Below are 68,919 nucleotides of genomic sequence, written 5' to 3' on the forward strand. Positions count from 1 at the left end.
AGCCCCAGGTCATGGCCCCATGCAATGCTCTGTCCCCCCAGGGACAGGCCTTTTCCCAGGGCAGGGGCTCTGGCGGTGCCCCGCTAGAAGGCCGTGTCACATCCTATCACCCTGCAGCACAGAAAACCCCAGAAAGCACCAGGAGGCTGGTCAGAGTGGCCACGCTGCTGCACAAACAGCCGGCTTCAAGGTGCTCGTCCCAGAGGTTCCAAAAGCAAAGAAAACCTTGTGCGCCGGCTGTCATGGGACACCACAGATGCCTGGGGGGGCACACAAGTGCCATAATCGGTGTTTGTGGGATGGTTGCGCTAAGTGCACCCTCAAAGCCAAAAGGAACCTGAGCTTCCACATGCCACATCGTGTACATCAATAAACTCAATAAACTTGGTGCATGCACCATGTGCAAAGCTGAGGGAGGAAATTGGAGGGGGGGGTGTCTCCATGTCTGTGGAGCGGTACCAGCAACACCTTGATATATTTGAACTGAAAGCTCTCAGAGGCAGGAGCTGAGCCTGTCCAAGGCGTCTGCAAGCCGGCTGCACACCAAGGCAGGCTGGTGGCTGCCTGTGCAACAGGAAAAGCAGCAACACCTAGAATTAATCTGGAACTCCTAATAGCTCACCAGCAGCTACTCTGCACCTAAATACCGTCTCATGTAGCTTGGCCTTTGTTTACTCATTCCTTTGGTTCCTGCTCCCCAAGTGAAGAGTCCATCAGCTGATTAATTCATCAGGCCACTCGGTTTGTTGTGTTTGTGCTGCTCCATCGGCCAGTACCGGTGCTGGTGTTGTGCCCCTCGGGGTCACGGTCTCTTGTTCCCATTGGGGATGAGCAGCTGCAGCACCCACCAGCCTGCAGACGCGGGTGTCTGCTAGGAAGAGAGCTTCGTTACCCTTTTCCTTCTCCATGAAAGGCTAAAAAATGTCGGTGGTGAGATGTTGTCCTTCTCCTCACCCTCTCCCTGGCAGCCTTCACTCCGCTTGTGCTTGCACACCATATGGTGGTGCAGGAAAATAAAGGCAGAAAAACTCCCAGAGCAAGGGAATGCAGGGGAAGGCAAAAATGATGCAAACAGCCAAGTACAGCTGGGATTTTGCAGGCAGGAGGGAGACAAGTGGCACAAGCCTGAGGGCAGGAGGGAGCCTGAGGCAGATGGAGATGAGCTGAATCCTGCACCCCCTTGGAGCTGCGAGGTCGAGCAGGTGCCCTCCAGCGCCCAGTGATGCTTGGGGGAAAGCCAGTCGCTTTGCTGGGAATCCTGAGGAGAGAAGGGAAAGGAGAAATGGGTTTTGCGCAGACAAAGCGGGGCTCCCCGTTGGCTTTCTTGGTGCTTCCCCCCACCCCGATCACTGTACTGGAGGCATCGGGGATGCCCTGTCCTGCTGTGGGTGGGTTTCCAACCCGGGCATGGCACAGCCCTGCAGCGAGGGGCCAGTGCCGACGTGTCAGGTGGGCTGGGATGCACCTGCACCTCCCGATCTCCTCCTCCATCAGACTTTCCTTCCAGACCCTGCAAACCCATGGGTTTATCTACAGCACCCTGGAAATGTGGACCGGCCTTCCAGGGGTGCCAAAAATCCAGCACCCTTGCCAAAATTTCTGGGAGCACTTGGGCTCCATCGGGACGCTTCACTCTGCCTTTGCCTGTGATGATTCTCTCTGCCTCGGGCCAGCAATTACAGCTGCCTCTGATCTTCCAGATACACTTCTCCAGCAAGGCGTCTGCTGGGTGCGATGGCAGCAGCTCAGGCCGATGAGGAGGTGCGGGAGGAAGGAGCCATGCTGGCAGGCGCTGAGAGGTTGGAGAAGAAAAAGAGAGGTGCTCCCAAGAGGTCTCCATGCCCTGCCACCAACAAGGAGGTGACCGTATGGTGCCTCTGGTGCCTTCCTTGCAGCCCGTGGGCGTCTGTGGGCTCCCTCCCCAGCCCCACAGCTTCCCACCCTCTTATGTACCTACCTTTCCATTTGTGCTTCCGCAGCATTCAAACGCCAGGAGGCTTCAGAGCAGGCAACAAGCCCCCACCAGTGCAGTGCCTGGCAGTTCAAGGCAGGTGAATAAAAACCCAGCGGCTGTTTCATCCACCCTGTAATTGCAGCTGGAGCCAGCAGTGATCTGCAGCCCTGCCTGGGGATGCAGGAGGAGGAACGGCGTCGCATGCAACATGCTCGGGGACAGCAGGGTTGTGCCCTGCGCTTGCAGTGACACCCCAGGTGCCACCAGCTCTGGGGTCGGGTGTCAAAGCCGGTCCCACCAGTCCTCGCAGCTCCACAACCAGCTGCACGTTTGCAAAGGTGCTAATGATGCTCTGCCCTGCAGCAGCACCCCCCGAATCTCGCACCCCAACGCTGGCCCAGCCCAAACCCGTTCGACTCAGCCGGGCTGCAGTTCAAACCCTTTTGTTGATTCAGAGATTCATAGAAGTCATAGAATCGTTTAGGTTGGAAAAGACCTTTAGAAATCGTCAAGTCCAACAGTAAAGCTAGCATTGCCAAAATGGAAAGTTTCCCAGAACAATTAAATTTGCTGTCAGTTTGAGCTGTTATTCTCCTTTAATGTCTGCTAAGATACTAAAGTAGTCCTGGAAAGACCTTTTAGGTTTGTTTGTTTTAAGATTATGATTCTAAGTGTGTATGGAAACTAAACACCTTAAAAATTCTTCTTTGAAAATGTACTAGGCTATAAAATATGTGAACTAAAAATGACTGATTTTGTCATTTTTATAAAAACTTGTATTCCTTCCCCAGAAGTTAAACAGGTAGCTCACAGCAATTTTGCCTCCATCTGCCTCCCATACTAAAAAAAAAAAAAAATTAAAAAAAGGTAAAAAACAATGAGGGAACAAATACTGCATATAACCACAGTTTTAAGATAATATGTTGTCAGAATTCGTACGGCTAAAGGCCAGAAAGGTCCAGTCTGCTCCCACCTCCTGCTCACCCAGCCCAGGCTGTGACATCTGCAGCTCTTGCATCAGAGCTGATGACCCCGCGGTTCAGCTGGAGCGCATTTTTTTTAGAAAGAATCCTCGCCTGTGTTGAAAGACTTGAAAGGTGGTGAGTCTGCTACATCTCTCAGGAAGGTAATTGCTCCCCCTATTAAAAACCTGTAATTTATTTCCCACTTGAACTTTTCTAGCTTCAATTTGCAGCTGCTGGATACTATGCCACGGCTGCTGCATGCCAGGTCTGTTTGAGACCCCAGCCTGCAGTGATTCCCTTGAGCTGGTTGGTTTTGGGGCAGGTTTTCCAGCCCTCAAACTGATCCCAAACACTGCAAAACACAAAGCTGGGAACAGGCTGGGACAGAGCAGCTGTGATTTCACCTGGGCTGTTGGCAGCTGCCAGCCCTCCAACCCCTTCCTTGTATTTGTATGGGTCATGCTAGGAATTTCGGCCAGAAAATGGCATTTGTGATCTCCCTTTAGCTCGTACAACTGCATCGCTCATGTCTGGTTTGATCGCTACATTCTGCAGCCCAGCTCGGGGTTTTGGGGAAGCATCCTTGCCCCGGGATGTGCCATGGCACATTGCTGGGCTGGGAGGGATCGATTCCTCAGTGACTCGGAGAGGGATAAATCCCCATTGTTTTTTCAGCCAGACTCACTGGTGGGACCCGTGGAAGATCATGGAATAGTTTGGGTTGAAGGGACCTTCAAAGCTCCCGCAGTGCCCCCCCTGCCATGAGCAGGGACTTCTGCACCAGCTCAGGTTGCCCAGAGCCCCGTCCAGCCTGGCCTGGGATGTCTCCAGGGATGGTTCATCCACCACCTCTCTGGCCAACCTGGGCCAGTGGTGTAAAAAATTTCTTCCTCCTGTCCAGGTGGTTTTTTGCACCATGATGTGATGAGCTTGGCCGGTCTCAGCACCAGCCTCCCAGCCCAGCACCACCCTCGCCCCCACGCTCCGTGTCTCTGTACTAGGGGAGGCGTGAGGCAGGACAGAGACCCCCTGGGCCGTGCTGCCACCCGGGCACCGCCCCCAAGCGGGTGTCACGCCGGTGGCGGGGACAGCGGGGACACCCGCGGGGCAGCGCCGCTCTACCCGCCCGCCCGACTCACTTCACCCTCCCAGCTGCGCCCGAGAACCGCGAAGCTCTTCCCGCGGAGGCAGTAACCACGCCTCCCTCCCGCCGCTGACCAATCCCGCCGCGCGGGGGGCGGAGCTTGCCGTCCGTCGCCTGTTCCCCGGCGGCCGCCGCGCTGGGCCGGACTCCGCCGGGCGCCGCGCTCAGCCCGGGCGCCGCGGGGCCGCCGCCATGTCCCTGCCCAGAGGTAGGACCGGGGGGCGCTCGGTGGGGCTGCGGGACGGCTGTTCCGTGGGGAGCGGCGCTGCGGCCGGGCTGAGCCGCCTCCTCGGGTCTGGCGTAACCCGCGGGGACGGCGGGGCTGTTGCCCAACCCGCCGGGCGTGGGCTCCGCGCTGCCGGCCGGGGCCTCCGCTGCCCGGTGCCGGCCGAGGGCCGCGCTGCTCCGCGCCCGCAGCCGGGCCAGGGAGCTGCAGAGCCCGGGGCGTGTGCGCGGCGGCGCGGGGGGGAGAGGGAGCGACGGGGCGCTGAGCCTGCGGGGGAGGGAGGGGGCGAGGGGCCTGTTTGGGTAAAATAATGCCTAAAAAAATGCAAGTTTAACGCGCCACTCGAAGAAACCGGCCGTGGGGGCTCAGCAAACGTCGTGGAGCGGCTCGTACCGAGGATGAGCAGAGCCCGTGACGAGGGGACAGAGTCCTCGCCCTCACGTGTGGCGGCTGGTTTTGGTGACCCAGCGCTGCAGAACCGCAGAGTCGGCTTGGTTGGAAGGGACCCTCAAGATCATCGAGCCCGTGATGGGGTTTCCCGCTGTCTCCGCCGTACGTGGCCGGCAAACGTGGCCGTGCGTCACAGGTGTTATTTATAGAGCATCGCTGTGGCTAAGGTGGCCTGGTCGCGGTCCCCAGGTGAGCACCGGCCGGCGGGCATCGGCCCCGGGTGGCACCGCCAGCGTGCCGGGAAGACGGGGGAACGGCTTCGCTGGCCTCTGGGTGCTCCGGGAGCCGGTTGCATCAGCACCGTGAGCGCGGACCGGACGGAGGAGGGAGCACACGGAGTGCGGCTGCGGCCTCTCTTATCACCGGAATAAAATTTGAGGGGTTTTCCACATTCGGGAGTGATGCACTGGAAACTCGAAGTCAGGAACCATGTGAGCAGATGAACGCACCTCGGCGTGACTTTTTTTTTTTTTTTTTTTTTTTCCTCCCCTTTTTAAATGATCCGTGTCTTAACTGGAGGGAATGTGGACCTGAGTTTCCTGTTTGCTGTGTAAGCAGGGGGTGAATCAGCGGCGATTTACGGTGCTGCTGAGCGGAGCTGCTGACTCACAGGTAGCAGCACATGCCTCCAGCTGCCGTCCCGTGTCGAAAGGGATCAGCCGGGCTTCTTAAAAAGGCTCTTGCTGGGACACCGGAGCCCAGACCTCTCGCTCGGCTTTGCAGGTGCCGTATGTGGATGTGTGGATGGAGGGAAGAGGTGAGCCTGACCCAGGGACCTCTCGGGGGACAAGGGCCAAGCGGGACCCAGGAGGATTTTGGGGGAAGCGGTCTGGCTGACGGCAATCGGTGATGCCTGCGGGAGCACCTGGGAGCGTGGTGCCGGCTCGCGCGGCCGTGGAGGAGGTTTGGAACCCATCTGTGTCTGCAGGTTTCTGGTTGCACAGGCTGGTGGTTGTGCCGAACCCATTCATTCATACAGTTACTCCTGATGTCCTCTGCTGCGGTGCTGCACGTGTGCCGAGCGCGCCTGGTCTCTGCTGGCACCACCAGCTCCGGGTCCTCATCTGACCCGAGCTCCTTTGCCTCCATCAGGGCAGCATCCAGCACAGGGATCGATCCTGAGCATTTATAATGCATCTGCCTCTTCAAAACTCTCTCCTCTCACTCCGCTACATGTCCGTGGTGGGTTTTGCATTTTCCTCGGCGGTGCTGGCCCTCCGAGCGGGTTTGCCGGCTGCCGCGTAGGGATGCTTGTAGGTCTGAGCGTGTGCATCTGCTGCTGGGCCTGCAGACGGTTCTGGCAGCACTCGCGGCAGCTCCTCCTGCCTCTCCTTTCGGGCAGCCTGAGTTTAAGCTGAATTTCCCTCATTTTCCTTAGGGATATTCAGCAAGCGGCCTCAGGTTTGCTGGTTGCTTTCCCTTCTTGGACTTGAGTTGATCGCAGTAGTCAATGGAGGGCGATGGGTTGAAACTGTCGCGTTGGCTATTTCCATGATAGATGCGTACCAAAACTTGCGTGCTGTCGTTTTGGCTTAGTCACGGGGTTGTCTGCTGCCTCGGGAGTTTTTGGGGATGCGCGTGGCTGGCCGTGACACGCGTGATAGGAATGGTGCTGGGCGAGAGCTTTGCCTCCGCTCCGTGCTAAACATAGCTTGGGAGATAAACACCTTCTGGGGATTATGCGAAGCTTAGGAAGGATTTTGGCTTTCTTCCTCTTCCCATTGCTCCTATCTGCTGGATCCAAATTACCTTGTAGGATCAGGTGTGTGGGAAAACACTTGTGTTTGGGCGTTATCTTGCACTGTCAAATATGCAAAAGCTCCGTTGTCTTGGGTCACCAAAACTCCCTCGAGCTGTATTTCGTTGGATGGGTGGCACTGAGGGAAGGAATGGCGTGCGAAGCTCCGGAGCTCTCATGTCCCCTCTTTGCAGAGCTTTGCAAGGGATGCAGCTTCTAGCCACAAATTGTGACATGTGGCTGGTCCTGGGCATGATTTTCCAGCAAAGTTGCATCTTTTTAGGTGAAATGGCTGTTGTGAAGGGAGGAGTGTTGTACCTGAGAGGTTAAAGCAGAAGGGGAGGAAGCCTCAGGGAGTTTGCAGCCCTTGGTGGGTGCGGAAGCCCGGTGGAGGGTGCTGAGTCTATGTTAAACTCTGTGCGTGCAAATCCAGGCTGTTCGAGGCAAATTTTCTACCTGTGTGTGCAGCCTGTGTGAAGACCCGTGTACCCGTCGCTGTGGCCGTTGGCTGTGACTCGGGTGGCCCCCGGGAAGCCCCTCCTGGAGGGACAGGTGGGAGCGTGCCAGCAGGGCAGCACGTGGCTCCCAAAAATGGGGAGTTTGCTGGAGAAAGCAGCTGCGGGGAGGGAGGATGCACGGATGGGGGCTGGAGGAGGAAGACCTGCTTGGCATCCCCTGTGCTCACCCAGTGCCAGCGCCCAAATAATTCAAAAGCAAATTTTTCTGTTTAGGGGAGAAATCTTCCTCTGCAAAGGCAGGTGCTGTTGGGGAGAGGGGGCAGGATGCAGGGGAACCAGGCTGTGTTTCTGGGGAGGCAGCTTTTCTTTGCCACTGAGGCTTGGAAAAATCAGCGGTGAGAAAAGCCAGAGCCCGGGGCTGAATGGGTGCTTGTTCTGGTGGCATGTCTATTCTGGGTGGGTAAATAGGCGGTGGGGACGGGTCCCTCTGGCCGTGCCCTCCACGGGAGCACGCCGCCGTTGTGCACTTCAGTTGGCTGTGAATCCTGTACTGTCTCCTGTACCATTCGTGCTTTTCCTGCTGCCACCCTCCCCCGAAAAAAAGACGGTTTTGCTGAAAATACCCGTGTGGCTGTGACCGGCAGAAGCAGAGCTTTGGCTTCGGGCTCCTGTCACCTCTGGGCAGAGCAGCCGCCAACCTGGTGTCCTCTGAGTGTGTGCGGGCAGGGGGTGGCAGGGCTGGGAGCTCTGATCCCACTAAAACAGATTTTTTTAAAATTTTAATTCTAGGTGAAGTATCATGGAGCTTGCATCTAATTGATTATAACCATATAGAGAGCACAGCACTTTGCTTCTGCCCTCTTCCTCGTGCTGCTTTCTGCTAGAATAACAGTGGGCGCCTGCAAAATATCACCTTGGATGCAATAAATATTTAGCCGTGCTTCAGCAATCTGTTTCCCTCCCTGGAGGGATGCTCCCCTGCTTTTATTCACTGGATAATACTTCTCCCTGAAGGCTGCTGCTTTTATATCCCAGCTCTGGGCTGCAGTCCAGGGCTGAGCCAGAGTTTGCTTTGCCTCTGTTGTTTGCAAAGGGTGGTCGTTGCTGGAGGAAACTCAGCGGTGCTTGGTAGAGCTGCTCTGTGGATTTGGGTTTCTGGTCCCGGTGATTTTGTGACCCAAGAGGCCACCACTGTGGACATGAGGCTCTGTGGGTTTTTGGACGGAAGATGTTTTTTACTGGTATTGATAAGGCTCTTCGCTGGGGAGAGACCTGAGCGAGGAACTTGTGTTGGCTGGGGAGGTGATTTTACTCTACCAATAAAAAAATTTTGGGCTTTACTGGCATGGCTCGGGATCACTTGTAGGGACATATGGAGCTCAATGCACCCGCCGCCTCTTTTGCTGACAATTCGGTAGCACAGGTCAAGTGTTAGCCAGGGATTTTGAGTAGGGAAGAGGACAGAGAGGACTTTTTCATGGTGGAAACTGGACGTTTTCTGTTCTGTTTTCAGCCTGGGACATACCCCGTGTCCCCACAGCTTCTTATCTGCATGCGGACAATGCTGCCCTGATAGGTGGCAGCACTGTGAGTTTAAATGTTGCCCCGAGGAATGCCATAATTACCGGGCAGGATTGCAGCTACCTCAGATGTCATGGTAGCGTCTTGTGGCCCAGCTGGGCTCCGTTTGCACTGGGTCCGAGTCTCTGCCCCCTTTTCTGGCCCTGGGATGGGGCTCCCTGCCTGCACCTTTCCTTGCAGCGAAAGACTGGAGCAACCAGCAAAAGGTTGGTGCCCGTGGGGGATGCAGGGGGTTGTGGTGTGGGGAAGGCGAAGGGCAGGATTTGGGGGTTGTGGTGTGGGGAAGGCGAAGGGCAGGATTTGGGGGTCCCATGGTCCCAGCAGGTTGGGGAAGGAGGGAATCGCTGCCTAATACTGGGAGAGGTTCTGGACCCCCAGCAGGGTAAAGGTGAGAGCAAGGCAGACCCTCCCCAGCGTCTTTCCGCCCCGGTAATCCTGTGCTGTGTTGTCCACGTGGCTTAATTAATCAACGGGCTTAATGCCACAGGGCTCTTTGCACTGTCCGCTCCATCGACCTCTTGCAAGGGAAGGTGGGCAGCGCTTTGGAAGAGCCTTTCGAGCCCTGCAGGCCAGTGGGCTTTTCTGTGTGCCACGATTGCCCTGGTGTGCTGCTGGACCTAACACGGGGGAAATAGAGAAGTGCTTGAGTCGTGGGCTTTAAGGTCAGGAGGGACGATGGCAAGCATCGCGCTCTGCCCGAGCTCAGGGCATTGCTTCCAGGAATTACTGCAGCCGGTCCAACAGATTTTGGGCAAATTAAGCCAGTTTGTGTAAAAACAAAAACAAACACAAACAAAAAATAATCGCCCAGTCTCGTTTTTAAAGACATCCAGTGCTGTCGGGTTTCTCCGAAATGTGAGTGTTGTGACCTCGGGGAGCTGTTTGGTGCGCTGGGGTGTGGTGCAGCGGGATGTCTCTGCCCTGTCCCTGGGAGCGGTGGCTTCATAGCCCGGGGAGCTGGGGAGGGAGAAGGGTGAGGGTGAAGATGAAGGTCTGGCTGTTACCCCCTCCCCAGGCTGCCGCAGCCTCCGTGCTCTGGAAGGTCGTGGCTGAACTAGGTCCATCCCATGCTCTAAGCCTTAATTTCATCATTTCAAGTGAAACGCTGCTTTTTTTTTTTTTCCCTTAAAAAAACATTAATTTCTCTTAAAAACATAATTTGAGTGGAAGAGGAGGCAGGATGAGGAGGAGACAAAACTTACCAGAAGTTGTTTGTAGAGCATCCACCCTTCCTCCCCCCACACCACCACCAAAGAAAAATCTAGTTTTGGAAAGGAAGAAACCTCCAGAGTGCTCGATACAAGTTATTTCCCATCAGAGGCTGCAAACCTGAGCTGTGGTTTGGCTCTGGCATCAGCCTCGCTGCTTGTATGATGAACCTCTGAGGATTATGGTGCTTGTTCCCTCTGCTCCCCGGGACCTGCCCGACGGCACCAACTGTCCCTTGTCACGGGGCTTTTGTACCTTGCTCTTTTCATCTTCTGCAGTGACAGTTCCTGTTGTATCATTTAGGAAGCTTAAAAGCAGCTGTAAGTGATTTGAAATTAATTTAATGATTGATTTAAAGTCTCAGATTTCCAGTAACGAATGCACAGGCGGGATGGGGCATCTTCGATGCAGAGAGCCGTGTCGTCCCTCTCCGGTGACAGATGGGACCGGCGGTGCGGTGACCCGCGGTGCAGGGCAGAGGGACAGGATGGGAAGAAGCCCGTGCGCAGGGCTTGGCAGGTGACAGTCATGTGTCTGACAGATCATAAACACGCAGGGCTGGTTACGTGGACGGGCTGGGGGTGGTTTTGGGGAGGATGACGGGGTTATCTGGGGAGCGTCAGCTTGTCTGGGCTTGCAGGCCAGTTAGATACTCGTTTGTGGTGTGTGGATATAAGTTCCCTCCTAGCCCGAGTCGCGCAGGGACGGCTGATGGAGCAGCCTGCCGTTGCCATGGGAGTTGGCTGTGGTGGGTCGGTGCTGTGCAGCCCTGGACATCTTTACCGGTTACAACAGGACAAGGGGCGATGGTTTTAAACTAAAGGAGGGGAGATTCAGGCCAGACATGAGGAAGAAATTTTTGACGCTGAGGGTGGGGAGAGCCTGGCCCAGGTTGGCCAGAGAGGTGGTGGATGAACCATCCCTGGAGACATCCCAGGCCAGGCTGGACGGGGCTCTGAGCAACCTGAGCTGGTGCAGATGTCCCTGCTCATGGCAGGGGGGGCACTGGATGAGGTTTTTAAGGTCCCTTCAACCCAAACCATTTGGTGATTCTATGGTGTTACTGGTAGCCCATTGAGATGGCAGCACCCTGACCTGGCTTGCTGGAGGACATTTGCCACCCATCTCCAGGCAGCTGGAGCAGGTGTCCTCTCCTACTGCCGGCATCTCTCCCTGCAGGAGACATTTCTTATTAAAGGTAGTGAAGGGCAAGCACGCTGCGTGGTGCAGGTATCTTTTTGCTGTAGGATGGAGATCTTTTTCCTGGTGTTGGAGTGACAAAGTCGAGGCTCCAGAGGGACAGGATGGAGCAGCAGAATGTGCAGCCCTGAGGACCGGTGAGGATGGTCCCTCTGAGTCAGATCTGGCCGTCTGCCCCATGGTGCAGGAGGAGGGTGTTTTTGCAGCTCGTCACTAAAAAATGACGTGGCTCTTTTTCTGAGCGCCAGATGTGCTCACCATCAAGGCTTTTTAAGAAAGCTGCTCTGCATAGTTAAAAATCCCCTGCTGCTGCGCACTGCCTGGTCTCTCCCCTGACGTGCTGCCAAGTTGTACCTCAGCCAAAGATGAAGCGATCTTGTGCTGATACGTGTCTTTGGCTGTTCTTTGTCATCTTCCAAGCACTTTTTAAAGGTGCTCGGAGGGGGTAGGTGGCAGCCCCAGCCCCATGTGCCTGTTTGTAAAACCCTGTGCTTGCTCCCCTGCGGGCACCGGAGCGCGAGGCATTTTTCTTTGTGTGTGTGTGCGCGCACGTGTGCTCAGCTGCCTCTTGAGGTTTCCCTGGTCTCCCCACAACTAAAATCGTCCACCCTGTGCCAAATCCGTACTGGACTTGCCCGTGACGCTCCCTGCCGAGCACTGTTCCCACCGGTGAGAGCTCGGTGGTCAGAGGAGCCAAAGGTGCAGAAAGGAGGATGCAGGTGCTGGGGAGCGGGAGGTGGGTGGCGATGCTGCCAGGGGATCAGCGTGGACCTGGACCAGCCTCCGTTCTGCGCTCTGGCTTTTTTCTCTTTGGCAGCGCCCGTTTTTGTTAAGGCTGGAAGCAGCTGCCTTAAGGCTGCCAAGAAAAGGAAGTGGTGGTGGGTGTTTAAAATCTGCTTCTACAGCCCCTGTCTGAACTCTTCATCAGCCTCTGCAGCCCGTTTCCTCCAGGCTTTTGGTTGATCCTAGTGATTGCCTGGCTGTGAGCATCATTGGCTGTGAGCATCATCTGCCTCGAGCATCCACGGTGAGCACAGGGTGCCGGAGGACGCTGGCACAGGGCAGGGCTGGGGTTCTTCTCCAAGCCGAGGAGACCCACGGGGCTGTGCCGTAGCTGCGCTGCCTCTTGTGCTCTGCAGACGCTGCTCTGCTGCCCAAGAGAAGCTTTTTGCAGGTATTAATTACACCTGCCCCTGGTTTGTTGAAGGATGCTGGGGTGATGAGAGTAAAGCGGAGCCTGGAGGAGGTGCCTCTAGAAATCACCAGGCAGAAATTGTGGGTGAATTTTAGTTGAAACTCTTATCAGCCTTGCGTGTAGTTTGCTAAGGTGCTAGAAAACGACTCAGCTTTTCCTCCAGCGGTTCTCCCATACGTGTGGTTTCCTTTTCTGTGTGCATTCCAGGTTGCTGCAAGAGTTTACCCTTAATTTTGGATCCACAAAGAATTTAATGTTCGGTAACTGTGGATTTCCCCGTGGGGTTTTACAGTTGCAGCTCAGTGAGGGAAACCGTGTGTAACCGTCACAGGGAAAGGAGCCAACGTGTTTTTCGCTTTATCTCGAACAGGTTTGACGTTTCACACGTCTCCTTCCAGCTCCTCTCCCTGCTGTCTCGCACGCCGCCCTGCAGAGCACCGCTCCTTTCCCCAAAACGCAGATGTGAGGCTCCGTCTCGGGGAGCTAAAGGGGATTTAAAAAAACTTATGTCTTATTTAAATGGAAATGGTTTTTGGAAGCCTTAAGTGTGCCCCGTGAGAATCTGCAGGCTGAGCTGCCCTGAGTCACAGCTCGCGAGCCGGATGCGTTGGAACCGGCTTTACTAGGAAAAGCCTGCAACGCTCACTTCCCCTGAACGGCAGAAGAACTGCAGTGCAATGGGTGGATTCAAGAAAGATAGGCGAGGAGTGGAGAAAAAAAAAGGGTAGCAAAAAAAAATAAAACCCACCCAAAGGGAAGCAGCGGAATGAGGCTGTGCCCTTCCCATCGGCGAAACGCTGCTGAGCTGCAGGCACACCGCCTGCGATTCCCAGGCATGAATCAAAGCTGCCCTGTGGGTACCGGGCAAATCTGCCACAAAATAGGTGTTTTCCCCACGCAGAGCTTTTGCAGACTCATAGAAGAGCCTGTGGGAGGGGAACACGGAGGGTGATGCGGGGCAGTGGGGCTTGCAGCGGCTTTCAGCGTACTGGTGGTCCAGCCTTTAATTGGAAGAGGGATTTTTAAACTTTACAACAGGGCGTTTGGAGGGAAAAAGGAGAACAGTTTGCGGGTGACTTCTGCAAAACGTGGAGCTTAGCAAGTATGTGGTGCTTCTATGTCTCTAGAAGACAGATATATATATATATATATATATAGATATAGATATAGATATATATTTAACTTCCTAAAGCAGTGAGCAGCAGGAGATAGTCTCATGGACTGGCTGGATGTGGGACATGTTCTGGGAATGTGGACAAACATCACTCCTCTGGGGCAGAGAAGCAGCAAAAGGGGAGCAAGAGGTATGTGGTGCAGGTCAGAGGGATGATGCGGTTGACACCAGAAGGAGCTGCAGGTCTGTTTAGTGGCAGGAGAAGCAGCTGCAGGTCTGTCTCACTGCGGCTGAGCTCTCCTGCGGTTTCCAGGAGCCAGATCTCCCTTTGCTATATCAGCCCTTTTTCCTGACCCCTCTTGCAAGCAGGTCATGGGCACCAAACGGGTCGCCTGCTGCCTCTCTTAATTTGGGAGCATTGTTAGTGGGTAAGACTGAAGCTTTTCGGCTGGGCCCTGAGGTTTGTGTGTGATAATAGGCTTTACACCGAGATAAGGGTGAGTGATGGCCTGAGGGGAATTGGACAGTGTCCATATTCCCTGGCTGCTCTCAGCCTGTGGTTTTCCTTTGTCTCATCCAGGGAGGCCTCCTGGTTCACCCTTTTCCTTGTGATGGGGGTGGATTTTTCTCTCAGAAAACCTCGATGGAGGATCTGGAGGCTCCAACTGGCTGTGTCTGCTTTGCACCAGCTCTCTGGTGTGATGAGCCCTTTCCATTCGTGTCTTCTGCTCGGTTCCATGGAGCTGGGAGAGGACTGGGTGAGAGAGGCGAGGAAAAGGGATGGCACCAAAGATGCTCCAAAAAGAGCAAAGAATTGGTGTGGGGACAGCAGGAGACATAGGGGAGCATGCCACAGTGCTTGCCTGCTGCTTTCTGTAAGCTGCCAGATTGGAAAGAAATAACCAAAGGTTTTCCCTGCTCCTCCACCCTGGAGATGCGGTGCTGGCTCATTGCCGGAGATCCGACGTTTTCCTCTGAAGATGCTTTGTCTGAGCCATGGCAGCATCCCTGGGGCATCCTGGGATGGTGGAGAAGCTCCTCTCTCCCGTGTTCCTGTGTCTCCACTATAGAGAGCATCTTGGCATGGGTGTAACTGGGGAAAAATACGGTCAAAATAGCAGGTGAGCTTGTTTGGTCTGTTGGACATAGACGTGCATGTTGGTTTATGCAGGCAGAGCACGGTCAGTGGCTGGCGGTGGTGGACAGACCTGTTCTGACTCCTGGATCCCCCCCGATGAATTTGCCACATCTGTGGTGAGATAACAGACCTGAAGCGTGTAAATTGTTCTTGCTTGGTCCCCGGTCACTGGGATGCAAGAAACTCCAGGCTGCGGGATGACATTGAGGCCTTCCTTGTGCTGTGGTGTTTGTTGTTGTTTTTCTTTTTTTTTCTTTTTTTTTCTTTTTTTTTTTTTCCTTTTTTCTTTTTTTTTTGTCTTTTTCCCCTACATAAATTCAATTTTCAGGGCAGGTGCCTCTTCTGTCTTACATCACTTGCAGAGATGAAATCACTCAATGCCTACCAAAAAATAAATTGGAGGGAGAGTAGTAGAAAGCTTTTTTTCTTTTTAATAATTGCATTAGAAGCAGAGAGGAAATACTTTTCTCTCTTGCCAAGTTTACAGAGTTTTGGGACACCTGGAAGTACTTATGTTGCATCAGTTTGGGTAGAAAAAGACTGTCTGTTGACTCTGGAGTTGAGTTACAGCTGACAATTAAAAAGTCAAATGACTCTTTTTCCTTCCCCAGATGGGGAAAAAAAAGCTAACCGTGTGCCTCCTGTCGAGATGGTCTATTCCAAAAACGATTTGAGTTTTCTCTCCCTTCAGGAAATTATCACCAGCCAGTGACGTCAATTCCAAACAGGTTTTATTTTTTCATGGTTTTGCCTGTGGGCTGCGAAGTCCAAGGGAGGAGCACTGCTCTGGGAGGGTGGGTACCCGCTGGCAGGGAGATGAGCACAGGTGATGGTGGTTCTGCCTCCTCCTTTTTCTCTGATTTTGCGGGGTTTCTGGCATGCTCTTTGCTTCTCTCTAAGCACCGTCTCCTTCGCCTCATCCCAACAGTTAAGGCGTTGGGGCTGGGATTGCTTCCAGACCTTTGTCTCGTGGCGCTTTGCCAACATCTGCAGCCGAGTCGGTGCAGCTCGTGCTGGTCCCACGAGGTGGCTCGTGGCCACGGGTTCCGCGCTGGCCGTGCACCCTGCGGACTGGCCGGACCTGCGGTTCCCAACGAGCTGTGGGTTGGGTTAATCACCCGTCCCAAGCATTTTCCCACCACTGCCCATCCTCTCCTTGGTGGGTCCACGTTGGCGTTATGCTGCAGCTGAGTTTTGGAATCATGGAATCAGAATAGTTTGGGTTGCAGGGGACCTTCAAAGCTCATCTAGTCCAACCCTTTGCAATGAGAAGGTACGTCTTCACCCGGATCAGGTTGCTCAGTGCGGTCTCTGCTGCTGCTTTTTTGGGGAGAAAATCCAGCCGGAGCGATGCATGCAAAGGATGCAGTCTCCAGTGCTGCAGAGGATGCTCTGCTGGCACCTTGGCTCGGTGCCTGCTCCCTGTGACCGTAACCACTGTCACACTGTGGTTTTGTACCAGCTCTGGTGCAAAGCAGCGTAATAGCGTGTCCTATAATGGCACAGTGCAAATGCCAGCTAGCTGGTGACTTAAAGCTTTCTGAAGCCAGTCTGCTCTCTGCTTGTGTGGGATTCTCGGAGGGCAGCCTGTGTGCTCTGTCATCACGGGGCTGCAGGATACCTTGGAACAAAACACAAAATTGAACCTTTTTTCCAGCCCTCGGGGTTATGCAGGTAACCTAAAAATACAACTGGGACGTCACCGGGCGGTGACATCCTCCCGGAGCTGCCGGCAGAGCCGGTGTGGCTCGCGGTGGCGTTATCTGGCCGGTGCACGGAGCCCGGGTGCGGCTCCGGGCCCCAGAGGTGTCGAGGCCAATGTCACCCTCTGGCTGTTGGTGCCTTTGGCAAACGTGTCGTCCCCAAGTCCCTTGCAGGGTACCAGGAGGTTGCACCGTTCCCCCTTGCATTGGTCTCACCCAGCCCCAGTGTCACCGTCGGTGTGACATCCCGCTCTGTCGGTGGAGACGAGCCCCGTGCGGTATCGGTGGCTGACAGTCCCCAAAATGAGAAAGATGACCCTGTTCCCTTTCCAACTGGATTTGGTTCAAAGGCTTTGTTTAAAAATAGAGCTGCCGCAGAGTTTCCAGGCTGCAGGTCCCGTGCATGGGTCAGGGACATGGGGCTTTCCCGTGGGACGTGCACCTCGTACGTGGAAAAGCGAGTGTGTCCTGAGCTTGCGGCAGCGGCTGCAATACAGCCCTGGCCAGGGAAGCTGCTGCGATTCCTGGTCGGGTGGCGAGGAGCAATCACACAGTGCGCACCATGGCACGGACCTTTCTACGGCCAGAAGAAAAAGGGATATCTTGTGAAAATTGCCTCTTTCCCTTGTTTTTCTTCTCTCTTTTTCTTTTTTCTTTAAAAAAAAAAAAGGTGCTTTCGAGAAGTTCTGTTTCACACCATCCCTGCTGCTCGGGCACTGAAACCCAAGATGTCTAATTCAAAGGAAATGGTGTTTCCCATCCCACCCGCTGGGTTAGGGACTTTCTGCTCCAAAGCAGCTCTGACTTTGTGGGTGTCTGTAAAGAGCCTTGGAGCATTTTATGTCTGGGTCAGGGAACTGGCTGTCAAGACAGAGGGTTAATGACGGGAGGACAAGGCAGCATCGTTCACCCCAGGAGCGCTGGGGACAGGTGCCGGTGGCTATTGGTGCCATCTCGATCGCGGCTCCTGCGTCAGCATCCTTTATGTGCTGATGATCTGTGCCTGAAACTATACCCTGGGAGTGGAAATGCGCCCGAGAAAATATCTTCTGCAGTCCTTCTGAGGCTTATATAAACACTATTTAAAATTAGAGCTGCTCATTATGTTGGTATGTGCATTTACCTTGACCTCTGACTTTTCTGCCTACAAACGCGTATGGCCTGGCACAACCTGCAAGTTAGGGAACGGCCCAGGAGCGAACCGGAGGCATGTTTTCTATAATTAGTTGAAGGTAAAGAAGCTGGTACAGTATCTCCCCTCCAGGCTGACAGGGAAATTGAAAACAAAACTGCAGCCCATCAAAGCCCAGTCTGGCTTTGATCAAGAACTTCAGCGCTGGTTTCTGCAGCCTGGTTTTGAGGGAAAGGGGAAGAGCAGCGATACTTTGCTGTGCCTTTTCTTGCACGTTTGCAGGGAAATGATTTTTATTTTTTTTTCCCCCCATGCCTTTGTCTTTCTCCCTTGCTGTTTACCAGCCAAATACATGCAGCGATTTATATTTTGCCACCAGAGGTGCCGTCTCAGTTGTCGCCCTGGAATAGCTGCTAAGCTCTGTGCCGGTATTGCCATGGAACAATATTTCTACTATTTGTTGTGGTAATAGTTGTTAGCGGCAAAGCAATTAGCGTGTCACCTGCAGCACAAAGAAATGTGACCTCGTTCTATCCTGGCATCCCCTCGGCGCCCAAACCGGCGAGCGTGGGCTTCCCTCTGCTGCGGTGACAGGGACAGTGGGGGGCTGTCCCCGAGGGATGCCTGGGGAGGGGGACAGAGGAGGCAGGAGCGGGCTCTGCCTGCAGGCTGGGTTTGAATAATTGCATTTATCGGAAGAAAACGCGTCCCAGCGGGATGCGCTGTAGCAATCCGGTGCTTCGGTGGCTCCCGGCGCTGGATCTGGCTCCCCCCCAGTTTCCTGTTGACGTCACCTGCTATTTCACCGCTGCAGTTTTTACAACTGTTGAGCTTTTCAAGGGTAATTGGAGCCGAGACCGGCCAAACTCGGCAGCCGCCGATGAGGGAACACGGCGTTACCTTCCTCGTCTCCCCCCGCTCGCCTTCCCCGCTGCTCCCACCAGCCTCGCGGACCCCCGGGAGCTGGGGATACTGGGAGAGGAGAGCTGCGTGAAGCCAACGAGCGATCCGGGCTGTGCATTCCCACCGAAAATAATCATCCGTGCTTGCAAGAAGTGCCGTGGGCCAGATCCTGCAGGATTTTTTTTTTTTTCCCCCATCCCTCTCTTCTGCCAGGCGTGCCAACACTGTTCTTCATTTCTGGGAAACTATGGACAAGAAGCAAGGTACATGTTGCAATTTCCAAAACACGTGGTGGGGGAGAGCAAAGGGCCGATTCTGGTGCTAAAAGGGGCCGTGTAACTTTGTTGGGTCAATCCATAGCGTTTTACTTCTTTCTCCTTGCTTGGGTGGGGGGGGTTGGTGTTTGCAGCCGAGGATCTTATTTTTAAAGCGCTGGAAACTTGTGTGTTTTGTGGGGGGGTTGAAACGCTGGCATCTTAATTGTTTTTTTTTAAAAAAAATCAAATCTAGCATAGCTAAAGGAAAATATTCGGAGGGTAAAGCCAGCTCCTGGCTCCGGTTTTGGTTGCGTTCCCGGGACGCAGAGTTTTCCAGCAGCTCTGGCGTGGTCGTGCCCTGCGAACAAGCCTGTTGTGTCGGAAAGGGGGTGCCCCCGGCAGGCAGGAGCTCTGATTCAGCACAGGCTGACAGGTTCTTTTGGGGCTGCAAGGGGCTTTTTCTGAAGCGTGGTTTTTTCCTCCTCCTCGCTTGCCTTTTTTGCAGAAGTGGCGAGCGCGGGGCGGCGATGGCCCTCGGGAGCCCCTCGCTGCAGCGGGACCTCGGCGGGTTGATGAGTGACAGCTTTCGGCAGGTTGAGAGCTCTTTTTTTCCATTTCCACAGATAGCTTTTTCCACTCGCAACAGCGGAAAACAGCACAAAGCGTGCCTGTGAGGAGCTGGCTCTCGTGACCAAAGCAACCAAATTCCCCTCTCTGCTTTGCACCCTGCCCTTAATTTTTTTTTTTTTTCTTCTTTTTAAATTTCTTTTGGTGCTTTTTTGTTCCAGCTCTTTGTCTGCAGCAGGGCTGCGATTCACCCTCCAGCCCTCTGCCCCTCAGATTGAGCAGAACCGGGATGCATCCAAAACATTTTCCCCAGCACTAACAAAGCAACACGGCTCTGGAAGGTGCCACAGCCGTCCCAGGGCTTCACCTGGGGCTGGAACCAGGCAGCAGAGAGGTTTAATTTCAAAGGTTGGCTCAGGCAAAGAGTTTTATTTGCAGTTCATTAGATTGTCCTGTTCATTTCTCTCCGCCCAGGCCAGCGGAGTGGGCAGGATAAACCTTCCAGGGAGGGGTGCAACTTAATGGGACTGAAGTCGGTGGTGGCAAAGATGAGGATTCAGATCTTGAATTAAGCAATTCCAGGAAACGTCTGTCAGTTCTTAGCTGGTGGAGATTGTAGCATGAGAAAAAAAAAAAATTGCTAGGTTTGTTTTTTGGTGGTTGTTTTTTTTCTTTAGGAGGAAATGGTTCCTTTCTTACCATAAAGGATGCAGTTGCGTGCCTGCAGCATCACGTGGGTTACAATCTCGTCTGCACCAGGAACTTCTGTCAGCTAATTTTCCCTGCCCGGGTGCAAGGCGTTGTGCCCCACGTCCCCGCGGCCGGCAGCCCCTTCCACTGCCCAGGGCACTGTGCTGGCAGCACCTGGCTGTCCCACGTCCCCAGGGCTTGCAGCAGAGCCCTGGGGTACCCAGGACGTGTCCCCAAATCGCCTTGTCCCCCTGCCGCCTCTTTGCCCACGTGGAGGGATCTCCAGAGTGGAGCTGTGTTGCTTTGTGCTTGCAGCCACCCCTCTTCCAGGAGCGCAGTGCCCTGGGAAACCGGAGCGTTTCCAGGATTTTCAGGTGACATAAACTGTTCTTCACGTTCCAGCAATTCCTCCCGCACTGACTCTAAATGGGAGAGACGGTGCCGAGGCCTCGGCGGTGAGGAGGAGCTGACAGCAGCCGCCCGCGGGGGCTCAAAGCAAATGCTGCCCTGGGATGTGGGACAGAAGGGCTTGGGTTGCAAGGTCTTGGCGTGCCCATCCCACTGCCTTTCTGTTCCTCACTTTTTTTCCGTGGGGGGCGATTGCTGGGCTGTGCAATAGTGGGGAGGCTCTGCCTGCCCCGAGCAGGCTGCGCAGAGCTCCAGGGCTGCTCGTTGCTTTTTCTTTTTCCGGGCTGTGCTCAAGGGGAAGCGCCTGCCCGTTCCACCTCTGCCCGTTCCACCTCTGCCCCGCCAGACCTGCGTTAAGCAGCAGAAGTTTGCAGCAAGAAGCAGGAGTTCGGGCCAGCCCGCGGCATGTTGCAAAGCTCGTGGCAAACTTTAGGAGACCCATAACGGGCAAATTCAATCTTTGCCTCTGCTCCCCCAGCTGCAGGGCAGCATCTCTGGTGATTTTATTCCTGCAGGCGTGGGCTGAGCTGGGTTTTCCAGCAGCGTAGGTGGCCCAGCCAGAGCCTGGGAGTGGTGGCAGAATACCTCCAGTTTAATTGGTGCTTTTTCAGATTGGAGCCAGGAAATGCTTTTTGGGGCTAGGCGTGACAGGGTGGGAAGGGGATCGTCGCTGACCCCGGCGGGACGATCCTGGGAAGTCAAGGGCAGCAGTCTGGGGGTGCAGGGAAACAGACTGATGTGCAGGATCCCCGTTATAGCAGAGTTCACAGGGGATGACCAGTGCACAGAGACGTTAAATGTCTCTCCTGTACGGTGCAGGGGGTTTGTAGCGGGGAATTTGCCCGTCACTTTGCTGCCCCTCCAACCTGTGCTTGCAAATCCTGCCTGCGAGCTTGGGCTGCACCGAACAACGTGCCCCATTGATTCCCGACTCCAGACCAGGTGCTCCCGGCTCCCTCCAACCTCGCTCTTGCAGCCAGGGCTGCAGAAGGGCTGACACCCCAGCCTGCGGGACGCCAGGCTTGGGGACATGGGGACTCTGCTCCCAGCTCATGAGTCAGCGGCCGGCACTGCCGGGGGAGCTGGTGGCACAGAAGGTGCTTTGTGCCGACTGTGCGGGGTTACTGTGGCAATTGGGGAGAGGGAGAGCAAACGGATTAAGCAAAATAGCAGCCAGGATGGGGGGCATTTCAGGGCTTTGTGTGAAGGTCTGGTTGCTGGCTGCCTGGGGGGGGCTGCGTGCAAATGTTGTTTGCCTTTCGGAGCAGGTCATAGGTAGAGATGCTCGGTGCAAGGCTCCAGTCAGCAGCGAGCTAAATCCATCCCCCTGGATGGGATGGGACACGTGCCCACGGGGAGCTCCCAACCTTCCTGGGTGCAGAGGGATGCTGTGAACCCCATTTTTTTAGGCTCCGTGGTTGGCCCCCCATCCTGAGTAGCGGGAGGCTGAGTGTGGGAAGGGGTGGCATTTCTGAATGTGTGGACGACATCTTTCGTTTGGCTCCCTTTTGCGTTTGCTCCTGTCATCGCTCATCTTTTGCAAAGTGTTGTCGGCGGGTGCGCCGGGGCGTTGAGAGCTCCCCCTTCCAGCTCTGCTGGGTGGGTGATGAGGGGGGAAACTTTGCAGGCTCACGAACTGGAAGCTGAGATCACCGTGACATGGTCGGGTCTCCAGAGACGGCTTACAAGCCAAGCAGGGTCAGTTTGGGGTGGAACAGCTTGCTGTCGGGTTTTGCCAAGCTGGAAGTTCCCGTTATTCCCATAGCTCACGGGAATTGTGCTGGTACCAGACCTTGGGGCTGGCTCTGGTGCGGGAAAGGTGGCAGATAAGGTGGGGACACGGACTGATCGCTGCCGATCCCCTCAGCAGGGAAGGATGCTGCTGGTCTCACCATTGGGAGCTTTGTGGTGTGTTGCAGACCAGCTTTCCCCTGCAGCCTCAGCAAGGTTTGTGTTGGGAGGACGACGGGACTGGAAAAGTGCATTTCAGGCACCTGTCTTAGCTGAGACACCTGGGGCTGGTGAGGGAAGGATGGGGTCTGTCTGTCCCGCGAACAGCTGTGCCTGTATCGTCCGTCCGTCTCGCCGCTGTGGGAGCTCTCATGTGCTGCATCTCCAGCTGAAATCCCGGCTCCTCGCCTCTCCCCTCCCTTCCCTGGCAGCGTTTGGAGTGCTGGACTTTGTCCTTGTGCCTGTTCCCAGGAGCCAGGCGGGTCAGAGCTGTTTCCAAGGGCTGTCCAAGGCCACACCGAGCCACCCGCTCCGAGCCCGGTGCCCAGAGCACATCTCGCTGTTGGTGCTTTTTAACGTATTTTCCAGGTCTGTGCAGCCAAAAGCACTTTTAGCTGCAAAGTGCGGCTGTCCCCTTGTCTCTCTTGGGAGGTTCAGGACTTCGATGCTCTCAGCTGTGTCACTTCAGCCCCCATCCCAGCCCTGCATGGTCTGGGGTAGGTGGGTGAACTGTTTCTGATGGAGGAACATCTGGGGCTTTGGTGCACAGCCTGGGCTCCACAGCACCACGGGGAGCTGATTCTCAGCCCTGCGCAGCTCTCCTCTGCCCGTTCCTGCCTGCTGGCTCACCGTGTTCATTGTCCCTTGTCCCTGTGGTGTCACCCGCCAGTGTTTGGCCAGCCCTGGGCCTGCCTGAACCCCATTTCCCTCTGTGGTGATGGGGTTTGTTCTCTCAGTGCCGTTTGGAGCTGGGGAGGAGTCGGAAGAACATACTACCACCAGCCACTCCTGACGGGGGGGTCCTGCCTTGTCTGCTGGGGTCCCAGCCTCTGCAAACCTGGTTTGTGGCCAGTTCACTCACTACTGGCTCTTGTAGTCAAAAACTCATGTCTGGCTTTGCCCTGGTTTCCTTCTGTTGGGTGTGGAGTGTCCCCTCTCCTGCTGGGACTGACCCCTCGGTTTTGCTTGAGGTTTGGTGGTCGTCACCCTCCGTGCTGGGGGGCTGTGGGGCAAGGAGCAACCTGACAGGGAGCATTTTTGGGAGCATCGCTAATGGCATGGGGACCTCTTGTGGCTGGAGAAATGGGGATAAGGCCAGGCTTTGCTGGGCTTGGCTCTGGCAGCCCTGCTGCCTCGCTATGCCTGCAGCACAGCCAGGGTTGCTCACCTTGGGCTGTGTGAGGGTCCACAAGGGATGCAGGTTGGTACCCAACGGGTCTGGAGGATGAAGGCTCAGCCTGTGTCTCCTTTCTCTCTTTCAGATTCCAAAGGATCCTTGGAGCCGCACAAACCAGGTAAGCACCAGGCAGAAATCGCAGCTTTAACCCATATTCTGAAGATCAGCAATTAAAATCCCCAAAGAGAGGGGACTGTTAATGGCCATGAAGGGTAAAGAGCACGTTTGGGCTGTCTGAGAGCACTGCAAGGTGGTGCTTGGCTGCGAGACTTGGAAAATGGTCTCTGTCAATGCACCCCTGGGTATTTCTGCAGGCAAGTGCCCAACAGGGCCATTGAGACCTACCTGTGCTTCTGGCTCTTGCCTGAAATTTTGGACAAATGGGTGTGAGCACTGTGACCCTCTCGTCATCTTGTTTGTAGCCGCACAGTGTGGGGATCCAGGCCCTGTCTCCCCTGCCTGGTGGCTGGAGGCAAGAGGATGCTTGAAGGAAGAAAAGTAAAAATGCCAATTGCTCACATGTGCATCTTCTCTTCCAGTGAAAAGCAAGAAGAAACGGGAGCTGAGAATAACATGTGTCCCCATCAAACAGCCTGTTGCCAACACAACGTAAGTGTCTCTGCTGCTTAAAGCCAGCCAGCGGTTCTCTGGAGCTGGATCCAGGGAAATGGTCTGTGTAGACTTTACAAAATCAGGATAGTTAATTTTTTCTCTTTAGCTCTGTCTTGCAGATGATGAGAGGGAATTACAGACACATGTGCATGCACACACAAACACAGCGTGTGCCTCTCTGGGTAGTGCCCGTTTGATTTGAAATGGCTGAAAGGTAAAGGCTGGGAGAGTGCTGGGAGATTCTCTTCTCTCTGCTTATGGCCGTGATGATGCCAAAGGGCGAAGACATGGTGGAGAGAGCAAATGTGCCCAAGGGAAGGAGGAGGAAAGGTTTCTAGTGCAGGGGAAGGGGTGATGGCAGCGGGACCATGGCAGGAGCAGGGGGGTGAGGGTTGGGGGATGCTCTGCATGGCAGGATGTATGTCCTCGGACCTGCGCACCAGTTCAGGTCGTTCGCAGTTCCTTGCCTCGGTGTGAGGAGGACATGGATGCCTTGTGGTGGTGTGCTGCTCAGTGTCAGGAGCCGGTGCCCAGCAGTATCTCAGGGCACTGGAATTTCTCTCTGCCCTGTTTGTTTCGTGCGGCTGATGCTTGTTGTGCTGTGGGGGAGGAGAGCCCAGAGTAGTGTCACTTGGTTTGACGAAGACCAGATGGCTTAAATTTCACTTCCATGGTGCTGTTCCAAAACACCTTGGGCTGCATCTCCACCGCTGAGCCTTGTTTGCTCTGGAAACCCTTTCTAAGGACCCTCTCAGCTCTGGGAAAGCAGTAAAATCCCTAAAGGGGAAATATGGCTACCTAAAACCCCAGATACATAGGGCAGATCTGCCGGAGGGGGTGCCAGGGGAACTCCCCCGTTAATACTGTGCAGCTGAGCGTGCACACGCCGAGCCCTGCGCACAACAGCCACCTCCTTCCCCCACGGCTGCATCTGTCTCTGCTCCTCTCCACGTTTGAATTTCCCCTGGAGGAGGCATCACGCCAGAGTTTGTGGAGCACTCGCATGCCCGGAGCGCTCCTGTAAAAGCTGGTGCCAGCTCTCCGCAGCTCCTTTGCTCCGCGCTTTTCAAGGCGGAGCGCAAATATTTGCACAGTGCAAGGTTTTGCTGCGAGCCTGACGTACTTCCTTGAAGCCGGAGGTGGTTGTATTCGTCTGATGGGAGCTGAGAAGCTAAACCAGTTGGGCAACCTCCATTCTTAGAAGGTCCCAGGGGATGGGGAGAGCAGAGAAGCGAGGCACGAGGGCCAAAAAGCTCATGGTGGCTCTAAAAGTACCCTGCTGCCCGTAATGGGAAGTGGGCAGCGATGAGAGAGAAGAAAAAAAAAAAAAAAGCCATAAAGGAAGACTTTCGCCTGCGCGGCGTTGTGCAAAGCGTGCCGCTGCCGTGCTGCCTGCTCTGCCTGAAACGGGCCCGCGAGTGTACACAAGTGACTCACGGGTGAGGAATTACCTGTTGTTCCCTCGGTGCGCGTTTCGGGCTACGTGGCCGTCCTCTTACAACACCTGCCTGTCAAAACATGACAGCTGAGCTGCTCCGCTGCAGAAGTGTCTTATCCCACTGGTCTCGGTTCCTCAGGCTCATCTCCCGAGCGGGGACGGTTTCGTAGCCGGTTGGGTTGGTGCATGTCTCGCCTCGCTGGCTCTCGGGGGTTCTCGCTAGCTGGATGCAGCGAGTGCCTCGTGGGTGTGGGCTGAGCTGTTACTGGTACGATTAAAGCATTTGTGAGTGTTTGGAGGGGGCTGGTTTGAACCCACAACAGCAAGGTATGGTGGAAAGCGGCGGCTGAAAGTGCTCGAAGGAATGTGAAACATGGCTCTGGCCAAGAGGGGTGGTAAGGCTGGATTTTCTCCTGACTCTCCTCTTTTTCCTGCAGGCCCCCAAGGAACTTGGACTCCAGGGCGTTCATTACCATTGGAGATAAAGTACGTGTCAATGTGGTTTCTTGTTTGCTTGCTTCCAATTTTGTTTGCCCCTTTTATGGAGGGTTCTATGGATCATGCCTGACAACCTGCCATCAAATCACAGATTAGTTTGGGTTGGAAGGGACCTTAAAAACTCATCCAGTCCAACCCCTGCCATGAGCAGGGACATCTTCACCAGCTCAGGTTGCTCAGAGCCCCATCCAGCCTGGCCTGGGATGTCCCCAGGGATGGGGCATCTCTTGAGATTTCAGAGCACCCCATCAGAAGAACGGTGCTGTCCTGGTGCGGCCTCATGGGCTGCAGCTTTGCAGGGATGAAACATCTCACAGCAGGACCTTTCCCCTGTGTGTGTTTAGAGCAGGGACTGGTGGGGAGCTGAACATGTCACCCTGCCTGCAAGACGGGTGGCATCAAAGGCTGGGTGGGCAGTTTTGTCCCTAGTGGGAGATCACAGTGGCCCCACTGGCTGCCTCAGTCTGAATGCACAGACCCAGCCCGTCTGCCTTAAATCAGCGTGGCCTCGCTGTGCTCTCCGGCTGCCCCAGACAAAGTCCCTTTGTCCTGCTGACCCGCAGGGCTGTGTCGCTGCCTGTGGCCCAGGAGGGGCTGGGCACAAAGCTCTCGGGCTCTCCAAAGCCTTTCCTAGTGATCCGATGAAAAACACTGCTAGAAATAGCCACTGTCTCTCTTTTATTTCATTCTCTCGTTAGGGGCTCTCCTGGGGCTGCAGAAGGCTGTTTGTAAGGGAGCTAAAAATACCTTGTGGTGCATTGGATCAGCCCTATATCAAGCTGCTCACCTTCCAGGCTGGGAGGTGGCTTGACTGGCAGGATCTGGGCACCTTGGTGCAAGGCTTTAGGTTTAGGGGGCAGATAGGAGAGAAGAGGAAGCTTTGGCTGAGTCCAGAGAACAGCCCTGATGCCCGGGTCATTTTCTGGCCATTGTGTCATGTGTATTAATAGCTCGGGGGGAGATGCTCTGCGTTACAGCCAGGGCATGGCATGTGCAATGGGAGAGTGCTGTGGCTCGGGGAAAGCTCTCTAGACTCGCTTCTTCCCCTGATCTCCCTGCACTGGTGTTCGCAGGAGGGGTCTGGTCCAGGTGTTTTTGGAGCGCTGCAATGTGGGATGGAGGAAGAGGGCTTGGGCAGAAGGCTGGCTTTGGGCCACGGGGACGGATGATGACCTTGGGTCCATCAGATCTGTGCAGGTGATGCCGTGTGTCCCCACTGCTGGCTCTATCCCCAGGGTGAGCAATGCCGGAGGGGAGCACCAGCTCTGTCGGTGCATCACCTCTTGTTTCTGGGCAGGGTGATGCTGGTTCCTGGAGCGTGCTGGAAACTGCCAGCTTCTGGGGAAGCCTTAGGGTAAATGCCAGGAAAGGAAAAAAAATAATAATAATAACCTGGGACAACTGCAGAACACGTGTCTTGAAAAGCACCAGCAGATCCTTCCTGGAGGCCCCTGCAGGAGCCTGTGCTGCTCCTCTGCCGGCTGCCCAGGGCGGGGGGTTGGACATGTCCCCCCCAGCCCTGCTCCCGTCTCTGCACCCACCGTCCTGTCCTGCCCAGGAAAGGGCCGGCACCTTCCTGTGCCGGCAGCGCATAGCTCAGCGCTGAGCTCAGGCACCGACCTCCCCTGCTCCCGGCCTCGGCCGCCTGCCAGCCACATCTGGCTCCAGCCACATCTGGCTCAAATAAACGGAGCCGGGGCTGGCAGGAAGGTCCGGCGGAGCTGGCGGCTGCTGGCTGTGCCGTGGCCAGTGCCGAGGGGAGGTTGCTGGCCAGGAGCCCGGCAGCCACATCTCCCAGCTTGGCTCCTTAAGGCCAAATCTGTTTCCTCTCTGCTCTGGGCATAGCTCGCAGGCACACACTATCTGGTGTTTCCCACCCTCACTGCCTTTGTGGCTACTGGGGCGATTTGGCATCCTGGTATTATATGTTTTTTTGTTCTCTGAGACCGGAGGAAAACTGGAGGCTGGATAAAGCCTGGCTAAAAGAATGCCTGTGACTTATTAGGAGCGATGAACGCAGCATCCAAAAATAGCCCATGTCTCACTGGGTTTGTGCCCTGCCCAGCAGCGCCAGCAATTACAGGGTAACGCGTCTTTAGGGAAACTTGTTTGTGGGTTGTGCAGGAGCTCATGGGCTCCCTGCTGCATGGGGCATTCGCTGGCTGAGCACTGGTGATGGGTTTTTTCCCGATTTGAAGTGAGACTTAGTTGCACTCCCATGAACTCCTTCCTTTTTTAGCAGACTTTTTAGCAGGGCCTGTTCCGATAGGACAAGGGGTGATGATTTTAAATGAAGAGGAGAGATTCAGGATAGATATGAGGAAGAAATTTTTGGTGCTGAGGGTGGTGAGAGCCTGGCCCAGGTTTTCCAGAGAGGTGGTGGATGAACCATCCCTGGAGACATCCCAGGCCAGGCTGGACGGGGCTCTGAGCAACCTGAGCTGGTGCAGATGTCCCTGCTCATGGCAGGGGGGGCACTGGGGGAGCTTTGAAAGTCCCTTCCAACCCAGATTGTTCCATGATTCTGTGATTGTTTGGAAATGCTCTGCATGAAGGAGCTGTGAGCGTTGGACCTCTGCTGATGCCCTTGGTGAAAAGTGTGCTCGTGTCTGATTGGTGTTGTATTTTTTTTTCGTCTCTCTCCCTAAAGAACTTTGAGGTGGAAGCCGATGACCTGGTGGCAATTTCGGAGCTGGGCCGTGGGGCTTATGGTGTGGTGGAGAAGGTCCGGCACGCGCAGAGCGGCACCATCATGGCCGTGAAGGTGAGGAGAGCTGGTGCTGAGCGGGAGGGAGGTTGGGATGTGCAGCTCCGAGAGGGCGGAGAGACTCTGCTGAACCCCACCAGTCGGAGCAAAACGGGGACAGACTTGTCTCGATTTTGCAGCCTCTGCTGTCCCTGGTGGGATTTGGCTGTTGGAGGGTCTGTGCTGATACCAGCTGGACACTGTGAGGTTGTTGAGCAAGTTCTGAAAGCCGGGTTGGTGCCTACAGGTAGATGGTGCGAGGTTTGGATGTCAGAGTGTCTGTCCAGGCTGCTGGCCCAATCCTACATCAGCTGCAGAGCTTGTCAAGGGTTTGTCGTGCATCTAGAAGATGGAATCTGGGCATCTCCTGGGGTGCTACTGGCTGCAAAATAAACCCAAAACACTTGCCCTGGCCGCAGAACCACAGGTCCTCTGAGCCAGCCCAAGGGATAGTGGTGTTATCCCACTTACACCGAACCTCTTTTCTTTCATATTTGCCTCAGAGGATTCGCGCGACTGTGAACACGCAGGAGCAGAAGAGGTTATTGATGGACTTGGACATCTCCATGAGGACAGTTGACTGCTTCTACACCGTCACCTTCTACGGAGCCCTCTTCCGTGAGGTACTGAACCGCTGGGTGGCTGGTGGGCTGCGTGGCTCCTGGGGCCTGTGCGATTGTGCTAAGGCACCAAACTGTCCCAAACCACCTGTGCTTTCATCAGCCCAGCTGGGCTGTTTGAGATGCTGCCATGACTTAAGGGCTGGCCTCCTTCAGGCAGCGCTGAGCGCATCCCGTTCCTCCCTTCCATGGCAGATGCCCAAGCGCGTTGTCCATGGCCCAGACTGACTTTGGGGTAGACCATCGCAGGGAGACCATCTCAGGTAGTTTTGGTGGTACCTGGACATCTCTGCCCATCGCTGCCCACGTGCCGGTGGTGTGGCCAGTAGCGGCTGTGTGGCAGGGACCTTGGCTTGCCCTGTGTGTCCCTTTGTCCATCTGTCCCCACCACTCCCTTCAGGTCCCAGGGAATTCCCTCTCAACTGCTTTCTCTCCATCCACAGGGTGATGTGTGGATCTGTATGGAGCTCATGGACACCTCCCTAGATAAATTCTACAAGAAGGTACTGGAGAAGAAGAAAACCATCCCTGAAGACATTTTGGGGAAAATGGCCGTGTCTGTGAGTGCCTCTTGGATTCTTACTTGGTTTTGTCCATCCCCTGAGCCTATTGGAGGTCTCTGAGGCCTGCAGCATGTGGAAATGGGTGGTGTGTGACTAACAGGTATCCTTTTGCTCTGTCCCCAGATTGTACGAGCTCTGGAGCATCTGCACAGTAAACTGTCCGTAATCCACAGAGGTAGGTGCTGGATGGGATCAGCATGATGTGGCTGGAGGTGTCCTTGAAATAAGTTATGTGAGGACTCCTTTCTGGGAGATGCGTGGTGTGTCCTTCTGGGATGCCTACGGTGGGGTCCAGTGGTACTTGGGACCATGGTGGACAGATCCAGATACCCAAGGCCTGTTCCTGAGATGTATCCTTCATGCATCTGCTTGCATGATGTTGTTCCCATCTTCCTTTCCAGATGAAGGGTCGAATACAATGACTGAATTCCTCACTACCTGCATTTTTATGAGCATCTCTGGCTCTCTCTGAGTACAGAGGTACCTTGAAGGCAGCTCTTGGGGACAGAATCCCCAAACCTTCCTGGCTGGGTAGTTCTAACAAGGTGAGGGCGGAAGGAGACCTTGCAAATCACTGGTGGGAATTGTAACACTTGGGTCCTGTTCTTCATCCTGATGTAGTTCCTTGTGTAGCTGTGGACACATCATGATGAGCACGAGACAAGGTGTCCTGAGAACTTGGTAGTGGAGAACTTTAAGAGTCTGTTGGGCACATAAATCTCTCCTAAGGACCTGGGCATTAACTACTTTGATTTCAACCTTTTGACCTGCCTTGTTAGAGAGGAGTCCTGTTCTGCCTGGAGAGCATGGTTTATAGTTTTACCTGTGAACCAGTTTTATTGAAATAAGAGAGCGCTGGGGTTGTGTCTCCCTTCTCTTGTGTTGGGTCTTGCCTGGTCCTCTGCCGGCTTGGTGCGGAGCTTCCCATCTTGTCTCAGGCTCTGCGACACCTCCACAAAAGCCCAATCTGCTCTCGTGTTTTCTCTCTTAGATGTGAAACCTTCCAACGTGCTGATCAACAAGGAGGGACACGTGAAAATGTGTGACTTTGGAATCAGCGGCTACTTGGTGGACTCGGTTGCGAAGACCATGGATGCCGGCTGCAAACCGTACATGGCTGTGAGTGTGGGGCCGGCAGCCTTCTGCTTAGAAATCAGTCTTGGTTTTACCTCTGTCCTGAGACAGGAACCAATTCAGAGTGCTCTGGGCTTCCCAACTCAGCAGAGTCCTCCAAAGACGGGATTACCGTCCCTGTAAGCTCTGCTGTGCGCGTTAATCCTGCAGCAGACTCTTCCTCTGCCACCTTCCATTCGCAGAAGGGTAAAAGACTGGCCTGGTGCTCGTTGTGGTGGTTGGAAGGGCTGCTTCGTGTTGGAGCTGAGGCTTTTCTTGGCAGAATCATTTCATTTCATCCTCAGATCAGTACAAATTTCCCTTTGCCATCCGTGGCATCTGTGTGGGTAGTTTTTGCTCCTGGGGCAGGGATGATGCTGCAGGGATAGTACAGGTCTCACTCAGGAGGCGGATGGGAGAGTTTATGTAGGTCGTATGGAGCAAGACGTGGCTTTAGTCGGTGTTAGATTTAACCTCAGACTCTGTCTCCATGGGGACGTGAGCCAGGGGAATCCACCCAACCTGGGTTTTTGAGCCAGAGGTTTGTTCTGTGTGTTTTGCACTGGGAAAATGAAATAGAACTGTAATATCTTCCTTTTTTTTTTTTTGTTACAGCCGGAAAGAATAAACCCTGAGCTGAACCAGAAGGGCTACAACGTGAAGTCGGACGTCTGGAGTCTGGGGATCACAATGGTAATGCCGAGGGATGGGACGTGCAGCGCTGGGGTTAGGATGGGGTCTGTGTGGTGGGGCTCTGACCCTGCTGTGAGTGGTGGCAGCTGGTGGCTTCACCCCTGGGTGGCTGCTCAGCAAACGAAGCTGAATTCTGGGTGTGAGAGCCCGAGGCATGAGATAAATTACCCAGAGCGACAGGCTGGTGGTGCTGCCCTGTGCACACAGGGGCACCTCACCCCGGGACGGGTCACTGTGAGCCTGGGTGTGCAGCCAGCGTTGCCACTGCTGCTGCGGCTCTTGCCAAGTTGGCTGGTAAGCTTGCCAGGAGATAATCCATCTCCTGCCCCTTCTCTTTTCTGCCTTCTTGCATGTTCCTGCTGGATCCTGGGAGATACATACCAGCTTTTTATGTATCATGATATGAGGAAGAAATTGTTGACATTGAGGGTGGTGAGACCTTGGCCCAGGTTGCCCTGAGAGGTGGTGGATGCCCCATCCCTGGAGACATCCCAGACCAGGCTGGACGGGGCTCTGAGCAACCTGAGCTGGTGCAGATGTCCCTGCGCATGGCAGGGGTGGCACTGGATGAGTTTTTAAGGTCCCTTCCAACCCAAACTATTCTGTGATCCCCACATGGTTCCCTTGTACCCCTCCACTTTGTTGCACAGAGCACATTTGTCATGCAATTCTAGCTCCAAATAGCTCCAGTTGGCTCTGAACTATGTTGATGTGGATGGCAAACTCCTGGGGGACAATGCCTGCATGACAGTAGGCTTAGTTGGGCATCCAAGAGTCTGGCTTTTAATTGCTCTGCAGTTTTGGAGTCAGCGGAGCGGGATTTGCTGCAGCTGGGTCACAGCCTTGTGTGTAACCCCTCCCGTGTTAGCAAAGCCTTGCAGGAGGGTCGGGGTGAGTTCACCTATCCTGCTGCTGTGCGAGGTTTGCAGCAAGTCCTGCCTGCAGGGTAGCTCAGAGCAGCCAACAGGAAGGGGAAATAACTTTTGTTTCCAAAATCGCAGCTGCTCAGGATGGTTTGTCTACCTCCTGCAAGAAATGGATCTTGCAGAAAGCAGCTGAAATCTTCTGGCGCCAGAGGACAAAGGAAATCCCAGCAGCTGGCTTCAAGGAGATGCTGCCTGGAAATGTGGCTCTCCCTTTCCAGGAGACTATCTCTAGATTATTTTCAGGAATTTTTCCTGCACCCTGTTAGCTGTGACTTTTGGTTTAGGCGCTGCATCCCTGCGCGGATCTCTTAGCAATATCACCTCTTTCCCAGCTGGTTTTGTCGGCAGTGCCAAACCCAAGCCCCTTTCCTCGGTGTCCCTGTGCCAGTGCAGAGCAGAGCTGGCTGGAAATGTAATCAGCTCCGGCTTTCCTCCCAAGGTGCAGGAAGCTGTGGGATGGGAGATTGCCTGAATGACGAAATCTCGAACCTTTCCAAAGCTGGATGGGAGAGGGGACCTTGCTGAAAGCCCGCCAGCCTGCAGCGGAATGGAGCCCCGACCCGTCCGATTCCCTCTAATGTCTTCCTCCTGGGCTGCCTTCCTGTTTTGGTGTTTCTTTTTTTTTTTTTTTAATTTCTGAAGGAGTTTGACTTCAGACCAGCTGGTTTTAGGGCCATTGAGTTTGCAGGTCTAATCCAGGCATTTCTGGGCTGGTGGTTTCATTCTGTTTTCCAGCAGCAGGAGCTGAGCTCCCTGAACCTGAGCCTGATGCTCTGCCCCATGTCCTTTCAGGTTTCTCATCCCATCCCACCCTGCCAGGCAGGTCTTGGAGGTTCTGCTGCCCACCTCGAGATGGGACCCCTGACCCTTGGCATCCCTGGAGGGGTTTAAAAGACGTGTAAATGAGGTTCTTAATGACATGGATTAGTGACAGTATTGGGTTAATGGTCGAACTCATTGATCTGTAGGGTCTCTTCCAACCAAAATGATTCAATGAGGAGAGTGCCCAAGAGCTGTGAAGGGCTTTTTCCAGCTTGAATGTGTGATGGAGCAGAGCTGACTTGTAGGAAGGACCCAGTAATGGAAGTGGTTTGGCAAAGATCTTCTTCAGCGGTGTTCTAGCACCTGTTTTTTCTTGGATCTGTGGATTTTTTTGTGTGTCTAGGTCATACAGTATGAGCCTGAAGCCCACAGGCTGGCTCATGGAGAGCAAAGCCCTTTGGAAACCAGTGCAGAAATGGTGTGCCGTTATTATTATCTTTTTAAATAATCCCATTTTACATATCTTTGGTGGCTTCCTGTAAATGCATTAATATGCTGAACCAACCTCAAACGGAAGTATTTTTGGCCTCTGGGTCTTTGTATTAAAAATAAAAAGAAGCTATATGACCCAAATTGAAAATGGTTTGTAAGGAAAGAGGTTTTTCATTCTGAATCCGAGCTGGCTGCAGAGGCTGAGGTAGTTGGGCTGCGTGGCGTTGGGCTCGTCCCGATGTCTCATGTTGTCCTGTCTCCATCCCCAGATCGAACTGGCCATTCTTCGCTTCCCATACGAGTCCTGGGGGACGCCCTTCCAACAGCTCAAGCAAGTGGTGGAGGAGCCCTCGCCCCAGCTGCCCGCCGATCGCTTCTCCAAGGAGTTTGTGGACTTCACAGCGCAGTGGTGAGTCTTTGTCGGGGACCGGTGGCTTCTCCCAGCCTGGCTGAAGAGGAGCCCTGATCCGTGGGGCTTGGAGCAAAGCCTGGGGCTGGGTTTGTCATCCTTTTGAGCACGTTTCTCCCCACTTAGCCGTACTGAGGCTGGCACTCGGCCACGACAGGAAGCGCTGCCCAAACTGGTTTTGCTTTCATCCTGACTCACCCAGGCTGGGTGGAAGGTGCTGAGGTTTCTCTTCCCCTTTTGCTGTTGCTGCCGCTGAAATTTTGGTGGTTTCTGGCAGAGCGGCAACGAAACGAGAACAAACCCCTGGCAGCGTCTGGGTGCCTCTGGGTGAAAGCTGATTTGTGGTTTTGTGGGTACTACGTATGGTAGCTGCTTCCCTTGGGGTGTCCCTCTGCTCCCCAGGTGCTGCTTGGAGCTGCCAGACCGGGCTGACCCACCAAGACAAGGCTCAAACAAGCCTTGAGATGGTCTGCTCACCCTACGGGTGGTGGGAAACCATCTCCTCTCCTTCCCTGGTTTGTTCTGGTCTGTGTGGAGAAGTGGGGCTGTACGGGGCAGACTGCAGCGAGCCGCTCGGCTTGTTCTTTTGGTGGCAAAACTCTCTGAGTTGGCCTTTCCCAGTTACCTGCCTGGCCGCTTTGCTGGTGGTTCAAACCTGCTCGGCCAAGGAGGGAGAGGAATGGGCGCTGCCCACGAGAAGGGTGTCCTGTTGGTTGGGAGGGGAGAATCCCCTGTGACAGACCACACACAGCGAAAGAAAAAAGATCCTACAGCCTTTCTTTCCTTTTTTTTTTTTTTTTTTGTCTTCTAGCTTAAGGAAGAACCCTGCTGAGAGAATGAACTATTTAGAACTTATGGTAAGCATGGAGCCGTTTCTACTGGTCTTTATCACGATGCATTTTGAAAGTCGAATGGTCCAGCAGGTCCTGGGGCAATGGGACAACAGGGCTTGTGGGTGATTTATTTTTTCAGGCATGGAGCGGGATGGGTGTAGCATGTCTAAGGTGGAAGGGTGTGTTTAGTTCATGGGTGGTAAGGCCAGGGTTTCTAGGTGTTTTTTCCCCTCTGTCCTTATCTGCTCTTGGCAAGTTTAGAGCTCAAATGATGGTAGTGCAGCTGCCAAGGTGGGCAACCCCGGTGGGGCTGAGTCTAGAAACACCAAACCTGGAGGCGTTAGTTTAAGCTAAAGGGTGGCGTCTGTGGGAACCTGGGGAGGAGGCTGGTGTCCACCTCTCCCCCAGCACCTTGCCAGCTGCAGGACATCCCCCAGGACCTGCTCTTGGGTTTGTTTGTCCTTGGGTGTGGGCTAATGTCATCTTGGTTCTTGTTGGCAGGAACACCCGTTCTTTACCTTGCATGACACCAAAGAGACTGACATGGCCTCCTTCGTGACAGAGATCCTCGGGGACGACTCCTAACTCCGACCTCACAGCCTCGTGCAGCCCCTCCATCCTGGCTCCCGTGCAGAAGAGCGAATGAGGGCTTGAGTTAGTGGTGGTTTGCACAAACCGTGGGCATCTTTGGCCCCATCTGGCCTCGCAATCTCTTTTCTCTTTGCCCTGAAAATGAAATCCCCCGGGATGAGCCTTTTGAAGCCGACACTTTCCCGACTAAGCCACGGAGACCGAAGCCAACGTGTCCCACCCGGGGAGAGGACGGTGTCCGTGGGGTCTGAGCGTGGCCGGGGCAGAGGCTGCCCGACGGCACCTCCTTTCCCCAGCAGCCCGGTGCACAGTGCAGGGAGTTTGTGTTTCTTTGCTGCCTGGGGAAGGCAGAGAGGAAAAAAGCGCTGCTGTGCTTGTGTCCTCCCCTGCCTGCCCAAAGCCCCTTCCCCAGAGTCTGGTCGCACCTTCCCTTTGTGCCTGGTTCTCTGCCCCCAGCAGCCTACACATCTTTTTGGGGGTCTGTGGGGCTCCCTTGGCATCCCCCTGTTCGCACCAGCGGCTGTTTTAATGCCTGGCTCCACATCTTAACGACCCTTCGAGGCAGCACCAGACCAGGCGTCCCCCTCCCTCAATCAATATGCTGCTCCCCTGGGGAGGGGTGAAAAGAAAAAAGGCATTTTTTTTGATGAGCCCACCTTGACGCAAGCTGCAACCCACACTTTTAACCCATGGGACTCCATCCAACGCACAGTGCTCCCTTCCCACACAGGCATGAGGTGACACGGGGGGCGACAAGCAGGTCCCCGGGCGCTGCCTCCTTCCCCTCCAGCCCTGGGCTAGGAGGATGCGTGCCCCCCCTCCGGGCATCTTAATGCCTTTTGCAGCCCCCACCTCCACCTTCCCCGGCTCTTGGAGAAGATGTTGCTCCATCTCCCAGCCTGCGGAGCTCATGTAAGACCTCGCACTGTGACACCCGCTCGTTTCAGAGGCTGGACTCGCACCCCTTGTGTCCCAAACTGCCTTCGGCCCCCCCCAGCTGCCGCCGAGGTGTCAACCGAGATCGAAACCCCAGCGACTCGCATGGGGGCTGCTGCCACTTGTACATTTTATGTCTATATATAATGGACTTTGTAACATGTTGCCTAGTTTTAATCTAACTTGCTATAAATTAAAGCCCTTCTGTGTGGGAGGAGGGAGGAGCAGTTCCTTCTCTGCTAACAAATCCACTGTGAAAACCTGATGTGTTTCCCCACTCTCCCAGCCTGAACGTTCTGCGAGGAGCTATGGGAGCAAAAGGGGTTTCTGTCTTCTACTGTATGTGATCACAAGATAAACGCACCGGCTGTGGATTTTGTTGTTTTTTTTAAATAGATTGAATTTTCAGAGGGATTTTTTTTTTCTTTTCTAATATATATTTGTGTGTGTATGTGTGTGCACAATTATATATATTATATATTTTTAAATTGATGAATGTGTGAACGTCTATGTGGCAAGCAGATTTGGTGAAATGGCTAGCATTTTTCTGGCTAAATTTGGGGTGGTGGGGAAGGGGTCACTACAAGACACCCTGGCCTAAGACTTTTTTTTTTAAAGAAATGCATCTGTTTTTTAACTGAATCTTTTAAAAATGTGGTGGTGTTTTTTTTTTTTCCCCTGAAATTCATGCCCTGGAGGTCTGGATTTTGAGGTGCATTTCCAGTGTTCCCCACCCGATGAAGAATGTCCCCCTAAATTCTTTGCTCCCCATTCCTGCAACCTGGGGTTTGTGGCGCTGGCTGCTCAACATTTATTTTCATGAGCTGCTCCTGGGGGAAGCTGCTTCAGGGCAAAAGGGTTTTGGTCCTTCGTGCCCCTGTCCTGGGGCATCGTGTGGCAGCGCTTTGCCCCCGTCACCGCTCCCATCCCCGGCAGAACCAGCCCGGGCTGAGCTGGACAAACGCTGTTCAGCTTTGGGTTGACCCTGACCCCGCCACCCCACCTCTTCATGTAAAATAAGTGATTGTTCTTCACATGTCCTTTCTTGGGCCTGCTCTGCAAACCACCTGGCTCTCTCTGGGGGCACCCGCACCTTTCCCTGCTTGGTTTGTCAGCTTTGCAGCTGAGATGTACAATTCTGGTTTGGTGGTTTTTTTGTTTTTTTTTTTTTTTTCCTTTTCATAGTTGGTTACTTTATTTTTTGTTTTGATGTTGAGCTTTTGTTTGTCCTTTTATTTTTATTTTTTTTCCCTCCCACCTCCTTTCTCTCCTGGCTTTGACCCGTTACCCCTTTTTGGTGCTTTGGGGAGTGGTGATTTTTTTTTTTTTTTTTTTTTTTGGCGGGGGGGGTGCTGCAATTCCCGTCATTTGGGAAAAGGGAGCATCTGCCCTTTCGAACCCTGGGGAGGTGCCTCTGGGGTGGGCTTGGGACCCTGTGGATAAAGCAAGATCTGCTGAAGGGGCAAACACAAGCACAAGCCCTCCCTGTGCCACCTCTGCTGCGCTCCGCACAGGTCCTCCCCATCCCTCTTCAGGCTCTCGCTTGTCCCTCTCCATCTGACACTTTCCTGTCTGGCCGTGTCCCCTCTGCCGTGATGGGGGGGTGTAATGACAGCCCTGGGGGCAACCAGCTTGTCCTTGCCGTGAGTGAGGATTTTAACCTACAGCAGAAGCCCCTCCAGCCTTGTATTTTTGAGAACGATCTGTACCCATTAAACCCCGTCATTATTTTCAATAAAATTCACCCTCAAACCTGCTTCTTGTTGCTGTTTGAGTATCCCCGTGGGGCTGCTCAGGGGTGGGGGTCCCGTCACCCGTGTCCTTTCTCGTACCGCGGGGTAACTCTGGTCCCGATCCGGCGCTTGTACGAGCCGGGACCCCCGGGACAGCTGCCGGGGGCACCCCGGGCTCTGCACCCCGCCCGGGCCGGGCAGGCCGGGGAGGTCCCGGGGGGGTCCCGGGGCGCAGGGCCCGCCCGCGGCCGCGAGGGGGAGGCAGCGCCCGGCCCTGCAGGGATGAGCCGCCGGGACCGGGCGGGGTTCGCCACCCCCTCCGCACCCCCACCCCGCCGTGCCCCCCCGGGTACCCCCCAGCCTGCTGTACCCCCCGACCCGAGCACCTTCCAGCCCCCGCCTCGAGGGATCCGCAGCAACTTAAGCATCGTGCCCATGGGTGCGGAGCTCGGGGTGGGGGGGGGTGTGTTATTTCACTTCCCCCCTCCAATGGGACCCGGAGATGGGGAATGGCTCCCTCCCCAAATATTGCCCCTATCAGCCCCCACCAGGCAGGATCGGGCTGGGGACACCGAGTCCCTCAAGCTGCGGGAACTTGGTGACGATGCTCAGCCCGGGGATGGGGTGTCGGGGTGCTGTGGGTGAGCAGGGACATCAGGAAAACCCACCGGCCCTCTCGGTTTGGGGCGCCCCAACCTGCTGTAGGGCCCCCTCCGAGCTGGAGGGATCTTCGTTTCAATTACCAGCTTAATAGCTACATCAAGACCCATTAAAAATGCATCAGCGCCTCCGAGGAAAGAACTTCAGGAGAAGCGGAAAATTCATCACAGTTCCATTATTAGGAGAAATGGTGGATTTTTTCCCCCCATTTGTCTCAAACACAGGCAAAAAGAGGTTATTTCTGTCCAGTGACTTACCTGTGGGTCTATCACGAGGTGTAAACAGGCAGTGCCCAAATGCAGGTGACGAGGACACAGACCTCGCTGCAGAGAAGGGAAAACTCAGCACATCCAACACAGGGAGGGGACATGGGGACTGTCAAGGCTGCGGCAGCTGAATTTAGGGGTCAGCAGTTTTCCCTGCCCTTTGCTGAGCAGCACGTCTTGGGAGCACGGTCTCTCTAAGAGGGCAGACTCCCAAATGTGCTCCTCCAGTACACAGCGAGTGTTTGTACTGGTATACTGGTCCTTTGCTGGGTTGGTGGGTTTCTCCAGGAGCTGCTGAGCTGGAGCTCCCACCGTCCCTGAAGATCCATTTGTGGAGGAGGGCTGGCTAATAGCATTAGCAGGGGGTGTGATGATGCAGCCAGTTTTCTGGGGCTGCAGGTTATTTATTTTGCTTAATTTTTCTTTTTCTGCAGGTGGCTGAGACTCTATCTAGGGCGGGTTTTTTTTGGTTCAGGTGGCCTCTGGGCACCTTCTAGATCGATAGTATAAATTAGAGAGTTCATGCAGGTCGTTAGTTGGTGCGAGATGTGTTCAATCCTCCCCTAATAGCTGTCTCGCCCAGAAACTTCCAACGCTCCTGCTCTTGTAGCACCTAAGTGCTAATGAGCTGAAGCTGCAGAATACCGATGAGACACCTCAGGAATATGGATCAACCTTTCCAGGCCCAGCCAGAAGCTTTAAAAATCTTTTCAGCTGGTACCTGGAAGGACTGGTGCAGCCCATCAATGAGGGAAGGGGTTAAATGGGAGGGGGGGAAGGTTTTTGCTGCCCATGGGGAGCTGCTGGAGATGTTTCCCAGCTCTTCTCTCCAGCAGAAGGGTAGGTGGCTTATTTTAGGGTGAGGAGAGCTCAAGCTCTGGTTTAATCATGGTTATCCATGTGCTTTGGTCACCTCACTTTTTTTCCTCCTGATAACTGGTTATCTCTGGGTATAAGGTTTTAAAGCTTTGCTCTGTTTTCACCACTGGCTTGGTTAAAGCATCTCCAAGCCTTTTCTGTTTGTCCTAGCAGCCTGGCTTGCAAATCCAGCCCCAGTGGGTGCGTCTTTATGAATTGAGCCACGGGGACCAGTCCTTGCGCCCCTGCGCTCCCCTGGGATCTGCACCAGGGCTGACAGAAGCTTCCCCAATGGTGGGGTGCTGGAAAACTGGGGTGATTTTCTGTTGCCTTCAGCAGGAGCCCCAAAGCAGGAGGAAAACTCCCAACTCGCTCAGTGAACGTGGACCTCCTGGCTTTCCTCTCAGCTTGAAATTTCTGCTGCTTTTTCAGAGGTGGGAACGCTAATGGGGAAACATGGGGGTGGGAGAAGGAAACCTTCGCAGTGCGAAGCCTGAAAATATCGAAGGTTGAAGTGAATGCTGTGAGGGGGGCGAGGAGGTCGCCTCCCACGCAGGGAGCCCCCATCCTCCGGCAAGTTCGCCTGGAGGTTTTCCAGCCCCCGTGAGTGGTGACTCTGGCCCCTCACATGCTGTGTTAACCTTTCTGGAAATACCAAGCGGTGCTGGAACAGGCTGTTTATTTCCAGACGCCGGGAACGGCGGCGAGTGCTGCAGGCACGTGGGCAGAGGAGAAGCCTGGTGAGCCATGGTGCTTTTGCACTTGATTTACATCGGATTTACATTAGCTCGGAGTGGAGGAGACAAGCACCTCGATGAACCAAAGCAGTTACCTTGCTATCAGCTGTGTTTTCCGTGGTGTTATTCCCTCCTCAAGGCTGCTAATGTCTCTTCTAGAGCGATATGCTCTTTTCTTCTGATAGAAGCTGAGATTTCATAAATAAAATCCGAGGTTTCAGACAAAAGCTCCGTGCTGTGAACCGTGCATTGTGTGCATGGTTTCTCCGAGTATCGCTGCCCTGGATCAGTAGGGCAATTAATTAAGTATTTCCCAGGTCGCCTCGCCCCTGTGCAAAGGCCCTGCAGAACATCACTGCCTGCAACAGGTCTTCCTCAGTGTCCGTGATGAGAAGCTGTTGAATGAGCTTGGGGGTACCCCAGGATGTGACTCTGCAGTGGAACCTGTGCCTGGGGAGCCCTTGCTGGTGGCAGGAGGCGTTTAGCTGGTGTGCAGCTGTCCCCAACCCTGGGAACGGGAGCCCCAGCAATGCTCTTTGCCTCCCCGCTTCACAGGGCTCGTCATCGCTGTGTAAACACGCAGCAGCTGCCGTGCGAATCGGATCGATACCCACCGGTGCTGCACAGCTCTGGGGACAGGGAGTGACCTGCAAAGGCAGGCCGGAGTGATGGGTGACGTTGGGTGCAATTTGGGGCGAGCCGGGAGGACGCAGAGCTGTTGCGGCTCCTGGAGCTCTGCCAGGGCGAGGTGCTGGGGTGGCAGCAGCGCTTTTCAGGGAGCGGTACCTCCAGATTGTCTTTCGGAGACTTACGCCGTGGCTATTGTGTGCCAGGGTCTGTCACTTTGCTCCGCGCCTCGCTTGGGCGCTCTGCCACTTTACAAGGGACGGTGTTTAGTGAATCTCGCTGGAGATCTGGGAAACCTCAGTGAAGACTGAAAGGTGTTTTTTGTGGGTGCAGAGCAGCCCCTGTGACCCTCGCGGGGGGGGATGCCTCCCCTTGGGGAGGGGGCTGCGCCAGCACCATGGGGGGGTCTCCGCTCCCCTTGTGCTGCCTTCCTGAGCTGAGCCCCATCGGCAGCAGGACGTGTCCCTTGTCGTCCTGCCTCGCCCTGTGTTTTTTTAATTACAGCTTTGGGAGGGATCTTCCTCTTTATTCCCCCAAATCTTCTCCTTAATTAAAAGCCTCGATCTGGGCCAGTGAGAAGCAGCTGTTGCCTCTTTGCTACGTTCTCTGATGCGTTGCAAGTGTTTAACCTGATTGTTGGCCGCACAGGGACAGGACAGGGGACAGCGTGGTGGTGGGATGGGGCACTGGCATTGTCTCTGCCCCACCTGGCTTCTCCAGGCATCCCGAGGTGATGCTGAGCGGAGCTGGCTGCCACCACCGCCCTCGCCGTGCCTATGGGGGGCTGAAATCATCTGAGGTGTGAGTGGGAACCGAGCGCTCAGTCCCTCTGCATCCCTCGCGCCATGGGGTCCCTTCCTGCAGGGGTGCACATGGCCTGAGTGCCAGTACCCCAGGGAGAGGGCACTGGAACCCAAACCAGTTATTTTGGGTTTGCCCAGCTCCCGATCTGGAAAAGGGCTGAAAGATGCAGGTGGATGAAGGTGATGGGGGAAGCTAGGGCTGGGATTGTCCCTTGAGCTCAGTTTGCCCTCCGGACATGTGATGGTGGACTCAATGGTCTTAAAGGTGTTTTGCAACCAATACAATCCTATGATTCTGTGATTTCTACCTGTCTGGCCAGGGCCAGTTATTTCTCATTCTTCCTTTCATTCATGCACGTCGTGAGCTGGCTGCAGCACTGCAGGACCCGAATCCAGCGCTGGCACCTCGCAGGGCTCCTGGGACACCCCTCCCATCCCCGTGTCCCCAGCCTCGCCACGGCTCGGGGCAGTTCCCTGGCATGAGCTTTGCAGCTTCGTTACGTTTTCTTCCAGAAATAGCCCCAAGAGGTGACTTTATCCCTCCCTGCCTCTGGCTGGTGTTTCTGCAGCAATCCATCATCAAAGCAACAGGGAAGTGTCAGGAACAATTAGCGAACTGGTGATGTTAACTTTATCAGAGACGATATGACTCCTCTTAATGAAACTCGTGGAAGAGAAGAAAAAAAAATATTGCTGACAACAGATGTATTATTTCACCTCCAGTTTACTGGCGCATGCATTTTTCATTCATGGAAGTGGCTGATATGCAGATTTATAAAGAGCGGAGTGGGTGCAGCCCTTGATGGATCAATTCTTGCCACATGCTTGGGAGAAAGGGACCTGGCTGAGCACACGGCTGTGCAATGTAGTTCCCAAAGCCAGCCCTGAATTTGTCCCCAAGACGAGCTAATAGGCCAGTTGATCATCTTTCCCAAATCCATGCCCTTCAGTCCCGATTCTGTTCCTGTTCTGGGCCCAGAGATATTTCCGCTAGCCTTTGTGGCTTGTGTCTCCCATGTACTTCCTATGGGGTGGCCTGGGCTGACTGTTGGTCGTCTCCCAGTTCCCCTTTGCTGGGGGAGCTGGTGCTCAGTGCATCCCAGAGCGGCTTCACCTCCACCCTGGTTTGGAGGAACACATCCAGCCACAGAGAGATGGAGTGGACGTTGGACTTATTTTATGGCCATATCGAGGTGGCTTCTTCAGGAGAACCCTTCTTCCCTCTGTCAGATGAGTTCTGCCACCACCATTGTCACCCCTTGAACCTGAAGGCTAAAGCCAGGTGCCTCTCACTGGTCATCTGAGTTTCACCCTCCATCTGCAGCACGCTGTGGTTTATCTCTGTGTTTTGGGGGTGTCAGCCTCCCCGTGGCGGTGGGGGAGGACACTCACTCTCTCGAAGCCAAGGGCAGTTCCAGCTCCTTGTGCTGATGAAACTGAATCCAAGAAAAATATCGGAGGTTTTTTCCGTCTTATTAGGAATGGAAGACGGGAGTTGTTTCTTCTGGGTACTATACAACCAGCATGAATTATTTAGGAGAAAGCATCTCTCCGATAAATAATTTTTTTAATGTGGGGAGATTAAATCTGATTTTTTTTTTTTAATGTAATAACAAGAGCAATTTCTCTCTCACAAGCCCTCATATTTCACGCAGTAAAGAGATCCCAGGCATCCATTTCTGTATTGATCAGCAAATAGGTCCTTGTATAGATTCAGTTCACCCAACCTTGTTTAATTTTGGATTCATTGATTAAATGCAAAGATCTAGATGAAAAGCAAGTGGGCTGTTTCCAGTGCTGGTGATGCTATTTTTAAATAAATCTAGTGCAGGCTAAAATAAATATGCAAAGCATTTTGTATATGGGTGGGGAAGAGAAGACCAGATGTACTAAAATATTTAACAAACTTTTTCTTGATTTCTCGAAATGCATGTTTTATTTAGTAAACCCTAGTGAAATTTAATCTCCTCCAATATTTGCTCCGACGGGCTGTCCCACGCCCATCGTCTGGTGTGAGCCTGTACGCGGAACCTTGAGGGAACAGTCTGCGCCGGTGACATTGGTGCCACATTTAAATGCAAAGCTCATTAACTGTGTCTGGGATTTTTTGTTTGTTTCTTTCTTTTTCTGTTTTCATGTTCGTTACAAGAGCAAGAGATGAAACACCCATCTAGAATTCCCTTTCATCTCCAGGCATGTGTGTGGGGTTTTTTTTCTTTTCCCTCCCCCACTCTGTTGCTCAAATGACGAGGTTTCTCCTTTGGAATTTTATTTGATTTCAAAAGATGAGAAAGAATTAAAAGCACCTCTGGGAGGCTGGGCTCACCATACTCTATCTGGGATTCTCTAGAAGGTGGATGCGTGAACTGGCAAAGTCTCCTGGCCCCAAGGGATGGAGTTCATCCTGGGGCCAGAGCCACCTCCCAGTGTTTTTTGTCACCTAGAGGTGCCCATCCTACAGATTTCAGCCCACTTTGCTGGGGAATGATGTTCCGTTCTGGGTGTACGTGCCTGTCTCCTTGAAACAACTCTGCTTTCAGTCCAATCAAATTTAATTGAATTGTGGTTTTGATCACGTCTGACAGCGGCAGAGATCTCACTGATAATCAGATTCTCACGGGTGACATGGAGATGGGGCTGGTGGAGGAGGGAGGTGAGATGGGGGCTTGTGTGCTGGTGCCGCTTGGTCCTTATGAGACACCAGAGGAGCTACATGGGAGCTGGGCTCCTTCCATCCCGGGATCAGATCCCGTTTTGGCACTAGGCGAATTTACTGCATGTCTCAATGGGGGACTTCACCAGACAAGTTGTGGTGGTTTTGGTCAAAACCCCCTCAATTTTCTTGGCAAAGCCCCAAGGTGAAGCACCACCAGCATCCCCTGCCACTGCTACCACCTGAGAGGTGGTGGATGCTCCATCCCTGGAGACACCCCAGGCCAGGCTGGATGGGGCTCTGAGCAACCTGAGCTGGTGCAGATGTCCCTGCTCGTGGCAGGGGGGGCACTGGGGGAGCTGGGAAGGTCCTTTTAACCCAAACTATCCTATGCTGCTCCAGCACATGTGGTACCAGCTTGGCCTCACGCTGGCCTGCCTGGTGTTGGGATGTGGGCTCAGCTCCCATCTCCTCCACGTGCCCACCCCGCTGCTATCAGTCACACCAGCACGTGCAGAGCTGGGGACTGCAGTGTTTAATTATGGGAATTCTTGTGTGATTTACATGAATTGACCTCGAAGGACAGCCCCTAGGATGGGGGAATATTCCTTATAGAGCCATGCCGCCCCCTGCTCCAAATGCTTTTCTATCAGCAAGTGTTTAACGGGTTGTTTATGTGTGTAATTTTGGATGTAATGAAGCAGGCAGGGAAGGATGAGCCGGCAGCCTGTCTTACATCCCAGTCCTTGGTAGAGGCTTGGATGCAGCAGCAAAGGTATCAGAAATCCCAAGCTACAGTCCCTTGCCTGAGACATTGGGCATTTATCCCCCAAGTTATGGGGAAAACAATCACCCTCCAACCTGACCTCAACTTCTTCACTGAGGCATCAAAGGGACATATCTGTCCTCACCCCAGGGTGCCAGTGCTGCTTTCCTGGGGTGTTTGGAGGTAAGAAGATGAGGATCCCCAATGCAATCATGGGTACCTGCAGCCCTGTAAGGTGGTGCTGTGGTTGCACGGGGCCGTAAGCCTTGCACTGAGTTTGCAAAGCCTCAGGACTGAGGCTTGGTGGACTTGCTCTGTTTGAACTTCCCTCAACCTCCCACAGCTTTGTTTTACTTGGTTTAGCTGTAACAGCAGTTTTTCTAATTGAGTGGTAACCATGGCTAATAATTTTTCCCCTCCCTTTATACCATCTTTTCATAACTTACTCCTTGAGAGGTGCCGAAATATTCAAATCATAGGAAATAAAACCAAGAAGACCTGGGCTGTGTTTCCCTGTGGCTGCAAGTCAGCAGATTTCTGGGGATATTCAGCAGATTGCTACTACAGAGAAGGAAATCAGACTTGATCTCTGTTTTCCAAAGATTCTGACACTAATCAAAGGTAGCATCTCCTCTCTGTGGGCATGCAACTGTGGTTTAATACATCTAATCTCCTTAGATGTACATGTTTGTGTTAATTACACCAACACTTGTCAACAGCAATTCTACCACTTGATTATTTTTTTTTTTCCCCAGGTGATTTTTAACACCTGATTGCTCTGTCATCGGTCACCTCCTGTGCCTGCTGAGGCCAGCTGTTCAGCCTGAGCTCTGCTGAACAGGCAGTATGTGGGGTGTGAATGTGTCCATCACCCTCGGGAGAGGATCACGTTGTGTTCGAAATGTCTTGAAATCAAGAGAGGGTGATCCAACACATCCTTCTAGCCTTGCATCTAGCTAGAGTCTTTCCTTGGCCATGATGGTGACAACAGCATCCGTTGCTCCTTTAAACAAGGCAGTGGTGGGTCTCTTCAGACCAGCACGATTTATAGAATCATTTTGGTTGGAAAAGACCCTCAAGATCATTGTGTCCAACCATTAACCCACCCCGGGCACTGCCCCATGTCCCTGAGAACCTCATCTCCGTCTGTCCAACCCTCCAGGGATGGTGACTCCAGCACTGCCCTGGGCAGCCTGTTCCAATGCCCCACAGCCCTTTGGGGAAGAAATTGTTCCCCAGACCCAACCTCAACCTCCCCTGGCACAACTTGAGGCCGTTTCCACTCATCTTATGGCTTGTTACTTGGGAGAAAAGCCCAATTACCCCCTGGCTCCAAGCTCCTTTCAGGCAGTTCAGAGATCAGAAGGTCTCCCCTCAGCCCCCTGTTCTCCAGGCTGAACCCCAACAGGTCCCTCAGCTGTTCCTCACAAGCTGTTCCTCACACTTGGCCAAGTGTGGTTGAGCAGTGGCTTCCCCAGGGGTCAGACTGGGGGAATTAAGTGGAAGTGGCTGAACAAATCTCCAGCATGTCTTGGAGATGGAGGACACTCATGACAGTAAACTGCCTGTGGAGGATGAATGGATGTAGTTGCAGAGTATAAAAGAGGAAAGAGAGACTCCTGCAAAGACCTTGCAGACAAAGTGTGTTAGCTTGGAGCAGAAGATAGCAACAAGTCAAGAGACCTGAATATCACAGCCGGAAGGATGAGAGAACATTGCCAAGCCATGCAGCTGTCAAACAGACCAACGCTGAGCCTGGAGGAGATGTGGGGAGTCTGGAAAGGAAACAACAAGATTGAGAAACTGAAGTGTAAGGTGACAGCTGGAAATAGAAGGGACCAAGTGATATTTGTGTCAGAGGTATCATGGGGAAAGCACGAAGAAATCCAGTCCTGAGATACCCAACTCCATGGGCTCAAGCCTTTCCCCTTAAACCCGGCTTAAACTATTTTAATGGCTCTTCTCAGCAAACCATGAGAGGGGACAGAGCTGGGCATGGCAGCTGGACACTTCCACCAGTCTACTGGTTCAGTTCAGATCACTGATGACCTAATTAGTTGCTATGGAAATGCAATGTGGGAGAACTTTGGGGAGGAAAAATTATAGGTAATTTTTATTTGTTTGGGCCCTGTTCCTATAGCAACAGGAGAACTTGTCACCGAGTACCAGTTGGTTTCCATGGTGTTGGCTGCTAGTTCTGGGTTATTAATGCCTCCAAGCATAAAACAGTGCGACTTACCTAGTAGAACTTGTGGGCTGTCCTCCATCACACACACGGGAACTTTCTATTTAGCCAAACTCCTGGTCTTGCTTTTGCAATGAAGAGAGCATGCTCCCAGAAGTTGGGTAGGAGTGTTCATCATCGGTAGATATCATGCTGGAAGGATCTATTAGGTTCCCCCTCCCTTGAATTCAAGATATCCTGGAATGAATAATCCATCACTTCGTAGCTTATTTCACTCGTAGCATTGCCTGATTTTTAATTGGATTTTCTCTGGGTTCAGCTTCCAGATGCTTGGTGTTGATCTGCCTTTTTCTGCTAAATTAAAAAGTCTTTTAGCACCTGGCAGTTTTGCTGTAAAGGGACTTATTGTAATTAAGTCACTTCTCATCTCACCACAACTGGTTCTCCTGAACGAAGCCATTTGTTTTCCTTCAGCCTCTCGCTGTGCAGCATCGCCCATTTTTTGTATGCTTCTGAACAGAAGGGACGCGGTCTCTGCTTTGCAGCCGTGTTGGAAGCCTGTCGAGGGACCTCTCCAAACTTCTTCAGAAGCCGAGCCTTGGAACCAGACCAAACACTCCTGAACACTGAAGGGACTGCATTTGGGAAAGAGATTGGTTTTATGCGAGGTTATAATTTCCCTCCTACCAGCTAACTCCTCAGCCTTCCTTAGGTGATACTTACCCAATAGGAGCTAAAATCCCTCTCTCCACTCCACTCTTATCAACCCGTACTCCACTTTGAAGGCATCAGCCGCTTCTTTCCAAGGCATTCTGACCAATTCCCGCTGTCATGGAAGCTCAGAGCGAGCGGACACAGCTTCCCTTGGCTTCGAAGATGCTGCAACCCGGGCAGGGAGATCTCGCTCCAGCTTTGAAGGCAAATAACGTGACCAGTGTGTGAATAAACCTTTGATGATATTTGGCCGAGCCCACCACGCAGTCGGAAGGGAGGCATGAGGCAAACGAGCTCGCAAAGGGCACCTACTGCTAACCAGCCCTTCTTCGGATCTCTTGGCAAGCTTTGCTCCTGGGCTGGCAGCTCCATGTGCTGTGCCCACAGCTGCTCCTTTCCCGGCGATGAGGCTCAACCCAAACACTTCAGAGTGAGGGTGAAGAGGAGGATGGAGGATGAGCCTGAGGTGAAGGCTGGTTTTGGAGTCAGGAGGAGAGTCCTGAGCCACCCAGGTGGGGTATTGCTGGAAAACCCTTCAAGGCAGAAGAAATGCTTCATGCAAGAGTTCCTGTATCTCCTTAGTGCCTCTTGAATTGCAGATAAATTATGTAAGAAATCCCTCTGCAAAATCTGTGTTTGTTCTTTCATGCATTGTTTTCCAACGGTGGTGCCCATGCAGGGAGAGCCTTGGGAAATGCTGTATTTAGCCAACCAGTGATGTTGGCTTTCACATCAAGACTCGCTGTTGAATGGAGAGTGTCGCCTGGATGAGGGGGCACATCCAGCACACCTGGAATCCACCTCCAGGTTGGGGATCCAAGATGAGAATGCAGAAGATAAGATCAGAAGGTGCACAGGAAGAGATGTGCTGGTAATGCATCGTGTGGCCTGTGTCCTGGGGCAGCTGCTGGGGTCTTTCTGCCCAGATCAGTGTCTTGGATATCAAGAACATGGGATGTTCTTGGTGGTCATCTCCAACCCAGCTGCAGCCCATGACTCACAGGTTTCCTGTCCACAGCAATGCTCCAGGCTGACTCATGGCTATGGAGGAGTGTTTCATCCTGACCCTACAGCCCTTTGATTTCACCAAACACCATCATGTGTTTGCAAACGAGAGGTCTCCATTTCAGAGCTCCAAAATCTGGCTGGCATCCTGCAAAGACACATGGCAGATGGTGCTTTGTCCCCAGCTTTACCTGGTTCTCCTCCTTCCTTCGCTCCTGGCTGGCAAGAAATGCTTCCTGGCTTGGTTTGATCTGCAGCTCTCCCAAGCATGGCTTTGCTTCTTCCGTGCTGTTGGAGCCCCTTGCGAAATAGGCATTTCCCCACCTAATGTCCCAGCCTTCCTGAGCCTGGGGAAGCCACCGCTCTGGACCAGAACAGGTGTATGGCCTCATGGAGATGTGGGAAGGTAGCCGACATGGGCCTTAATCAGCCATCCAGAGCTGTTCGAAGCAGCATCTGCCGGGGGATCTGAGCATGGAAAGTATGGGAGGAGTGAGACCAGCCTTTGGGAAATGTCTGTGAGTTGTGGCACTGATGACAGTGGAGTGATATTCCTTTGCTCTGAGCAGCTGGCACCATCATGGCAGAGGAGGAGAAAGGGTGACACATCCCATGTCACAAGGTAAAGCTGGGTGCCAGCCTTGCTGGACTCCTCAGGGATGTGATCAGTGGAACAGATTGCCCAGAAAGGTGGTGGATGCCCCATCCTTGGAGACATCCCAGGCCAGGCTGGACGGGGCTCTGAGCAACCTGAGCTGGTGCAGATGTCCCTGCTCATGGCAGGGGGGGCACTGGATGAGCTTTGAAGGTCCCTTCAACCCAAACTATTCCATGATTCTGTAATTGCTCTCGTCATGTCCGTGCAGGTCTCCTCCAGCCCGTGCCCCGAGAGATGTGACAGAGAAGGTGCTCGTGGCCAGTGAGGCCAAGAGCCGTGTGGTTGGAGTGTTGTGGTGAGCACTGGAGATACCACACAGCTCCGTGGTGAGGCTGGTGGGAGGAGAGAGCAGCACCTCATTTGATGACACACGAGTACATGCTTTGGATCCGAGTAACCTTCTCCTGACAGTGAGGATTTCTATTGCATCCTGCGCTCCCAGGGAGGTCAGTGGAGGAGTCATGGGCGCTGCGTCCCGAAGCGTGACCGCCGCGTCTAGTACCCATCCATGAGAGCTGACAGCAGGAGGGTGGCCACAGAGGACCTCTGTGGGGCGATGCACCTGGGTGGCTTCTCCTCGTCACCCAGCAAGCCCTGCATGAGTGAGACAGGCAGTTTTGGGTTGTTGTCCATAAAGCAGGTGAGACCTGTTTGGGCATGACGTTGTCCCAACCTCCTGCTCCAGGTTTCTGCTCTCCTCAGCCCTTTGGGATGCTTTCAGCCAGGCTTGTCAGGAGGATCACTACTGCTGAGATGTCTTGGTGAGCTTGTGGTAAAGCCTGGGGTCCTTCCCACAACTTATTTCAGCCCCCTGGTACTTACCCCTCAGGATTTGTCAAGGGTCAAAGAAGCTCTACAGCAACTGAAAACCCACAGCTTCATGGTCCGCTGATTTTTCCACCCAAGTTGCTGGTTTTAACCAGATGTAGCTTGGACTGGGATCGTGTTGTGTCCCTGCAGAGCTCTGCTTACAGACTGCTTTGCCGTGGGGCAGCTCAGGAAGCGGCAGGGAGCAGCGTTCATCCGAAAGCCTCACATGAGACCTCATGGCTTCAGTCTAAAATAAAACTACAGAGTATAAGGTGTATTGTAACCACAAATACCAGCGCTACCTAGGAGCAAGCCCAGGCTGGATTAGTCCTAGGTGAGAAAGCCCTTTTTCCTTAAGGAATGGCCATAGCAGACCCCAACACCGCAAAGCAGAGAGCAAAAGCATTTTGAGAGCTGAAGCGCTTTCTGGCAGACTCTTTTCCTCTGCCAGCTGTGGTGAAGATGAGGTTGCACCTGCCAAGGTGTGTACCTCCTGCAGCCGCCCGTCCACTCCCTGCCTGCTGACGGCCTTGCCTCGCTAGGAACATGCCTTTCCAGGTGAGCACAGGAAGGTGTTTCCTGTGGAGCCACTAACCAGTGGTTGAGCAAGCGTTGCTGGCCCAAATGCAAGTTTTCCTGCTGCTCCAGCTCTTTCCATCCATGGGGAAAAATCTTCTCCGAGGTGCTGATGCTCCTCAGCGTCACCCACGGGAGGAGTGGATGTGTGGTGGTCAGCTCTGGGCTCCGGTGGCAGAGTGAGGTGGTGAGGGCTGGCTCTGAAGAGGTGAGATCTTCCTCCACCAGTGCTTTGGAGGTAGGAGCAAGAGGAGAGCTCCAGGAGCCATCTTCAGCGTGTTGAGAAAGAAGGAGCTGAGTGAGCCTGAGTCCATGTGGGTGAGTTGGGATGGGTGAGTGTGTGTGGCTGCTCCAAATGTGCTTCACCTCCCGCCATAGTCCAGGAGGCTCCTCACTTGCCAGGAAGGGGCATTTGGAGGTTCAAAGGGATGATCTTCAACAGTCCATGCCTGCTGGAGCTGTCCTAGAAGCTCAGGGAACAAACCAGCCACCTCCCATGGGACCCAGAAGGGCTGGGAGGAAACGGGGTGTTTTTCTCCGGATCTGGGCTCCTTGTCTGCCCCCAATGGTGGAGGGAAGAATGGATGTGGTGTCCTGGGGATTATCTCAGTGCTCGAAGGGACTCGGGGTGGTTTTCTGGTCTACCTTGGGGTGCAGGAACGTGCTCCAGCCCCTGAGCAGGGCTTTTCTTTCCCAGCTGGGCAACAAGGTGAGACCAGGCATTTGCTTTTGGGGGAACCATTTCTGTGAAGGGTTTCCCTTGCTTTGCCATGCCCGTTCCTGGGGACTGTTTGCAGCATGTGGAGTGATATCTGATGGGACTCCCTGGATTTTTGGTCACCAAGAGGGATTTTTTTACTCTGTGTATGGACAAGTCGTTTTGTGTCTCCTATAACCTGCAGGGCAGGTTGACCCAGGGCTGGTGGCTCTTTGCAGATCCCAGATTCTGTGTCAATGCCAATGAGGTGCTCATGGTGTCTGGGGTTGAGTGGTGCTGCTGCCGGGGATCTGACTCCAGGAAGGACCCATGGGGCCATGTTCCAATTCTAGGACACCCTGCTTGGTTCTCCCTTATAGACCCATTGAATCACTTTGGTTGGAAGAAACCCTCACAATTGTCAAGTCCAACCATAACCCAACCCTGGCACTAACCCATGTTCCTGAGAGCCTCATCTCCACGTCTGTCCAACCCCTCCAGGGATGGTGACTCCAGCACTGCCCTGGGCAGCCTGTTCCAATGCCCCACAGCCCTTTGGGGAAGAAATTGTTCCCCAGATCCAACCTCAACCTCCCCTGGCGCAACTTGAGGCCGTTTCCTCTGGTCCTGGCGCTTGTTCCTGGGGAGCAGAGCCCGACCCCCCCTGGCTCCAAGCTCCTTTCAGGCAGGTCAGAGATCAGAAGGTCTCCCCTCAGCTCCTGTTCTCCAGCTGAACCCCCGGGTCCCTCAGCCACTCCCATCACACTTGTGCTCCAGCCCCTTCCCCAGCTCCGTTCCCTTCTCTCAACTCGCTCCAGCACCTCAAACTGAACACAATCAACAGTTACAACCAGTTTGAGATGGTCACTAGTGCCTGCTCAGCCTGGCTCCCCCGTCCTGCAAGGTGCCTTCTCCTTTCCTTTCATCCCCCATGAGTGGCTGATGGCATCCTCTCCATGTTCTCCTTTGCTTCTGTTTTCCTGAAGGTCCTGGAAATGTTCAGCTCTCAGGGAGGTCTGTGCCATAATTCTCAAAAGCTGGAGTATAAGTGCTCGAAGTGCTCTCCAAGGGAAGAACTGGCACCTTTAGCACTAGGAAATACAGTCGCATCTGCTCACACAAGCTAAGGATGCTTCACTTGTTTAAGAGCTGAGGAGTCTGCAGAGGGAAGGGATCTTCTAGTAGCTTTATCACCGCGGTGAAAATCTAGAGCTAATAAAGAAAATCGACTCTGCCAAGGTGGAGAGGAAAATGAATGAGTAATCTAAACAGGGCCACTAAAAAATCCCCCAGTGCTCTTCAATAAATCAGAGATTAGCAGGAGGATTCGCAGCCATGCCGCAGGCTGGGACTTAGATCTGCCGCTGAGGTTTTGCACGGGTTTGGATGAACTGCTTCATCTCATCCCATCCTCCCATTTCCCTGTCCAGGAAGCAGAGACTGTCTTGATTCCCCAGTAAAAGCTACATCTAGTGATGGCTGTGAAGCCGTAGGGAGGCAGAACGCAGCGCGTTGGGCTGGTGGGGAACAGCAGGGGTGACCTGTGAACCCTTCCCTGCGTGTGTGTCCCTGGCCATTTCTCTTCATCTCGCCAGGTTCGGAAATCAGCCTTCCTCATCCTGGAGCCATGACGGGGTCTGACCTTTGCTAGGCACTGGTACCACGAGGCAGTGAGCTTCCCCATACCCTCCCTTAATACAAATAATAAAGAGGGATTTAGACTGGTCAACAACAATGGAACCAAAGCAATCCCAGTGGGAACATATTCTTATAAGCCGGAGCTATAAGAGAAAGGGCAGGAAACCTGACACATCGCAAATCACTCTCCTGTCACTTGCTTTAGCAAACCTAGGTTCGAAGCCACAGAGGTGGGTGCTTTTCTGAGGGGATGGAAAGGGGATTTGTGGGGGAAAATCTCCCTGGCAATTACACCATCCCTCTGAGAAATGGGGTGCCAGTCTGAAGGAAGGGGGCCCAAACCAGCTTTCCTACCCCCGATTAAGGAGGAGAAAATAATAAAAGCACAGTGTCCCACCAGATTTAATTAACCAAAAAAAAAAAAAAAAAAGAGATTTTTCAAAGTTTGGGTCCTCAGAAAAGATGTTTTATTCATGGTCTGGCAGGCAAGTGCTGGCGGTGCCATTAATTATGGGAGCGGCCGGGTGCTGCACCTGCTCTGGCGAGTTCAGCTCGGCTTTATCATCCTGACACCCGGTGCAGGGAATTGGGGCATCGCGGGGAGCCCATGGGGCCAAGATGCTGGTGTGAGTCCACCTTCTCCACCCTGCAGCCATCCACAGTGCTGCATGTCCTGGGCCACCCGGCGGGTCCTGCCAGCCTGTGCCGTGCTCGGGGGGTGAGCATCGCCTTGCCAAAAAAGTGGCGGGTAGGCGTCTGCCAGCCGAGCAGCCGCAGCGCATCACGGCCCTCCCGCCAGCAGACGCTGAGCAGATCTTGGCAGCTGCCGGTGAAGCAGCGCAAGTTCACGGCTTGGTCAGAGGCCCAAATAAAAAGGGCTGATGATATAAAAAAACCCATATTCCAAGCACAGCTAACGTGCTCAATGGCACCTGGACAAGCTGGAAAGGCTGGAGTCTCTGCCAAGCTCCTCTGTGCAGGGTGAGGGTGGCTGCAACCACCCCTGGGCTTGGTGCACCTGCAGGAGCCGCTCACAGCTTTGAGTATTTCATATTCGTCCTATTTCCTTCTAGACACGGGGAAGAAATTTTTTTACACTGAGGCTAGTGAGACGCTGGCTTAGGTTGGCCAGAGCAGTGGTGGATGCCCCATCCCTGGAGACACCCCAGGCCAGGCTGGACGGGGCTCTGAGCAACCTGAGCTGGTGCAGATGTCCCTGCTCATGGCAGGGGGGCACTGGGGGAGCTGGGAAGGTCCCTTCAACCCAAACTACTCCGTGATTCTATGATTTTATGATTCTATTCTAGGAAATCTCCCCAGTAACTTTCCAGAGAGGTAATAAAATATTTAGTGTTAAGCAAATTAACGCGGGTGCAAGAACAACACAAGGGGAAAAAGGACCTGGGGATGGTCCCTGTGAGAGGTGGCCACAGCTTCCAGAGATGGGAAGGAGAGAGACCAGCCCAAATGGGACCAGCCTGGATGACAGGGCTGGCTGCAGCAGGGCAGTCCTGTGCCTGGGCAGCTCCGAGAAGGTGGCCTTCAAAACACAAAGCATCACATTTATAACATTGTTGTGCAAGAAACTTCTCAAAAAATCCCTTTAAAAAACCAAAAGTGGTGAAACAAGGCTGCAAAGGGGGACAACGACCTGGGCTAGAAGACAGCTGGTGGCACCACTAGCTCTACTCCAGCGTTGCACCCAGGGATGCTGGTGCTTGCCCAGGCCAGGCACCCGGCCGGTGGCACTGCAGGGAGAACAGGGTCCTTGGTGTCTGTGGCATGTGAAAAGGCAGGTGGCAAAGCAGGAGAAGCTTTGAAAGAGCAGGAGCATCCTCAGAGGAGCGAATGTTGGATTAATGAGGGAAACAAGCTCTGGCTGCCTGGCAAGGAGGGATGGTCCCTGGGAGGGTCCAGCAGCGGGTGGCCTGGGGTGCTGAGCAGTGTCCTGGGGACCCGCGGGGCTCCCCACCGTCACCTGCAATTCAGGGAGCTGGACTCGATGGCAGGGGACAGTCCTGCCTTGCTTTGCTGGGACAAAACGCTGCATAAGCCCATCTCTTTTAATCAAGGTAATGTTCACTTGCGCCCTGGCCCAGGCGGTGCCACGGGGGAGGATTAATTGCCGAGCCGCTGTCCTGGCACACCAAAACCTGACTCTGGTGACAGGCTTGGCTCAGATGGCCCCACTCATCTGTGCAAATAGCAGTTCGTTTTTGGAGATGCAGCAAGCAAAGGGAAGTCAAAGGGGCTGCCTGAGCCCTCCTGGCCCCCATTCCCAGCCCCAAAGCCCTCCTGGCCCTGCTGTCCACAGGCAGGGCTCCACCAAACCCAAACCTCTGCCTCTGCACCTACCCTGGCTGGAGTCACATTCAATGAGGCTCTAAGAGCAAATAATGTGTGTAAAGAGTCTTTTTCTGGAGGATCTCATCACGAGTGTAAGGAGCTCATATCCCCCAAAATGCAAAGGAACCCAGAACCTTCTGTCCTGGGGCAGCCTAGGCTGCATGATCAGGGAACCAGCATCAGCTACCCAGGGGGATGCAATTAGCTTAATTGCTGAGAGTGAGGGAAGGTGATGCACTCTGCCCAGCTGAGCCTAACGAGGGGAGAGGCATCGTCCTCCCGAGCCTGCTGGTTATATATAGGAGGAAACAAGGAAGGTGAGTTGATGCTGGAGGAGAAGCAGGAGGGCTGTCTGGTGTGGAGTTTGGTGGTGGGATGAGTTGTGCCAGGGCTCAGCCCCCTGGCGAACCCCGGCTCCTGCATGGGGGTCTCGGTGCAGCCTCGCCGGGGGAGGCGGCGTGGGACAGTCTGTCACCGCAGCAGGGCTGGGCTGGCTCCCAGGCACGTCGGCTCCATCTGTTCCTGCAGAAGCGTCCTCCTGTTCAGCCTCCACAACCAGCCAAAGGTACCTTGTAACCCTTGCTCAGAGCTGGCTCTGTGCAAAGCTGCATGTTTTATAAAAAAAAAAAACCCACCCTCTCTGGGAAGAGCCCCAACTCTGTTGCAAATTTTTAGAGGCACTTGATGTTTTGAAAACTTCCCCTGTAGTGTGGGGTGGATGGTCTTGGAAAGCAGAGCTGGGAAGACATAAATTTGTGGGACAGGAAGGATAAATCCATGGGGGGAGATGAGCAAGGACCTGCTCCTCGCTGCCTGCACTCTGTGAGGTTAATTAGCAGTAGCCCATGTCAGGCCCTGAAACTTTAATGGCTTTACACTGGTCCTTCAATTATTAAGAGTGGAGGTGATGGAGAAACCGAGCTGGGAGAGATGTCTGGGCTCTGTCACCGTGCATGGGTGCAGTCCTGTGTCCTGGGCATACTGGAGGCTGTGGGATGGCTCTGAGCATCCCGGCGCTGCCGTGATGCGTAATACAGCTCAGACGCTGCTTTGGCGTCATTGTCAGTGCATTCAGGCATGTTCCTGCCCTGCAAGGACCACGGAGGGTCCTGCTATCTCTCCTTCTCTGCCTGTGGGGTGTTTTTCTTGTTAAATTTGCCAGGGTGAGTTGATATTCTCAAGGGGCTGTTGGAGGAGCTGTCTCTGACCCCTCTGAGCTGCTGTTTGTGATCTGGCTGCCTGTAACCTGGGGGAGATCTGTGGGCTGTGCGGCTGTTTCCAGGGTCCTTTCCCTCAGCTACAAACAGTGTTGGATGGAGGTGGAGGGGGAAAAAAATCTCTGAGGGGAAAAAGTGACTGTGCTTGGTGCCGAGATGGGGTTTGTCTGCAGCTGCGATCACAGCCCCATGGTGCTGGGGAAGAGCCTCCCTCTAGCTAAAAAATGGCACTGTGCTTGCCAAAAAAATATAAAACTCTTGTGCTAACAGGGTAATTAATTAATTACAGCTCATTAGAGGAATTACAATCCCATTAGTACCTTGGGATCTTGTTTTGGGGAGGAGGGGTGTGGAAACTGATCCTCAGAGGATGCGAGTAAGAGCCCACTAGTTGCACTGGGGAATCTGGGGGTTCTTTGGATCTGATTTGTTGGGGCCGGGGTCACCCAAAATGACAGCCCTTTGTTTCCACGGAAGCATGAGTGGAAATTGCTGCCACCTTTCTAAAACAGAAGTGCTGGCGCTGGTGTTTCCCAGCCCACTCCCGGGAGCCTGTGCTGGGTGTCAAACTGTGCTCTGCCCCTCTGTGCTCTGCCCGCATCCCTTTTTGGAGACGGCTCATGAAATTCTGCCTTAGGTGGCGATGGATCAGGATAACGGGCTGAGCCCACGTGGGACAAGTCATGGGGTCCTGGCATCCCGGCTCTTTACTCTCTGGGAGCAAAGCCTCCCTCCTGCCCCGCATCTCCCCTTGAAATCCCATTAGCGCTTCCTTTATTCTTTGCACTGCTGTCATTTGCTGGTCGCTCATTGCTTTGATCTCTCTAATTTATTATTTTTATTTCAAAGAACTTATTTTGGTTTGTGTGTGTGGTTTTTTTTTTTTTTTTTTTTAAGGCTCCATCGGCAATGCCAGGCGAGCGTGGACCTTGCTGATTAAATATAGTGATGAGATGTACTGATCAAAGCGTGCCAGCCTCGGGTGTAGCACTTGTCTTGTACGTGCTTGGGCCATTCCCCACCTCCTCCTCCTCCCTGCCGGGACACGGAGGAGTGCTAGTGCCTGCCACGAGTCCAGATAAATGGCTCCAGGCCTTAAGCCCTGGCTGGAACAAACACCAAGTTTCCCCAGTTTCCGTTCCCTGAGCCTGATGCTCAGGATCTGGGTGTTCCTGTAATGCAGCAACACACCTCATGAATAAAGATTATGTTGATTAAAAAGGAAAACCCAGAGCAAGGCAGAATAAAAGTGATTTGCAGAGATTAGATGCTCTGGCACTTCAAGAGTTCCCTAAAGGGCTGAGCTAACATGCTCAAGCATAAAAGCTTTAAGGCCTCATCCCTGTTTTGTAACTAATGGCTTTGGGTCAGGATGACTAACTCTCCTATTTGATAATTGTACCCGTGGGATACTGGTGAGATTTCATGTACGGAAGGACCAGCCCGGTCCAGAGAGCAGCATCCTCTCTTGTAACCTGTGCTGTGTTCTCCATGGGATGGGCTTTGTGCAGTTACACATATGGCTTTGCCAGCAAGATGCTCCCTTTGCAGTGGCCAAATGTGGGGGAAACGGAGCAAAGGATGGGTATGAGCCTTGTATCCCAGCAGGCACAGCCTCTTCCATCCTCCTGCATCCCGAAGCTAGAGAATCCCTTGCTATCAGGTGTCCGAGGAACAGATTTTCATGAATTGAGTCTAAGGAGAGGAGAAAATAAATAGCATTTTTTAAAAAAAGTTTTCTTCTTGTTTGTGAAAGTGAGGCTAAAAATGAAGCACCTCCAAATGATGCCCCAGCAGACACCATCATGTCCCAGGTCTCTTTTGCAGCCAAGAAAAATTGCCCAACTCCTTGCTGTGCATCAAACCTCGTGGGCTGCCGGTATCACCACTTGAGCTTTCTATCCACCATAGAGAAGCAAAGGCACATCCTCCCTGACAACTGGGGAAAAGGGAAAAAATCCCCCTCAGTCTTTTCTTTCCCCAGGGTATCTTCTTCTCTGGATAGCCCTGAGGTCCAAAGCACTGGCTGCCTGCTCTTTGCACGCCTGGGCTGATTGCTCCGGTGTACGCTGTGTGCTATTTAATGAAGAAACAGGGAAAGGAATGTGAATACGTAATCTAGAAAATCCTTTGTCCAGGATTTACGGGGGTAGATATAAGGCCAGAATCCAGCCCGCTCCTTTTTAACGATGCAACCTCTGTCTTCATCAGAATTTATTATTTGTTCTCGGGTCTGCAGCAACATCTCTGTTCTGGGCCAGGATCTGGCCTTGTTAAGCCCTGTTTGAATGAGCAAGAGTGTTCCTGTACTTGAGAGATTATAAAGTAATTGACCTTTTAATTCTGGCCTGAAAATGCAATGCTTTCTGTGCCACACTTTTTCCCTCTCCGTTTTCTTTCTCCTCTAGACATGCTGTCACTGAGCTAACGTTGGTTGAAACCAGCCCCAAGGTGATGTGTGACTGTGTGGGACCTCCCTGTGCCCCGACACGTGGGGAAGCTCATCCCGAGGTGGGAGCTCCTGGACTGGAGCATCCTCAGGGCTGTCACAAGGAGGCAGCTACAAAGCAGGATGCCAGCAGCGGTGGGAGGGCAGAAAATTGAGCTAATTTTAAGATTTCCATGAGAGATTTCCGAATTGGATTATGTGACATGGTTGCTGGTGATGGCGGGGTCTGGAGTTGATGATTCAGGGTCCTCTTGCCTCCTGCCTGTCCCTGCATGACCCAGGAGCTGTGGCTCCTGCTGTAGTTTTTTTTTTTGTTGTGGTTTTTGTGGTTTGTTTTGTTGGGGTTTGTTTTGTTTTGGTGGGTTTTGTTGTGTGGTTTTTTGTTGGTTTTATTTTTTTTGGTGCGAGCCAAATTCCAGCATGTGTAATTACATCTCTTCACATTCCTCAGGAAGCATCCATGCAATTTGCTAGTTCTTTCCCTGCTGAAGGAGTCTTGAGTTGCAGGGAGTGCTGCAGCCCAGAGGTGGCTGCATTGCAGGTGTGTGAGCTCCGGAGAGATGCTCCCGAGCCTGTGAGATACTTGCAGGAGCTCGCACCGGTGGGGCTGCTTCACTAATTGCTTACCAAAATAAACCGAAATGTTTTGCTCTGAGTTTCCAGACAGTGATGGGACGGGGGGGTTCGAAGGGTGTATTTGAGCTGTATGTGCTGCCTGCGTAGGTCGGGACAGTTGTGCTTGGACACTGGAGGATGCAGCTGTGGTTCTGGGTAGGTGGCAGAAGCGCTGAATCCGATGAGAAATGCAGCTGGTGAAGCAGCAACTCTCCCCTGCTCAACTCCCTTCTCCCTGCAGTCACAACCATTCATCCTGAGCAGTTGTATCCAGCACTGTATTTTGGCAGAGATTACTAGCCCATCCATCCACACAGCTATTTCTTGCTCCCCCGCAGCTTCAGAAAGTGATAAGTCCACAGCAATACAAATATTGAAATGCTGCGTGTGGGGATTAGTGACCTGGCAAGTAAAATATTTTACCTACATCTTGTTGAGTACCAGCAAGGTCAAACAGAGCCGTGTTTCTTCTTAAAACTTCTGCCCAAAGGAATTTTATTTTTGTGGTTACTTCTATTTGAACAGGCTGTTTATTTCCTATGGAATGTAAGGGGTTTGGGGATGGGGACTGTGTGAGGGTTGGACCCCTCAGCAGTGATTTTTGGGGGTGCTGGGAGCAGCTTCTGGAGGCAGGTAGGTGATCTGTGCAGCACAAACACCCCTGAATATTTACAGGACTCCTACCACAAACACGGCAAAGAACAAGCATCTCCTTTTGTTCCTGAGGTTGTACGTGCTGAGAATCCTCGTCCAAACAAACGAGCGAGTTTTTCATCCAGTAAACATCACAGATTTTTTTTTTTCCTTCTTCGCCTTTTCACGTGTTGTTCGCTCTGTTCTGCAAACAATGTTCTTTTTAAGCCCGGGCAGAAAACTCTATCTGTCTTCAGAGCATGATGTGATGGCAGAACCCAGCGACGTCCGCTTGGCAATGAGATTAAGCGGAAATCATTTATAAAGGTCCTCTCATCCCAAAGCAAGGGGAGGGGGGAACCAAAACAAACAAAAATCCCCAATACAGCTTGATTTGGATGGCTGGGCACATAGCTGGGCTTACAGTAGTCAGAGGGTTCGTGGCCACCCCCCAGCCTGAGGTCCAGCACAAACCCTCCTTAGTTTTGAACAGCAGTGAGTGGGTAACAGGGCTGGAGGATAACTGGGAATTTGCTCCCTTGGACCATGGGCTCTTGGGTTTTTTTTTCCCCAAAAAACCCTCTTGTATATCGTGCAGCCCCTCCATGGCCTGGGGAAGGGGTTTTGCTGTAATATGGGCTGATGCTTATGCTGTAGAATCACAGAATCACTTTAGTTGGAAAAGCCCCTCAATATCATTGAGTCCAACTGTTAACCCACCCCTGGCACTGCCCCATGTCCCTGAGAACCTCGTCTACATCTGTCCAACCCCTCCAGGGATGGTGACTCCACCACCGCCCTGGGCAGCCTGTTCCAATGTCCAAGAAGCCTTTCTGGGAAAAATTGTTTCCTAAAATTAATCACTCTATTTGCAATTACACTGCTTGTTTGGGTCCCGCTGGGCTTCCCTTGCCTCCCCAGGCTCACTCCAGGTAGGTTTCGATAGCGTGTTTTTATTGGGTTGTGCTGGCCTTAGAGTCCGAGCAAACATCTCTCGTGGAACATCTCTTGTGTCTTCAGGGCTACCGGCTTGTGATGCAGCAGGGAAGGGGGAATTTCTGAGTTTGGGTAAATTTGTAATCAGAAAACGGTTCCTCCCTGAGTAATGTACAACTTTTAAAAAAACCAAAAAACAAACCAACCCACAACCCAAAGCAACAAAAAACAAAGCAAACAAAACAACTGAACAAAGAAACCATAAGCAAACAAACAAAAACCTCCCCAACAGCACGTACATCAGTATGGCTCAAAAGAAAAAGCACACTTTTTTTTGCATTCAACTTATTTTCTTGTCCCTGCTACCTGATTTTCTTCAGAAAATGAATTTCTGGCTAAACCTATTCAATCTTACAAAGCATTTTAATTTTGACAGGAGTGCATATTCTGGAGGAATGTGGTTCCATCAGAGTTTTTCCAGCTGACTCTAATCCCATATGCCTTGCTGTGACTAAACCTCATTTCTATGTTAAGTACTTTAGCTTGTCTGTAAGGGCCAGGTAAAAACTCAATCACTCAAGTAGCCTCCCTGCAGCTGCCTTGTTAAACATTGGAGTTTTAAAACACTTCTTAGTTTTCTTTAATGGAGTAGAGGTGGAAGATCCCCTGGGGAGAGGCACAGTTTGACTCCTGCTAATCAAGATAAAAATTTACACTGGGAATCTCCCTTACATCAAGGGAGATGAGGGGTCTTGGACCTGGGCTCTGGGAAGCCCTTTGCTGCTTTGTCTTTTATCATCCAGAATGGGTGGAAAAAGAGGATAAAAATAGTCAAGAAAATCTAAAGAAGTATCTTTGAGAAGTGCAGAGTGCCCGGCGTGGGGGGCAGCCCTAGCCTGCTGGCTGCAGTCCTTAGGGAAGAACATATATGTACATTTCTGCTTTCACATGTGCATATATATCTGGTGGCAGCCAAATTCCCAGCCCATCAGGACAAAATTTAAGGCCCACGCTGCTATAGCAGGGGGAGGACTCTCCTCTTCTCCCAGGAACTCTCATTTATTTAGCAGTGAGGGCTGGTGTGAAACGCCTTTTGTGAAAGATGGGGACGGGTTGTGGGTGGCTGCAGTGCTGAAGTGACCTGTCAGAGACGAGCAGGGACGCTGGGACAGGTCGTGTCCTGTCTGCTCCCTGGGCTGGTTGCTGCCCACGCACCTGAGCATTCCCCTCCTGCTGGTGTCTGAACCCGACGTGCTCCTGTGTGATCTGCTTTGGCAGAAAGGTGATGTCCTAGGGATGGGAAAGTCCTCCAAGCCTGGTGCTGGCAGGTAAAGGCAATAGTGGGGCTCAAGTCTGCACTTTTTTTTTTTTTTTTAAAAAAAAACCAAACAAACCAAGAACCCTGTACAGACATGTGGGTAAACCCCTTGGAGATGTGAGGCCAGAGGGAAGGCATTGAAAAGGAAATTAGCATCTGCTAGCATAGCCCTTGCCTCAGTTTCCACCTCGTGGAGCAGCCCGGAGGAAAGGCCAGCACAGATGAGCATCTATAGCACCTAAATCATGGGTTATCCATCCTCCGCAGCCTGGCTGCTCCTACCCCTGGCTGTGTCTATGAGCTCTCCCATCCCTCAGCCCCAGTGGGCTCCAGGATGCTGTTCACGACAAAAATGAAGGATGTCTCTTGTGCCTCTGGTCATGCTGAGAAATTTAGGGGGTTAACCTGCAGCAGAATTGGGACCTGACACTCCCCAAGTGGTAAGAGTGAGTCCTGGTTCGGTGCTTAAGGTTGGGCCAGTGATGGTTGGGCTGGACGGACTGGCCTTGCTGTGGAGGGGTGCTGGGCTCTCCAAGCTCTCTCCAGCTGTGTACCCAGCTACCAAGTCCTGGAGGACAAATAAGTTGAGGGCAGGTGTGACTTGTCATTTTGACCCCCTCTTCTGTCCTTTTTCACCACTGGGGGTGCGTGGCTCTTCTCTAGACACCAGGCTTTCTCCTGGAACCTCCTCTGCTAAAGCTGTGGAGATGGTGCACCAAGGGGTCCTACAACTGTATAACAGGTCCATGCTGGAGAAAGCCCCTTCTGGCCCCTGGGGCCACCCCTGGTGCCTCTGTCCAGGAGGACATCACTGTATATTAGGGTTGAACTCATCCTGACCCCAGGCCAGAGATGCTTATGTAAGATATTTACTGTGTGCCCCAAGACCATCTTGGGAAGGAGCCAACGTGCTGATTAGGTGACGTCTGCTCGGGATGGGGTGGATTTTGCTTCAGAGCATCTGCTCTCTGGTCCAGTGGTCTCGGAGGCGCTGTCCTGAGGTCATTTATGTAAGAAGCCGGCTGGGCCCTTCAGTTGCTTTGAGCCCTTTGGGGAAGGCTCTGGGTTACATGAGGAGCCCGTCTGACCCCTGGGATGTCCAGCCCTCATGGGCTCTGCTATGAGCAGCCATCAATCTGGCCACCGCTGCTCTTTCCTCCTCCCTGTCCTAAAATAATCCACCCTGGGGGTGAGAGAAAGGGAAACGGGGCACTGGTTGGGAAGTGAGGAGAGCAGAAAGGGGATTGAAGGTTTATCCTGGCTGCTATGAGGCCAGGGTAGCCTCCCTTTGCTGTTCCTTTTGGAGCATCCCATGGTAAAATACCAGAGCTGTGTTCATCCCAGCTGGCCCGGGAAGTGGAGCTGGTGCTGGGCTTATGCACGAGGTCTAGGAAATCCCATCTGCTGCCCCAAATCCTGCCCCCAAACACTGCAGGTCACAACAGCAACAGATAAGCTTCTTGCCTCCTGCATTGTCCTATATTTTCTGGGCAGGATCCCAGCGTGACATAGTCTCTGGCCTGTTCTTGGGGTGGTGGCATGCTGAAGGCACTGGTTTTCCCAAACTGGCTCTTTTTCTGCTCTTCCACTGCAGATAAGGACCGGGCTCCCACCTCTAGCCATGGTGTGATGTCTTGGCCAAGTTCTCCTCAAGCATTTGTTCCACAGACCCGGGCTCAACCTCTTTGCATGCAGTAAGGCAGGGTCGGCGCCTTTGAAGTCCTAAAAAAAGACTATCACAACCATGTGGAAAACGGACATGCCATACCTGGGGTGGTGTAGGCTCATGTTTTATGGAGGTTATGATTGCCTGGGCCAGCATTGCTCATGATGGAGCAAGGACCATCCTCCCTGAGGCAAGCAGTGTGTGTGTGAAGGAGGAGAGAAGTAGAGGAAGAGTCAGAGGAGGATGCTGGGGAGCGATATTCCCTGGGGACCCTGCCGAAACAAGCTCTAATGGGTGAAATTAAGCTGAATACAAAGGGGAAATTTCCTGAGATGTCTTGCAGTCTCCCGAGGGTTGCGGTGCAATCCCAGCAGCACAGTCCTCACGGCAAACACAGGGTGGGAGCAAACCTCAGCATGGGAGCTATGGCCCTGCCATGGGGCAGTGCCTGAGTCTGCAGCGAGCCTGAAGCTGCAGCGTGTCACGGGGCTTAGGGACACCAGCGCTGGGATGCGATGGCCCATGCCGGCAGTGTCTGCGTTGTGGCTGGGGCTGGAATCCAGCTGGAAGCTGGACGGAGCAATCCTTTATTAGCAAAATCTGCAGAGTTTCACTGGCTACAAGTGGTGTCTCATTTTGTCGGCTGGCAGAAATACAAATGTCTTTTTTCCCTGTGCCAGCCGTTTAGGGGGAGAAATGGCTCACCTGCTCCATGGCTTTTCATGGGATAGGCTGTTACTCCTGGCTGGTTACTCCTCAGGCCCAATCCTGCCTTTGCTTTTATTTTCTGGGAGGCTGGATGCAAAGGTGCCGAGCTCAGGGAGCTGGGTCTGCTGGGCATGGTGCTGCTCGTACCCAGCCTGTGAAGATCTGCTCTGCACCCCTGCATGGCAGTGGCTGATTCTTGTCCCCATCAGCACTTTCTGGTCCCCAGGACCTTGCGTGTGGTCTCATGAAAGCACGACAAGCACTGGTCTCAGCTGCCGTGCTCCTCCTGCCGGCAGCCAGCTCCCTCCCTGAAGCACAGCCAGAACCCAGACGTGCACAGGGATGCGTGCTCTCCTTTTTCCAGATAAATCTATGGCAGTGCCACGGTTCATTGCTGCTTGTGCATGGAGTTCAGCTTCCCTGAGCTATTTCGGTCGTGCTGCCTGCTAACCGGCTGTTGGCATAATCCTGGAGATGCACCGGACATGGAGGCTTGGTCTGAGCATCCATCTTTCGGTCATCCAACTGCTCCTTGATGTCCTCAGCCACTCTCCGAGGCTGAGATCCCCCTAGTAACCCCCATCCTTATCGCACAAGCACCTTTTCTTCTGCACTGCGCCAGCACCCCTGTTTTCTCCCCTGCTGGGAGACCATGCAGCCTCTGTGAGAGCTCTGGGGGTGAGAGTGATGCTCACAAACCCACGCCATCCTCCCATCCATCAGCCGCATCCCCTGGCCCGTTGTCTTCCCGAAACCCACCAGGACTTGGCCCTTCGCATCGCCTGGCAGAGCCAGCATCCCACGCCAACAGCGATGCCGGTGCCCGGAGCAGATGGCAGCAGCCGGCCGGTCCCTTCCCCACGGCCGGTTTTTCGGCTGGGAGCACGGTGGCCTCGGTGGGCGGGCAGTGAGATGGGAGCCAGCTTGGTCAGCCGGAGAGTCAGGGGTAACGCGTGTTAATGGCACAGATAATGGCTATTTTTAACTTTGATAGATGAGAGCTTATTTCCTGACTCGGCTCATGTGGCACAGTGGCATGTGTGTTTCTCGATGCATGGGGACAGGGGGACATGGCTGTTTTGGGTCATCACCCAGAGCCAAAATATGGCCTTTTTAGGAGCAGAGGTGGGAAGGGAGCTGGGAGAGCGGAGCTGGCATCCCATGGGGATGTTCTGCAGCCCCATGGTAGGCTGGTATGGCTTGAGTTTGGGGTGTCTCAGCTGGATTCTGAGGTGGATGCTGCATCCATCAGCCTTGGGTCTTTCTCAGCTTGTACTTTTGAGTCTTGGTGTATTGGGATCTACTGTGGGGCTTGAAGCCTATATCTCCCCCCACCCTGTCTACCTCCTGCTGCAAAACCCCCTGGACCAAGCTGGGGAGATTCCCACAGGAACAAACCCTTGCCTTGGTGTGCGGAATTTGTGAACAGCCCCGCACCTTTTGGGGTTCAGCAAAACCAGGTTACTTGAAATCCCGTCCTCTCCAGCTGTGGGGATTTTGGAGGGTCTGGAGGATTTCAGGTTGTGTTCCAGGGCCAGACTTCTCACCACGGGATGGGGACCACGCCACGGTGGTGGCACCTTGTTCGAGCAGCCCCGTGTGATGGGTGACTTAGCAGGTTTCCCCAGCCCCGCTCCTCCCTCGCCTCCCCCTCGGCCTCTTCCTCCAGGAGCCCTGACACTAATGCAGCGCGAGTGCGGGATTTATGGGCGGCAGCCCTCCAATCGGGCCATCCGTCTTGATTAAATTAGCCCTAATGGCTCTGCGCTGAGATGCTCGCAGCCTTGTGCAGCCGCGCTGCAGGAACAGACCCGCCAGAGACCCCGCCGGGGTGCACCCACCGCCCCGTTTCGCCCTCTCGCCCTCCTTTCCTTGCTCCGACGGCTCCCGAGGGAACTGCCAAGGCTGGTCTGGCTGCAGGGTGAGGACAGATCCTGACCCGAGCTGTTCCCCAGGCAAGACCTCCCTGGGTCATGGGGCTCCCCGGGGCTGCAGTCCTGCACCCACACACTGTGCCGAGGGTGATGGGCTTCCCCATGGCTCTCCCCAGCCCCGGGGCAGCAGCGCCCAGAGCCGATGGCAAAAAACACGGGGATCCTCTCTGCTCCCCTGGTGGGATGGGTGTATCCCAGGGCTTGCCGGGATGGAAAATCCCAGGCTATTTTATTTGCGTTTCCCATAGCAAACCTGGGAGTGAGGGGTAAGCCACCAGCATGGCAGGGTGACGAGAACACCAGCCTCAGCAGTTTGGGCTGCCCAGCTCTCTTCTGCCAGCCCCAAGGGCTGCAACCCCCCAGGGCGCCCACATCTCCCCTTCCATACAAGCCCCAAACATCTCCCACTTGCCGCTTTGCTGGAGCGACACCCTGCCCATGCAGCTCCAAATTGGCACCATCAGAGCACCGTGTTGGGATGCAACAGATGAGACGGAGACAGGACGGGGTCCCCATGGCTGTTTCCCCCCCGTCCTGGAAGGTGCCTTGCTGCCTGGCCCTGGCCCGTGGCCAGTGCTGCCCCAGCCCTGCAGCCAATTTCCGGGCTGCCCAGTGCGTTAATTACATTTATTGCTGGAGGGAGCTGGGGGGGCCGGGCGTGGGGAGCCTGGGGCTGGGCACTGGTGTGGGGGGCAGGATTTGGAAAGGTTCCCATGAGTGATGAGCAGCATGGGGGGCAGGAGAGGAGGAATCCGGGGTGCAAAGGGGTACCCGATAGGTAGAAGAGAGCATATGTTTGGGGTCCTGCAGCGCTTTACACCCAGTGTTGGTTAAAATCCAGTATTTGTGGGGTGGGTGCAATGGGGTGAGATGGGGCAAGCGAGCAGGGAGAGGAGGCAGCGCTGCGACCATCGCCCTGAGATGCTCTGGAGTTTGGGGGTGTTTGGGAATGGTGAGGGGAAGCATGATGCTTTATCACCGTGGTGGGGAGAGGATGGGAGCTGGGGACGAGGAGGGTCACTGCTCCGGGATGCTGCTGAAGGGAAGAGAGACGGATTACCGGTCCCAAACCCGTGGTGGGAGATGGAGAAGAGTGAAGCGAAGACTGGAAAGGGGCGAGAGGTGATGTGAAAGGGAGATGGCGCGGGTGGGAAGGCAGCTTCTTCATGTGCTGGCGAGCTTTATAGTTTTTATGTGACCTTTTATAGTTTTTATGTCACCTGTTGGCTGTGCGACAGCCAAGCTGAGTAGTGTTGAGCCTGGAGGTCTCCTGGTTGTGATTTTTTTTTTTTTTTTTTTTTTTTTCCCCTGAATCCCCAA

The 68,919-nt window shown here is 53.6% G+C and overlaps 1 protein-coding gene across 2 annotated transcripts; it reads left to right on the forward strand.

Moving 5' to 3' along the window:
* Positions 1-4,196: 4,196 nt before the first annotated feature.
* Positions 4,197-38,147, forward strand: MAP2K3 (mitogen-activated protein kinase kinase 3). 2 transcript variants are annotated; one of them, XM_065644793.1, is made up of 13 exons: positions 4,197-4,271; positions 23,245-23,277; positions 23,699-23,768; positions 25,647-25,695; positions 28,358-28,471; positions 28,957-29,076; positions 29,517-29,633; positions 29,760-29,811; positions 30,628-30,755; positions 31,365-31,442; positions 33,892-34,031; positions 34,843-34,888; positions 35,366-38,147. In XM_065644793.1, the coding sequence occupies exons 1-13, from the start codon at positions 4,256-4,258 to the stop codon at positions 35,447-35,449; spliced, it is 1,047 nt and encodes a 348-aa protein (XP_065500865.1). In that variant the 5' UTR covers positions 4,197-4,255; the 3' UTR covers positions 35,450-38,147. The 2 variants fall into 2 exon arrangements, with proteins under 2 accessions (XP_065500865.1, XP_065500864.1); XM_065644792.1 differs by lacking the exon at positions 4,197-4,271 and adding an exon at positions 18,039-18,373.
* Positions 38,148-68,919: the final 30,772 nt, after the last annotated feature.

Source organism: Caloenas nicobarica, chromosome 14, assembly GCF_036013445.1.
Source record: "Caloenas nicobarica isolate bCalNic1 chromosome 14, bCalNic1.hap1, whole genome shotgun sequence".
NCBI classification, from domain to species: Eukaryota; Metazoa; Chordata; class Aves; order Columbiformes; family Columbidae; genus Caloenas; species Caloenas nicobarica.

Coding starts and splice junctions, on each gene's coding strand:
- MAP2K3 (XM_065644793.1), top strand. Junction 23,278..23,698: donor CTTGGAGCCGCACAAACCAG/GTAAGCACCAGG, acceptor CTTCTCTTCCAG/TGAAAAGCAAGAAGAAACGG. Junction 29,077..29,516: donor ACGGAGCCCTCTTCCGTGAG/GTACTGAACCGC, acceptor CTCCATCCACAG/GGTGATGTGTGGATCTGTAT.